The sequence below is a fragment of the Heterocephalus glaber genome, unplaced genomic scaffold (genome assembly GCF_053883595.1).
Source record: "Heterocephalus glaber isolate CG9 unplaced genomic scaffold, H.glaber_assembly_v1.0 deba00001755, whole genome shotgun sequence".
Classification (NCBI taxonomy): Eukaryota; Metazoa; Chordata; class Mammalia; order Rodentia; family Bathyergidae; genus Heterocephalus; species Heterocephalus glaber.
Window position 1 is genome coordinate 6,526,290 of NW_028258453.1, and position 72,089 is coordinate 6,598,378.

Here is a 72,089-nt window from a genome sequence, read left to right on the forward strand (position 1 = left end):
GACAACAGAGAGAACTCAGTTAAATAACTTAATGCAGAACCTCAAACTCCTAGAAAAAGAAGAAAACCCAAAGCTCATACAAGAAAGGAAATTATAAAGATCTGAGCAGAAATCAATGCAATGGAGACTAAGAAAATGATACAAAAAAATCAATGAATCAAAGAGTTGGTTTTTTGAAAGAATAAATAAAATCAATAAACCTTTAGCCAACCTTATCAAAAAAAGGAAAAAAAAGGCTCAGATCCATGCAATTAAGAACGAAAAAGGAGAAGCCACAACAGATCCAGCAGAAGTCCAGAGAATCATCAATACCTACCGTGAGAACCTGTACTCTAATAAAATGGAAAACACAGAAGAAATGGACAGATTCCTAGATACATATGAATTGCCAAAGTTAAATGAAGAAGATATAGAAATTGTAAACACCCCAATAACAATGAAGTGAAATTGAAAATGTAATAAAAAATTTACCAACAAAGAAAAGCCCAGGTCCTGATGGCTTCACTGCTGAATTCTACAAGACATTTAAAGAACTATTGCCATTACTCTTTAAACTCATCAAGGAAATTGAAAGGGAAACAAGGCATCCAAATTCATTCCCGGAAGCAAGTGTTACTTTGATTCCAAAACCAGGGAAAGACCCAACTCATAAAGAGAACTACAGATCAATCTCCCTAATGAACATAGATGAAAAATCCTCAACAAGATACTGGCAAACAGAGTAAAGAGTGTCATCAAGAAGATCATACACCTTGACCAAGTTGGATTTATCCCAGGGATGCAAGGATGGTTCAACATTCATAAATCAATAAATGTAATACAATATTAACAGAGTCAAGGACAAAAACCAAACAATCATCTCAATAGATGCAGAAAAAGCATTTGACAAAATCCAGCACCCATTCATGAGAAAAACGCTACAGAAAATTGGAATAGGAGGTCTTTATCTCAACCTGATGAAGGCTATCTATAAAAAACCAACAGCCAACATCATACTAAATGGTCAAAAACTGAAAACCTTCACGGTAAAATCAGGAACAAGACAAGGATGCCCACTATCACCACTCCTGTTCAATATTGTTCTGGAAACATTAGCCATAGCAATTAGAAAAGAGAAAGAAATAAAAGGAATAAAGATAGGAAAGGAAGAAGTGAAACTGTCATTATTTGCTGATGATATGATACTTTACATAGAAGACCCAAAAAATTCAGTCAAAAGTCTTCTAGATGTAATTGACAGATTCAGTAGAGTAGCTGGATACAAGGTCAACACTTAAAAAACAATAGCCATTTTATATGCAAATAGCAGACCCCTTGAGAGAGAAATTCGGGAAATAATTCCTCTTACAATAGCATCTAAAAAAAATGAAATATCTAGGAATCAACCTAACAAAGGAAGCAAAAGACCTCTACACTGAAAACTACAGCACTCTGAAGAAGGAGATTGAAGAGGACATAAGAAAATGGAAAGACATCCCTTGTTCCTGGGTAGGAAGAATGAATATAGTGAAAATGGCCATACTTCCAAAACTACTATATAGATTCAATGCAATGCCAATTGAAATTCCAACAATATACTTCACAGAACTAGAGAAAACAATCCAAAAATTCATGTGGAAATGGAAGAAACTTAGAATAGCAAAAGCAATTCTAGGCAACAGAGACATGGCTGGGGGCATTGCAATCCCCAACTTGAAACTATACTATAAAGCTACTGTGATAAAAACAGCATGGTACTGGCAAAGAAACAGATCCAAAGATCAGTGGAATAGATTAGAAGATGCAGAAACAACTCCAGACATACTCAGTCACCTCATCTTTGACAAAGGAGCCAACCACCCTCATTGGAGGAAAGATAGCCTATTTAATAAATGGTGTTGGAAAAACTGGATTTCAACCTGCCAAAGATTAACACTAGACCCATACCTATAACTGCACACTAAACTAAGATCGAAGTGGATTAAAGATCTAAATATTAAGTCAGAAACACTAAACTTGCTGGAAGATAAGTTAGGTAGAACTCTTGATGACATTGGCATAGGAAAAAACTTTATGAACAAATCTTCAGTAGCACGGGAGCTAGCACAAAGAATCAACAACTGGGATCTCATCATATGAAAAAGCTTCTGCACTGCAAGAGAAACTACCAACAGAGCTACAAGACAACCTACAATGTGGGAAGAAATATTTAGCAGCTGTAGCTCAGACAAAGGTCTACTATCAAGAATATATAAAGAACTGAAAAAAATCAGACCTCCCAAATTCAAAGACCCAATTCAAAAATGGGCATCCGAAATGAACAGACATTTCTTAGACAAAGAAGTAAAAACAGCAATAAATATATGAAAAAATGTTCAACATCACTGGTCATTTGAGAGATGCAGATGAAAACAACACTGAGATTCCACCTCACCCCACAAAGAATGGTTGCTATCAAGAAATCAACCAATAACAAATGCTGGCGGGGGTGTGGAGAGAAAGGAACCCTTCTCCATTGGTGGTGGGAGTGTAGACTGGTGCAACCACTGTGGAAATCAGTATGGAGATAGCTCAAAGAACTAGAACTACAGGTCCCATTTGACCCAGCTATTCCCCTACTGGGAATTTTCCCCAAAGAATTAAAAGAATCATACCATAGCGATATATATGCACCTATGTTTATAGCAGCACAGTTTGTAATAGCTAAAGCTTGGAAGCAGCCCAAGTGCCCATTGACTGGAAACTGGATAAAGGTGTGGTTGTTTTATAAAATGGAGTACTACTCAGGCATGAAAAATTAGAAATTAGAGACATTTGTAGCTAAATGGATGCACATTGAGGCCATACTCTTAAGTGAAATAAATAGGACACACATGTGTAAATACCGAATAGTTTCTCTAGTGTGAGAAATTGAAAGTGTAAATAAGGATGAAAATGATTAAAATGAATAATTGATAATTTGAAATAAGAAAAGGTCCAAGGGTTTGGGGATGGTGGAAGGGAAAGGGGAAAGGGAAGAAAGGAAAGAAAAAAATTATGAGGAAAAAAAAATGGAATCAAATTCTGTGTAGATAGGGAAGGGTGGAGGGGGTGAAGGGTGCACAGGTAATAGGAGAAAAAATAAAAACTAAGATGCATCATGTTCTGGTACAAACACCCAATGATGAATGTAAATGTATTTTATACCTAAAATGTACCAATAAATATATATATTTAAAAAATAAAAATAAAAATGAGTCAGTAAAGTGGTATATACCTATAATATTTATTTGGAAGACAGGCAGGACCATAGCAAGACCATGTCTTTAAAAAAATTTTTTGTGATATATTGGATTTCATTTCTTTTTTTAAAAGATTGTACAGGACCGTGCGCTCTCCCGGCGGTGCCGCCGGCGGCCTGGGCAGCGCGGCGCAAGGTGACCGCGGGCACCGGCCGGGCTTCCCAGGGGCTGAGGCCTGTGGGCCGGGGGCGGGGCCGCGAACCGCGGGGCTGAGGAAGTGGAGGCGGTGGAGCGCGTTGGCGGGGGAGACGCAGGTGAGCGCGACGCGGCCTGGCTTTCCGGGCGCGGGACTCCCCGCGGACCCCCTCCCGCCGGTGCCCTCCTCCCGGCGGGCATTGTGAGGTCAGGCGGGCCGGCCTCAGGCCCGGGGCGCTGCGGAGTCGCTGCCGCGCCGCTGCTGCCACGCCGCCGGCCCCTTCGCCGCCGCCCGGGTCAGCCCCAGCCGGGACGGGACCCTCGGGAGAGGCCGCGAGGGGCCGCGCTCCGGCGCCGCCGCCTGGGAAGGGCGCGCGCCAGACTCGGGCGCGCGGGGAGCGGGGAGCAGGCGAGCGCCGGCCCGGACGCCCGCAGGCCTGGCTCAGCGGACCGTCCACCTCGAGGGAACCGTCGGATGGAAACCCCGGACCGTGGAACATGTGCTGAGCCAGCCTTCCGGCTTAATGGGAGTGCTTGTGCAACTGAACACAACGAAAGTATGGATATGGGAAACCAACATCCTTCCATTACTAGACTTCAGGAAATCCAAAAGGAAGTAAAAAGTATAGAACAGCAAGTAATCAGCTTCAGTGGTCTGTCAAGTGACAAGGATTACAAGAAACTGGAGCGGATTCTAACAGAGCAACTGTTTGAAATAGACTCTGTAGATACCGAAGGAAAAGGGGACATTCAGCAAGCTAGGAAAAGGGTGGCGCAAGAGGCAGAACGCCTTCTCAAAGAGTTGGAGCAGAATGCAAACCACCCGCATCGGATCGAAATACAGAACGTCTTCAATGAAGCACAAGCCCTCCTGTGAGAGAAGATCGTTCCCTTTTACAGTGGAGGCAGCTGCATAACTGATGACATTAAGGAAGGCATCCAGGATATCATTCTGAGGCTGACCCATGTTAAAATCGGAGGCAAGATCTCTTTACGGAAAGCAAGGTATCACACTGTAACCAAAATCTGTGCCGTGCAAGAGATTGTCGAAGACTGCGTGAAAAAGCAGCCTTCCCTGCCACTTTCTGAAGATGCACACCCTCTGTCGCCAAGAGCAACTCTGTGATGTGTGAAGTGAAGGGGCAGAGGTGTGGTCGTGGCACTCCTGATGGGTGTGGACAATAGTGAGACTTGCAGGCACTTGTCCTGCGTGCTCTCAGGGCTGATTGCCAATCTTGGTGCTCTAGATGTGTGCAGGCACACAGAAAGCAGAAACTATCGGAGGGAGGTGGTGGAAGACATCAACAAATTACTTAAGTATTTGGATTTAGAAGAGGAAGCCGATACTACACATGCTTTTGACCTGAGACAGAACCATTCCATTTTGAAAATAGAAAAGGTCCTCAAGAGGATGAGAGAAATAAAAAATGAATTTCTTCAAGCTCAGAACCCTCCTGAATTGTACCTGAGCTCCAAGACAGAACTGCAGGTTTTGATTGGATAGCTGGATGAGGTAAGTCTTGAAAAAAACCCCTGCATCCAGGAAGCCAGGAGAAGGGCTGTGATTGAAGTGCAAACCCTGATCACTCACATCGACCTGAAGGAGGCGCTGGAGAAAAGGAAGCAGTTTGCCTGTGAGGAGCACCCCTCACACCAGGCAGTCTGGGATGTGCTTGGAAGCCTGTCGGAGATCCAGGGAGAGGTCCTCTCGTTCGATGGAAACCGAGCTGATAAGAACTACATCCGGCTGGAGGAGCTGCTGACCAAGCAGCTGCTGGCCCTGGATGCTGTGGACCCACAAGGTGAGGAGAAGTGTAAGTCTGCCAGGAAACAGGCCGTGAAGCTGGACCAGAACATCCTCAGCTATCTCGACCTGAAATCCGATGAGTGGGAGTACCAAAATGCCTGCGCTCTTGCAGCGATCTCACTCGTTTTGCACTTGATACACTTATGTATTTATGGAGAGCTTTCAGCTCATGGAGCCCAAGTGTGATTACGTGCATATTTCAATCTCAGTATTTATGACTTAAGTAAATTATATTCAGGATCTTTGCTGCTTTTGCTGTTGCAAAACTATTACAGCTCATTAACCTTTCCATTTGGATCATCCATATGATGTGTGGTTTGTTTGGTTTGTTTTCTGTGTTTTGCTTGTGAGTTTTTAATCAGAACATGAAATAGAAGCAGCATTCATAATTTTTAAATGGGTTGTGCAAGCATTGAAATGCAGAAACTTCAAAATCTAGAAATAGATATAACCTTACATAACAGAAATTATGAGGAGGAAATTTTTTGGTAAAGTCCAAGCAGTAGGTTTTATGCTAAATAAAACAGAAGGGTTTTATCACTTACAAGCCCTGAATGGTCCCTTATAAGTGGGTCATTTATATATTTATATAAATGAGGAGGGATGGTTTATATGTTATATAGAGAAGGTGGGATCATCTATATGTTATATAAATGAGATGGGATTGTTTGTTTCTATGTTTGTATTATACTTTCATAAACATTTTTGTTTAAAAAAATTGTACAAAGAGCACATGTGAATAAAATAAAAATAAAAAGCTATATCACTAACTACACAAGTGTTATTTTAATATATTATGAAGTCTTTTGATTCCAATACCAACCACACAAGGCTTTTGTACAGTTATTCCTTCAGGGTGAGGAAGTCTTACTGGCCAGAGGATTATAACATGACCTGAGGGCCACAGTCAAGTGCCTGAGGAGCATGCATATGGAACAGTGTATCACTGGAAATAAATCCTTTACTTAGCTGATCCACAAAGCCACCGTTCAACTTTCAAGGAGACTCATCTCCTTTTTTTCTGTAGGATGACTGTCAGTGAGGTCTCTTCCTCTTCAAAAGCAGTGAAGAGTTTTAAAAGTGCTCTCTCACTGCCCTGTTTTTCCTGAGCTTCTCCTTCAGAGCCTGCTTCAGATTCAGGGAGGGAATAAAACTGACCACCTGAAAGACATGGGTATGAGGGCAGTTCTCTGTCATGCATCTCTTGTTTCAGGATTTAAGAGACAGGAGAGACTACTGGTAAACAGGATTTTATTAGGTTTTAGGTGAACACCAGCTCAAAGGACTAATGTCCAAAGGAAGAGCATTGAACAAAGAAAAGTTTTAGTTTTTATACATTTGGTTGAAGGGTTGGTCTTTCTAGTGACATAGCAAGTGAGATAACAGAAACAGGACAAGGGCAGACTATTTTGTAATTTAGCCTTGAGAGAAGATAGGGCCTTGTGAATCTTGTGAATACAAGATGACATAAACTTTGTTTAAAAGACATACTTGCCAATGTTGTCTGTACCAGAGTAAGGAGTTACAGTGAAGGGAGGGTAATGGTGGTGGCATAGGGGGGACTGCCCAAGGCTGAGAAAAACTTGTTTTCCTTTAAGTCCTGCTTCACTCCCACTTTTCGAGGATCACTTTTGCTACTAGAAAGGCACTGTCACTGCTGTCCTCAGTGTTTTTATTTTATTTTATTTTATTGATACAATTTAGGTATACAATATAATGACATTCATCATTGGAAATTTGCACCTTTACATAATCTCTCTTGGTTCTTATTTTTCCCCCTTCCCCTGGTCTCCCTTCAACCCCTCCATCCATCCCTATTTACAAAGACTTTGTTTCTATTTTTTTTATTTTCTCATATTGATTCCATTCCCTTCTTTCCCCTACCCCTCCCACTTCCCCTTCTCCTTTGTCCTGTTTCTTCCTATTTCACATTATCTATTATACTATTTAGTCCTATTTACACTTTTAGTTTCTCACACTAGAGAAACTATTTGGTATTTACACATGTGTGTCCTATTTATTTCACTTAAGAGTATGGCCTCAATATGCATCCATTTAGCTATAAATGACTCTAGTTTCTCATTCTTTATGGCTGAGTAGTACTCCATTTTATAAAAAAACACATTTTCTTTATCCAGTCTCCAGTTGATGGGCATTTGGGCTGTTTCCAGTTTTTAGCTATTACAAAATGTGATGCTATAAACATGGGTACACATATATCATTATGGTATGATTCTTTTAATTCTTTGGGGAAGATAGCCAGCAGGGGAATAGCTGGGTCAAATGGGATCTCTAGTCCTAGTTCTTTGAGGTATCTCCGTACTGATTTCCACAGTGGTTGCACCAGTCTACACTCCCACCAGCAGTCGAGTAGGGTTCCTCTTTCCCCACAGCCCTGCCAGCATTTGTTATTGATTTCATGATAGCAGCCACTCTTTCTGGGGTGAGGTGGAATCTCAGGGTTGTTTTCATTTGCATCTCTCGAATGACCAGTGATGTTGAACACTTTTTCATATGTTTATTTTCTATTTCTGCTTCTTTGTGTGAGAAATGTCTGTTCATTTCAGATGCCCATTTTCAGATTGGGACTTTAAATTTGAGAGATCTGATCTTTTTAAGTTCTTTATAGATTCGAGATAGTAGACCTTTTTCTGGGGAAAAGCAGGTGAAGATTTTTTCCCACATTGTGGGTTGTCTCTTCACACTGTTGGTGGTTTCTCTTGCTAGGCAGAAGCTTTTTAATAAGAAGAGATCCCACTTGTTGATCGTTTGTGCTAGTTCACAGGCAACTGAGGTTTTGTTCATAAAATCTTTTCCTACACCAATGTCTTTAAGGGTTCTACCTAAACTCTGTTCCACCCAGTTCAGCGTTTCTATTTTAATATTTAGATCTTTAATCCATTTTGATTTTAGTTTAGTGCATGGTGAGAGATACAGGTCTAGTTTTAATCTTTGGCAAGTTGAAACCCAATTTTTCCAGCACCACTTATTAAAGAGGCTATTTTTCCTCCAGTGAGGGTGTTTGGCTCCTTTATCAAAGATGAGATGACTGAGTGTGTCTGGAGTTGTTTTGGCATCTTCTAATCTATTCCACTGGTCCTCAGGCCTGTTTCTTTGCCAGTACCATGCTGTTTTTATCACAGTAGCTTTGTAGTATGGTTTCAAGTTGGGGATTGTGATACCCCTTGCCATGTCTCTGTTACCTAGCTAGGAATCTGTCCATTTCTTCTGTGTTTTCCATCTTATTGATGCATAGGTTCTCAAAGTAGGCATTGACGATCCTCTGGGTTTCTGCTGGATCTGTTGTAATTTCACACTTTTCATTCCTAATTGCATGGATTTGGGCCTTTTCTTTCCTTTTTCTGATAGGGTTGGCCAAGGGTTTATCAATTTTATTTATTCTTTCGAAGAACCACCTTTTGGCTTCATTAATTTTTTGGTATTGTTCTCTTAGTCTCCATTGAATTAATTTCTGCTCTGACCTTTATAATTTCCTCCCTTGTGTGAGCTTTGGGTTTCTGCTGCTCTTCTTTTTCTAGAAGCTTGAGATTCAGCATCATGTTGTTTAATTGGGCTTGCTCTGTTTTCCTAATATGCATATTCACTGCTATGAATTTCCTTCATAAAACTGCTTTCATTGTGTCCCATAGATTCTGATATGTTGTCCTTTCATTGTCATTTAATTGTAGGAACTGTCTGATTTCTTCTTTAATTTCCTCTGTGATCCATTGGTTATTCAGAAGTGTGTTGTTCAATTTCCATGTGTTTATGAAATTTTTTGAGTTTCTTTTGCTATGGATCTCCAATTTCATTGCACTATGGTCTGATAATATACAGGGGATAACTTCAATTCCTTTGCACTTACTTAAAGATGTTCTATGTGTGAGTATGTGGTCTGTTTTGGAGAATGACCCATGTGCAGATGAAAAGAATCTGTATTCTGATTTGATGGGGTGGAACACTCTGTAAATATCTGTTAAGTTCTTTTGTTCAAGAGTTTGATTGAGTTCTAGTATTTCATTACCTTTTTTTTATCTAGTTGATTTATCTATTTGTGACAGTGGGGTATTGAGGTCCCCCACTACTATTGTATTAGTGCATATATGACTTTTCATGTCCATTAGTATTTGTTTTATATAGTTAGGTGCAGTGGTGTTTGGTGCATAGATATTTATGATTGTCATCTCTTCCTGTTGGATTGTTCCCTTTACAAGGATGTAGTGTTCTTCTTTGTCTCTCTTAATCAGTGTTGGTTTGAAATCTACTTGATCTAAAAAGAGGATAGCTACTCCTGTATTTTTTTCGGGTTCCCATCCCATGAAGTATTGTTTTCCACCCTTTAACTTTCAATCTATGAATTTTTTTTAAATTAAGTGTGTTTCTTCTATGCAGCATATTGTTGGATTTTGCTTCTTGACCCATTCTGCCAGTCTATTTATTTTGATTGGTGAATTGAGACCATTAACATTGACTGTTATAACTTATACACGTTGACTTCTCATTGTCATGACTTTTTCTTTTTGTTGGATTCTCCCCCTTTACATTTAATTTCTTGTCGTGCCCAAAGGATTCATTCTGCTGTGCTTTGTGAGGTTATGATCCTCATTGCTGTTCCTAGGATATTATCTAAAATTTTTTGGAGGGCTGGTTTGGTATTCATGAAGTCCCTAAGGTGCTCTTTGTCATGAAAGTATCTTATTTCTCCATCAGTTTTGAAAGATAGTTTTGCAGGGTACATCAATCTGGGTTGGAGGCTGTTTTCCTTTAGGGGTTAGAATACATCATTCAAAGCTCTTCTTGCCTTGATGGTTTGTGTTGAGAAGTCTGCTGTGATTCTGATGGGCTTTCCTTTGTATATGATTTGTTTCTTTTCTCTAATTGGTTGTAGAACTTTGTTCTTCTGTTGAGTTTCTGGAATCTTAACAATTATATGCCTATGTGTAGATTTTTTTGATCAAGGCTATTTGGAGCCCTATATACCTCATTTATCCATATGTAAAATTCTTTTCCTCTGCTTGGGAAGTTTTCTGCCATTACTTCTGTAAACAGTTTTTTAATGTCATCTGCACTCGCTCCTGTTTCTTCTTTGACTCCAATCAGTCTTATGCTATTCTTCTTTGCATCATCTAGCAGGTGCTCGATTGATTTCTCATGGTTCCTTACAGTTTTGAAACAATTTTTCTTATCCTGGTCACTAATTGCTATCTTATCTTCTACATCTGAAATTCTGTCCTCACATTGGCTCATTCTGGTGTGTAGCCTTTCAGTGGAATTTTTAATCTCCTGGATATCTGTTTGTATCTGTTTTACAGATTCCATTTGTTTCCTATGCTGGGATTCCATCCTGTTCCTCAGCTCCTCTATTTTTTTATCTGTCCCCACACTAGATTTATTAATCATGTTTTGCACTATGGGCACAATCTCTGCTGTCATCTGAGAAATTATTTCTGATTTCATTTTTTCCAGATCCTCTTTTGTTGCCAGTTCAGGGAGTCTAGGTGGTTGAATATCAGAGTGCTCCTGTTCCTTTCCCTTTGGGGTTGCTGTAGGTGATCTGGAAGTCTCATTTTGAGACTTGTTTATGTGTCTTCTCATTTCAGTGCGGGGGTGGGGGTGCTGTTGGTGCCTGCACAGCTCACCTCCTCTGCACTGGAATCAGTGTAATGGCAGCCTGGAAGCCCCTTGCTCTGGGCTGGGAGTGGTGGAATGGTGGCCCAGAAGCCCCTTCCTCTAGGCTGGGAGTGGTGGAAAGGCAGCCCAGAAGCCCCTACCTCTGAGCTGGGATCAGTGGAATGGTGGCCCAGAAGCCTCTACTTCTGTGCTGGGAGTGGTGGAAAAGTGACCCAGAAGCCCCTTCCTCTGGGCTGGGAGCGGTGGAACGTTGGCCTGGAAGCCTGTCCTCAATGTTATTACCCCCCAGTGGCTCTGTCTTCACACAACATTTGTAAGGATCAGCACTTTAAACTGGAAATCTGCCAAGAGGAACATATCAAAATAAGAGCAGTAGTCAGAGTGCACCAGCTCCTTCTCCAATGTGTTCTCCATGCTTCCATTTACATTTAACTCCCTATCCATGGTAATGTTACAAGAGGACAAAGGTGACAAACAGAAAGTCCTCCTTACATCAGATGTGATTTTCTTTCCCCTTCCTTCAGAGACCTCAGTCCTGGCCATTAGTTTTGTGGAGTTGATGGAAAGGATATTGCAGAGAGGTGCAGGAGCTCTGGCTCTTTGTGTGACAGCTCTCCACATCTGGAAAGGGTTCATCCCTGTAGAGGATTAAAGGAGCCTCTTCCAACTCCACCATCCCCAAAGAGAGGACCTCACTGGGGGACTCTGGGCCAATCATCTTAATAAAATTAAAAATAAATATTCCCTTTGAGTTTCAATTGGTTTGTGCTGCTTCTTGTATTTGGCTCGCTCCACAACTCGATGTGCTCATTGTTCTTTGTGTATCACACTGATTTTGCATCCATAGAGAGAAGACCTGGATCAAAGCCATGAGATTTTCCTAAACTTGAGGCTATGGTCTGCTTCATTCATGTGGAAAAACCTGAAAACCTTCTCTGAAAAGTTGTCACGGTCATGGACAATCACCAACTTGTGGATCCAGATTCAAGATTATGCCTTTTCCTGAATGACCCTGGTTGACAGGAGTTAGTTGAGGAGGTGTGAGGATTATATATACACAGTGCTATTGGGTTCCAGCAAATAGATGAAATGGATTTTCAGTTGTTTGGACCTGCAATTAACATAGACATATCTCAGTTTTTTTGGAGACAGGTGTCCTTTCATATGGATCCCATTCAGCAATAACAGACTGCAACCATTCATCCCAGTGTTGCAGAAAGAGATGTGGGTCTAACTGGCCCAGGTCCAGCCACTGTTGATTATCAGGTGGAGGTTGAGTAGAGTCTTTGGAAGCCAGTATCTCTGGGCCAGTGTGCTCACTGGGGTCCTGGCATTGTCCTTGATTTGGGGAACACAAAGGAATCTTCCCTCCCAGAGTCATTCCAGTTGACAACTGAGTAGTACATATTGAAACAATATGACAATTTCCTCTTTCCTCCACAGCCTGGGAGGGCTGGACTATCTTGGCCCTTGGTAACTGGCTCACACTGCTCCTAGAAGAATCCTGAGGTCCAAAGGGTATGAGGGGTGGAAAAAGAGCTGCTGCAAGTGACTCTGTGCTGATAACAGCATTGGACGGAGAAAGGTGTCTGGAGCTGTTTGGGTTAATGCCATGGTTGTTTGGTGGCAGCTGATCACTGGCATGAGGTGTCTGATGTGGGCCTTCTGCCATGGCTCCCAAAGGTCCTCCTATTCTCTGGTGTTGGTTCCAAGCTCTTTGGTTAAGAAACCATGTCTAAGACAAAATAGAGCCAGATATTAGAGGACATAGGGATTCTGCCTCTGTTTCTCATAGTTTATAAGCAAGGGAACTATATATGTGGTCTATGATCTCATATATATATATATATATTATATATTATATATATATATCATTTGGTCTTTAAAATAGGCCCAAATTAAAAGGAATTGTTTATTCTTTCTTTGAGAAGTATCATACATTGGTTTTCTGGGACCCCAAACTTTTAGAACTCTATCCAGTACTCCTTTTCCTTTTATTAATTTTTAAATGGTATATTTTTATATTATTTTCATTTAGTACTGAAGAATATATAGTTTAAATTTTTCCATCATCACGGCAAAAAATGCATGAAACTAATACAAGTATTTAGTCCTTAAAGTTAATTTTTGCCTCATGCCAATATCTGAGCTACCAAGTCCATGTCTTCTGGATAAAATGCTCTTTCCCAATTTTGAAGTTGAAATAATAACTCCAGGCCACAGGTGCCTTGGTACATATACAAGCACATCCGTTGAGGATTCAGGTCTTGACAAGTGACTATAGAGCAATGGTAGCAAATCTATGGCATTCATACTTAAGTGGGCATCCAGATCCTTCTCTGTTGGCATTCCTGCCAAGTCACCCCACCATTGCCCCAGTAGCTATGCCTTGGATAACCGTGCACGTAGGGGCCATCCATGTGCTCCGAAAGGAGTAGTGGCACTAGGTGATGATGTCAAGAGCCACAATTCATAAGCCATGACTCATGTCAGTGCTCTGCCAAGGAGAATATATATATATATATATATATATATATATATATATATATATATATATGTATATGTATGTGTCTATATATATTACTTGGACTGGCTGTAATTTTAGCAGAAGCCCTCACAAGGTAAGAAATGCACTCAGATGCCTTTATCAGAGCAAGGCAAAAGCTGGTAGTCAGCAGAACATTGCTCCCTTGTACTAATGGTCAGAAAATTGCAGTGTTGCTACTTTGTGATAAATAAGTGGTTTTGGGGTTGCAGTTTGGGCACTTGGTCTCTAAAAGGTTTGCCATCACTGCTACACTTGATGTTAGCCAAAAGGCTGAGAAGTGATAGCTGTCACTGCTATAGAGGAAATAATACTTTGGTTGAAAAGACAGGTGATCTAGAACCTGCCCTTTCATCCTCACACTGGGTCAGGAAATGAGTGAGCTTTCTAGAGACGATTAAATCTCTCTCCTCCTTACCAAGGAGCATAGAGGAACACGAGGTTTCTGAACAGACATCTAAGTACAACCACTGGTTGGATGAGAAAAATGGGAGTGTTTGAAAGTTCTGTATAGGGTACTTTATGGACGTGCTTCAGAAGTCACGAATATTTAATGGACACTGAATCACAATCTCCAGAGTTTGCTAAAACACAGATTATCAACAGGGCATGATATTTTCTCTACCCTAGTGCAGGTCATCATTAGATTTCATAGGCTATTACAGTAAGGGGTGGAATAAAGACATGGTCTCCATAGTCTCCAGTGCATGGAGACCTGGATGCTGAAGGACATCCTCACCACACACAGGAAAGCACCTTCATAACTCTTGAATTGGTCATACCGGCAAGGATGAGAAACATTGACATAGATTGTGTTCTCAAAATATGTACCAACTTTCACATTTCTCCACTTCTGTCCTGCTACTGCTTCTCAGAGCATGTACTGCTGACAACTAAGGTGAATACTGGCCCCCTTTCATACTCTGACTTGCAAGGCCAGGTGTGTGTATATATATATATATATATATATCAATGCCTTTTCTCTTGAGCAGTACAGTGATCCCAAGAAGCCCACATTCATCCAGCAACATCTCAGGAGGCAATACCATGTGTAGGTGGGACAAAAATGCCACACATAGAGAACTCACCACAATTTTTTCATCTGGAATGCCTGTTTGTTTAGCCAGTTCTTTCCTGGTAGCAATTCCAGGGAAATGATTCTTATCATAGGCTTGAATTAGGGCTTTGATTTGAGATCTTGTGAAGTTTGTCCTGATTTGTCTGGTTTCTTTACCAAAGGAAATCATGGGCATAAGATAGGGTTTTTATGTTAGTGTAAACATTCAAACTTGAAATGCAAAATTTTTAATATTGTCCTAATCACTTTTTCTATGAATACCCCTTGGGAACTCATTTTCTTGTCTTATCCTTGAGACAAAACCCCAGAGGCAACAGGACACTGCACTGATCAGCAGTAGTAAAAAGTACAATGTTTTGGTGCTAAGAATCTGCCTTTCCCCCTCCCTAAATACTGAGATAATTTTGCTGTCTGTGGCACTAGGATGCCCAGGACATGCTACTCTTGGTTCCTATTCTAAGCATTCTTTAGACAAAAATTGGGCAAAACACATAGAGTTGTTTATACTCTCAAATAGATCCATGTAGGAATTGTATTTGGATAGGGGTGGGGCCCTTACCTTCCTGCTTGAAGTGAGGCTTGTCTTGTACCTGGGTTTGAGATTTCCCAAAGTTACATTTATACTCTCGTTGTTTGCGCCTTGTTCTCTGGTTCTGAAACCAAGTCTAAGTGAAAAAGAGCATATGGGGAAAGAAGAGGATGGGATTTAGTATAGATCATTCCAAACATCAATCTAATCAAACAAAACTGATTTGACTTGTGTTCTTGGGGTACCATCTATAAGAGAAAGGAAGCATGTTATTCCAGAGATGTTATTACTTTAAAACCCCAGCATGAAATTGAGGACAATGCTTGGTGCTCAGTTAAATTAGCATGTTTTCTATAGTCATTGCCCTGACATCCAAAGGAAAGCTTCCTGACTTAATTTTCCTTCCTCTTCTGTCTCTCTCTCACACACTTGATAGTTAAGTAGTTATTGCTTTTCTTAGCCTTCATGTCTTCACCAGAATTATGATCTCATAAGATACAATATATGTGAATTTAATCTTTGAAAGTTATTCATTTAAATAAGAAAGCAGAATTGCACACAGAAAGCCTCACTGCTAATTTTCCCTGTGTTCATATTTTGCTCATTTCATTCTGTGGTAGCCACAAATGAGGTGACTCATAGGGACTCAATATCTAGCTTTAAAACTATATTCACTAACTAAATCACTTCTTGGCCTTTTGGCTAAGATCAAGTCTAAAACTATATTCACTAACATAAGAAGTTGGAATTGTGCTTGCTTTCTTTTCTTTTTTTTTTTTTTTTGGTACCGGGGATTGAACTTGGGTCCTTGTACTTGCAGGGCAGGCCGGGGAACCACTGAGCTAAATAGCTGGCCCCTGTGCTGGCTTTCTTGATAGGAGTAGAAATAAATTTGTGATGGAAGTGGCTTCTGGGCCGCCAACTGTCCTGCCAGTCGCGGCCCAGAGTAAGGGGCTTCTGAGGCACTGTCCCATGTCTCCAAGCTCAGAGGAGGTGAGCTGCACAGGTGCCAGCAGCACCCCCCCCCCCGCCCCGGTTCAAACAGAGAAGCCACATAAATAAGTCTCAAAACCAGACTTCCAGATCAGCTACAGCAACCCCAAAGGGAAATGAGATGGAACACTCTGATACTCAACCACCTGGACCCACTGAACTGGCAACAAAAGAGGATATGGAAAAAATGAAATCAGAAATAATTTCTCAGATAACAGCAGAGATTGTGCTCATAGTGCAAGACATGATTAATAAATCTAGAGAGGAGTGGAGGAACATGATGGAATCCCAACACAGGAAAAAAATGGAATCCATAAAACAGATGCAACTAGATTTCCAGGAGATGAAAAACTCCATTGAAAGTCTACACAGCAGAATGAGCCAATGTGAGGACAGAATGTCAGATATAGAAGATAAGATTGAAATTAATAACCAGGAAAAGAAAAATTGTTTCAAACTTGTAAGGGATCATGAGAAATCAATCCAGCAGCCACTAGAGGATGCAAAGAAGAATAACATAAGACTGGAGTCAAAGAAGACACAGGAGAGAGTGCAGATGAAATTTTAAAAAATCTCTTCACAGAAGTAACGGCAGAAAACTTCCCAAGCAGGGGAAAAGAGCTTGACACACAGACAAGTGAGGCATATAGGACTCCAAATAGCCTTGATCAAAAAAAATCTACACATAGGCATATAATTGTTAAGATTCCAGAAACTCAACAGAAGAACAAAGTTCTACAACCAGTTAGAGAAAAGAAACAAATCACATACAATGGAAAGCCAATCAGAATCACAGCAGACTTCTCAACACAAACCATCAAGGCAAGAAGAGCTTGGAGTGATGTATTCCAAGCCCTAAAAGAGAACAGCCTCCAACCCAGATTGATGTACCCTGCAAAACTATCTTTCAAAACTGATGGAGAAATAAGATACTTTCATGACAAAGAGCACCTTAGGAACTTCATGAATACCAAACCAGCACTCCAAAAAATTTTAGATAATATCTTAGGAACAGACAATGAGGATCACAAGCCCAGGAAGCCCAGCAGAATGAATCCATAGGGGGCGAAAAGAAATTAAATGTAAAGGGGGAGAATCCAACAAAAAGAAAAAGTCATGACAATGATGTCAATACATTTCAGTTATAACCATAAATTTTAATGGTCTCAATTCACCAATCAAAATAAATAGACTGGCAGAATGGGTCAAGAAGCAAAATCCAACAATATGCTGCATATGAGAAACACACTTGATTCAAAAGGAAACTCATAGACTGAAAGTTAAAGGGTGGAAAACAATACTCCATGTGACGAGAGCCAGAAAAAAAGCATGAGTAGCTATCCTCTTTGCAAATCGAATAGATTTCAAACCAACACTGATTAAGAGAGATGAAGAAGGACACTACATCCTTGTAAAGGGAAGAATCCAACAGGAAGAGATGAAAATCATAAATATCTATGCACCAAACACTAGTGCACCCAACTATACAAAACAAATACTAACGGACATGAAAAGTCATATATGCACTAATACAATTAGTAGCGGGGGAACTCAGTACCCCACTGTCACAAATAGATAGATCAACTAGACAAAAAACAAGTAATGAAATACTAGAACTCAATCGAACTCTTGAAGAAATGAACTTAACAGATGTTTACAGAGTCTTCCACCCCACAAAATCAGAATACACATTCTTCTCAGCTGCACATGGGTCATTCTCCAAAATAGACCACATATTCATGCATAGAACATGTTTAAGTAAGTGCAAAGGAATTGAAGTTATCCCCTGTATATTATCAGACCATAGTGCAATGAAATTGGAGATCCATAGCAAAAGAAACTGGAAAAATTTCATAAACCCGTGGAAATTGAACAACACACTTCTGAATAACCAATGGGTCACAGAGGAAATTAAAGAAGAAATCAAACAGTTTCTTCAATTAAATGACAATGACAATACAACATACCGGAATCTGTGGGACACAATGAAAGCAGTCTTATAAGCAAAATTCATAGCAGTGAATACACATATTAGGAAAACAGAATGAGCCCAATTAAACAAACTGAAGCTGAACTTCAATCTTCTAGAAAAAGAAGAGCAGGACAAACACAAAGCTCATACAAGGGAGGAAATTATAAAGATCAGAGGAGAAATTAATGCAATGGAGACTAAGAGAGCAATACAAAAAATCAATGAAGCCAAGAGGTGGTTCTTTGAAAGAATCAACAAAATTGACAAACCCTTAGCCAACCTTATCAGAAAAAGGAAAGAAAAGGCCCAAATCCATGCAATTAGGAATGAAAATTGTGAAATTACAACAGACCCAGCAGAAATCCAGATGATTATCAATACCTACTTCCAGAACCTATACACCAATTAGATGGAAAACACAGAAGAAATGGACAGATTCTTATATACATATGAATTATCAAAGTTGAATGAAGAAGAGCTAAAAATTCTAAACAACCCAATATCCACCAATGAAATTGAAAATGTAATTAAAAACTTGTCACCTAAGAAAAGCCTGGGCCCTGATGTCTTCACTGCTGAATTCTACAAGACATTTGGAGAGGAACTACTGCCACTACTCTTTAAACTCTTCAATGAAATTGAATGGGAAGCAATACTCCCAAATTCATTCCTGGAAGCAAGCATCACCTTGATCCCCAAAGCAGAGAAAGACCCAACCAAGAACTATAGGCCATTTTCACTAATGAACATGGATGCAAAAATCCTTAATAAGATACTGGCAAATAGAATGCAAAAGATCATGAAGAAGATCATCCACCCTGACCAAGTAGGGTTCATCTCAGGGATGCAGGGATGGTTCAACATACACAAATCAGTCAATGTAATACACTATATCAATAGAGGCAAGGACAAAAACCATGTGATTATCTCCATAGACACAGAAGAAGCATTTGACAGAATCTAACATGCATTTATGATAAAACTCTACAAAAAATTGGTATAGATTGTCTCTACCTCAATCTCATAAAAGCCATCTATGAAAAACCAAAGCCAGTATCATACTAAATGGTCAAAAACTGAAAACCTTCACATTAAAATCAGGAACAAGACAAGGATGTCAGCTATTACCACTCTTGTTCAATATAGTTTTGGAAAATTAGCCATGGCAATTAGACAAGAGAAAGAAATAAAAGGAATAAAGATAGGAAATGAAGAAGTCAAATTGTCATTATTTTCAGATGACATGATACTCTATATAGAAGACCCCAAGAACTCCACCAAAAGTCTTCTAGACTTAATAACCAAATTCAGTAAAGTAGCTGGATACAAGGTCAACACACAAAAATCAATAGCTTTCCTCTACATGAATAACAGACTCACTGAGAGAGAAATAGGGCAAATAATTCCTTTCACAATAGCATCCAAAAACCTGAAATACCTACAAATCAACCTAATGAAGGAAATCAAAGACCTCTTCTCTGAGAAGTATAGCACTCTAAAAAGAGAGGTTGAAGATGATATCAGAAAATGGACAGACATCTCCTGCTCCAAGGTAGGAAGGATCAGTATTGTGAAAATGGCCATCCTTCCAAAACTGCTATATAGATTCAATGCAATTCCAATTGAGATCCCAGCAGCATACTTCACAGACCTTGAGAAAACAATCCAGAAATTGATTTGGAACAAGAAGCAGCCCAAAATAGCAAAAGCAATTCTAGGTAGCAGAGACATGGTAGAGGGTATCACAATCCCCAACTTGCAACTATACTACAAAGCTACTGTGATAAAAACAGCATGGTACTGGCAAAGAAACAGACCCGAAGACCAGTGGAACAGATTAGAAGATGCAGAAATAATACCAGACGCACTCAACCATCTCATCTTTGATAAAGGAGCCAAACACCCTCACTGGAGGAAAGATAGCCTCTTTAATAAATGGTGCTGGAAAAATTGGGTTTCAACTTGCCAAAGATTAAAACTAGACCTGTATCTCTCACCATGCACTAAACTAAAATCAAAATGGATTAAAGATCTAAATATTAAAATAGAAACGCTGAACTGGGTGGAACAGAGGTTAGGTAGAACTCTTGAAGACACTGGTGTAGGAAAAGATTTTATGAACAAAACCTCAGTTGCCCATGAACTAACACAAACAATCAACAAGTGGGATATCTTCTTATTAAGAAGCTTCTGCACAGCAAGGGAAACCACCAGCAGTGTGAAGAGACAACGCATAATATGGGAAAAAATCACCTGCTGTTCCTCAAAGGTCTACTATCTAGAATCTATAAAGAACTTAAAACGATTAGATCTCCCAAATTTAAAGACCCAATCTGAAAATGGGCATCTGAAATGAACAGACATTTCTCACACAAAGAAGTAGAAATAGCAAATAAATACATGAAAATATGTTCAACATCACTTGTCATTTGAGAGATGCAAATGAAAACAAGGCTAAGATACCACCTCACTCCAGAAAAAATGGCTGCTATCATGAAATCACCCAATAACAAATACTGGTGGGGCTGTGGGGAAAGAGGAACCCTGCTCCACTGCTGGTGGGAGTGTAGACTGGTGCAAGCACTGTGGAAATCAGTATGGAGATACCTCAAAGAACTAGGACTGGAATACCCATTTGACCCAGCTATTCTCCTGCTGGGTATCTTTGCCAAAGAATTAAAAGAATCATACCACTGATATATGTGCACCCATGTTCACAGCAGCACAATTTGTAATAGCTGAAACTTGGAAACAGCCCAGATGCCCATCACCTGGAGACTGGATAAAGAAAATGTGGGTTTTTTTCTAAAATTGAGTACTACTCAGCCATAAAAAATGAGAAATTAGAGACATTTATAGCTAAATGGATGCACATTGAGGTGATACTCTTAAGTGAAATAAATAGGACACACATGCATAAATACCAAATAGTTTCTCTAGTGTGAGAAACTGAAAGTGTAAATGACTAAAACGTTTAACAGATAATGTGAAATAGGAAGAAAAAGGGAAGAGGAAGTGGGAGAGGTAGGGGAAAGGAAAGAAGGGAATGGAATTAATATGAGAAAATGGAAAAATGGAAACAAAACCTTTGTAAATACGAATGGATGGAGGGGTTGAAGGGAAGGCTGGGCAAGGGTGAAAAATAAGAACCATGAGACATTATGTAAAGATGCAAATTTCCAATGATGAATGTCATTATATTGTATACCTAAAATGTACCAATGATTAGAATGAAAAATTTATAATGCAAAATAGGAAGAAAAGGTCCAAAGGCATAGGCATAGTGGGAGGGGCAGGGGAAAGGAAAGAAGGGAAAGGAAAAATGATAAGAAATGGAAAAAACAGAAACAAAGTCTTTGTAAATAGGGAAGGGTGGAGGGGGTGAAGGGAGGGCTAGGAATGGGGAAAAAATAACCAAGATGAATCATGTAAAGGTACAAATTCCCAATGAGAAATGTAAATGTGTTGTATACCTAAAATGTACCAATAAAAGAATTTAAGTAATTAAAAAATGTGCTATTTAATTACAACTCAGAATTTTATGTGGATATCTTGATAATTCACTATAACATTTATTGCCTTAATGATAACCAACATCATTTGAGGTGTTCCTATATGGTGGGCATTGTTCCCAAAGTCTTGACCTGTTCTCCAGGTTAACTAATCAAAATACTTTCTGAGTTTAAGAGTTTTACAGCTGAAACCTGTAAACTAATGGAGAGTAAATACCATACAAGAAGCAACATCATGCTATGTTCTTTCTATGGTTTTCCTTTCACCATCAGTCCCAATGGGCCCTAAGACCTAGTGGTCCCACAGGAAACAATTTTATTACTGGTATGTGTGTTTATTCTGTCTCCCATAGCCAGAACACTAGCTAGACATTAAAAATGTTCCTCTCCAGTATGTCCCAAGACTGAAATCATTACAGCTGATGCTTAATCGGAGACTATATATTGAATGCAAATATATGATCTTTTTTTTTACCTTGAAATATTTAAATTTTTATCTTTATTAATTAAAACACTCACTTTGTTCAATTATACTCTTCATACCTCTTTCTTTAATATATGAAACTCATCTTTGCTTAATTATCACATGAATTATTTTACTGACAGTATATCAATATAAATTTTTCTTTTATTCTTGTGTATGAATCACAGGTAAGACATAAAATTTTAAGTCAATTCTAAAAAGTAGCCAAAGAACCAGGAATTTCCATAAATTCTAACACCACTGCTTTCTCAAAATTATCTTAATTCTTATTCTTTTGTATATACTCTAATAATGAAAAACTATATCATTATACTGATTCAATTTTGTACATTCTGTAATTCTAAAAATGTGATTTAATTGCATACTGTGGGGGAAACTGTGAACTAGTTTTCCTTCCCCATTGGTGTAAACACACGAGCAGTATTTGTATGTTTAACAACAGGTATACATAGAGTTCCTGGTTTTGTTTCTATCTTTTCATTACATGTGGAATAAACTTCTGAGAAAAATGTCTGACCCAAAAGAAGTGATCAGAAGAGCTTAGCCTACTTTTCTCTTTACTTTGACCCTAAGAAAAAAATGTATAGTTACAAAATGCCTACCAGAATTTGAAACTCTGAGACGCCAATTACTTTGGCCAGATAGTCTCTGGTATCTATACCAGGATAGGGGTTCTTTTCAAACCATTCATTAAGGATATCCTTTTGACGCTCATTTAAAATCATCCTCTGTCGTCGGCTTTTTCTTTCTAGTGAACCTAGCAAATAAAAAAGGGATAAGGGGGTATTAAGTATGTTTGTGGATTAAAATCTGTGGCCTGAGCATATACTTTAAGTTTATTCTAGGATAAAGGCGAATACATCAAACATTGACTATATATGTTTACTTTAGGGATATCTCTTACGTTATCCTAATTTGGATATATACTGCATAAATATATATCTTAGGAGGGTGACGGAGCCCGCCGTCACTTGTCGAACAGTACCTGAATGGGGGAGTGAGGATGAGGAAAAATAAAGACAAAGAGATAGAGTCGGGAGGGCTCCCAGAGACCGAGCGCCCAAGTTTATTTTTCACCTTTCTTTTCTACACTAGGTGAGTTTGGTCATTAATCATGACCCTTATCCAGAGACACCTACTTCCCTGTTCTCCAGTTCTTTGGAAATTCCCCGCCCTCATGGGCTTCTTTGTTTCTCGGGGTTACAGAACATTTATCATGTCCCAGGACAATCTCTAAAGGTAAACATCTGAGTTGGCAAGGACGCGGTTTCTCATAACATAGTCTCCTTGCTCTTTACAATGGAGGGTAAGATTCAAAATGGAGTCTCTTTAACTAACACCGCTCTCCACCGGAGGGTTAATAGTCAGGGATGTAAGAATAGAAAGCAACAACCAACAAAAATTCACAATATTATATGCTAAGAAGAGTGGAAGTAATAGGAACAAAAAATGTCCATGAAAATTAATGAAGTGAGCAAATGTGAATTGAGTAGTTAAAGAAAATTACAAATATTCAACTTTGGAACAAATGATACATTTTAAGAAAATTAAATTTAAATATTGGCATATGCCTAAACTTCCAACTGCTTGGAGGCAGATGCTGGAAGGTCAAAAGTTTGAGGCCAGCCTACTAGGCAATACAGTAAAATTTTGTCTTAAAATTTAAAAAGGGCTGAAGGTGTAGCTGAGCTGTAGATCATTCCTGAATTCAATCTTAAGTACTGTACACCACACACACAAAACTTAAATATAAACATCAGGAATGTAATTTTTCCCCATCTAGAGTGTCTTCTACCTAAAATGTTAAAGTTAATTCCTGTAAGGAACCCATGCGGTCATCTTAGATTTAGAACTAGTCTTCTGACCCAAATGGGTCATGGACCCAAATTATCAGTGAAAAACAGTTTCTCCCCCAAAAAAGTTTCCCTATAATCATAGGTGTAATGTAAAGTATCACAAACTGTAAAAAAAAACAAAGCTTTTGGAATGAACATATATAACAGCAAAGAGGCTGACTGGAACTTACCATTTGAATATCTGCTTAGATCCATACTGTGGGGCCTGGAAGAGTTGTCACCTGGATCCCACAAAGACTAGAAGCCAACAGAGTCACTCCCAGAGACCAGGACTTATCAAAATGAGAAAAGGAAAAAGTGGAAATAAAGTCTTTGTAAATAGGGAGGGGTGTGGGCGTTGAAGGGAGGGCAGGGGGATGGGGAAAAATATAAGAACCAAGATATATCATGTAAAGGTACAAATTGCCAATGATGAATGCCATCACGTTGTATACCTAAAATGTACCAATAAAATTAATGAATTTTTTAAAAATCCAATGGGACTCATAGGCTTCTTAAATACCTGTTGATTTAGTCCCTTCATTAAATACAGCTCACTGTTTAAAAGGATTTGGAAGTAATCAAATTAAGGGGAAGTTGAATTTTGGGCAAAAGTGCAGATTGTGTCAGGGAATTTTACATCTATTATAACACCTTTTCAGAAATAACTTTGCTTCTGAGCTCTCTGTATATAATTTTCTTCTGGGCCGGGGATTTAGCTCAGTGGTTCTATCGCTTGCCTTGCAAGCGCAAGGACCAGAGTTCAATCCCTGGTACCAAAACAAACAAACAAAAAATACTAGTCTCAAAACAAACAAAACCAAAAAATAATTTTCTTCTCTTATTTTCAAGTTGTTTTGTTTCCTAATTACTTTGGCTTGGCCATTTTACTTAATTTATGGAGGGTCTTACCTTGCCTTGAACTTCTCATGTTTTCTTCAGCTTATCCTGAAATATACCTTATTCCATTGTTGTGCTGGTGTGGATAGATGTCAATTGGCTAGTCTAAGTTCCCTAATTTAGCTGTTGGTGTGAATGCATTTTGCATGTGATTACAGAATAAAACCATTTGCCTTTAATTTAAGCAGATTATCAAATATACATTGTGTCAGGTAAAAGTGCCGAAGACCAAGACCAGACCAGGCCACAACAAGCCTTTATTAGGGGAATAGATCTGCCGGGCTGTCTCTGAACAAAGGAGAGACAAAAGCAATATGGCTGGGGCAGGGAGAGTCTTTTATAGAGACTGGGGTGGGGCTTGTAGGGGCTGAGGTGGGGTTGAGTGAGGTAGTGATCAGGGAGTGGGGGAGCCGGTGACGTCACTAGGTGGTAGGGGGTGAGCAAGTATTAGGTTACTCTCTAGGTGGGACCAGGGGCATGCTGGGAGGAAGGATTTATTCTTTGGTGGGAGCAACCATCTTGGCATGACATCACCCGGGGGAGGGGCAAGGCACCATAGGAAGAGGGCAGCTACTATACATAATAGCTGCTGAGGTAGTGGAAGACCTATCACATTGGGTGTGACTGATTTGATCAGTGAAAGAAGAAATTACTAAAGTTAAGACTTATCTAAAAATCCCAACAGTAGAGAGTAGTTTCAGCTGCTGAGGCTGGCCTTGAACTTGCAGTGATCCTCCTGCCACAGTCTCCTGAGTACTGGGATTACAGGCATGTGCCACCACGCCCAGCTTGGAGGCCGTACTTCTAATGGGAATAGTATTTCCACCAGGAGACATCACAATGATAACTGTGTTAGTTACTTTTCTCTCATTGCTTAGACAAAATATCTGACACCCAAAGTTAAATGGGAAGGGCTTTATCTAACTTACAGTTTGTAGGCTTTTCAGTCCATAATTGGCTGGCTCCAAGGCAGGGATGGCAAATAGTCATCACAGAGCAGAAACAACATGTTGTGCACAAGGTAACAAAGGCAACATCAAGCCTTACCAGGATCTTCCTGTCCCTTTTATCTTATTCAAACTACTGGGATTAGGGTGGTGCCAAACCTGTTGGGCCTAAACCCCTGACAGCAATAATCACCTGAGTCACAACACGATGTAAAGTCTGAAGAGAACTTAATTTCCAGCCGGGACCAAATCCCCTGCAAGGAGACTGGCCCCGGACTGAACTTTTGGTCAGTTTTTATAAAGAAAACCCTTTCCTCCTCCCCCTTCCTTCGCCCTGCAGTAAGCATATCTACAGAAGCAGAAAGAATGCATGGTTAGCACCTCTGGTTTACCAGATACATAATGTAAAACCATCCCTTATCCCATTACTTACAAGGGTGGGTTCCATATGCACCCTTGTGGTTGTTTGTCTAAACCCTTAAGCACCAATTAAAAGCAGGAGTATAGGCATGAGATAAGAACATCTGGTGTGTTCAGACATCACACAGGAGTACAAACATGAGATAAGATTCCCCCTTTTCAGAGTTCACACAGAGGACAGTTTTCCCATCAGGACTGGCACAGTTCAGGCAAAATGGAGTCTCCTAAGCTAATTTAGGTCTCTCAAAACCAATCACCCACGTGTAGCAGTTTAGTAACCACAGGCCCTTAACTCCAGCATCACGCATTCCAGATTCAACTACCTCTCAAAAAGGAAGTCTTGCCTCATCCACATGAAGCTGGGGGGGAGGGGGGGAGCATCTAAACACAAACCATAACATTCCACTCCTGGTCCCCCCAAGACTCATGCATATCCCTTTATGCAAAAAAAGCATTTAGTCCACCTCTAAGAGTTAGCAAAGTTCTAATAGTTTCAGCATTGCTGAAAAGTCCAAGTCCCAAATCTCCTCTGAGATTTAAGGCAAAAATCTTAGCTGGAAGCCCCTGAACAAATGAAACAAAAGTTAAACACTTCCAACATTCAATGGATCAAGATAAACATTACCATTCCAAAAAGTTCAAATGGGGGGATATAAAGGAATGGGACAAAGGCAAGTCCAAATCCAGTGGGGCAAACATTAAGTTCCACAATTCCACTTCCAGCATCCCAGACAATCTGTGGCAAGTTGTGAAATCCAAAGAACTTGGGTGGCTCCACCCCTAGGGCGCTTCTGGTGGTTGCAGCTCCCATGGCTTTTCTCTGGGACCAGTCCTTCTCCCTCTTTGTAGTTTTCCTCAGATGATCCATGCTTCTGGCATCTCCAAACTTATCGGGTCTCTAAAGCACCTGTGGCTTCACACTCACATTTTCACACACTGCCCTCTCAGGGGCGCATTGCCTGGCCTCCCAGGCCTTCTGAAATCTAGGTGGAAGCCTTCCTGACTCCACAACTCCTGCATTTGGCATGCATCTTAAACCAGTCCCATGTGGATGATGTCAAGGTCTGCTGCCAGCTGGAGCAGTAGTCAGAATTCCCTCTCTTGGCTGTAGGAGTCGAGTGCCTGGATCACTGAGCACTCTGAACCCAATTTTGAGGAACACTTTCTCTAGGGTGCCTCCATTCTGGAACATTGTGGGGCCACCGCCATTTTGGAACTTGGTGCTCTGGGGCTGTCTTCTCAAAGCAAATTCTTTCATCTTTACAACTCTGAGGCTGCAAAGGTGGAGTCTTACTGTTTCCTGAGATGCCCTCAGGCCATCTTTTCTGTTCTCCTATCCCTTCTCAGCAATCAAGATCTCCTCTGCTTTATCTTTGCAGTCCACAGCTTTACTGGAGCTTCCTTTCTGGCCAAACTCAAAACATTTTAAATCATTCTTCTGGGCTCTTTGCTCTGGATTCTCAACATACATCTGGCTAAAAGCCCCCAACAGTAGCCATGCCACTGTCTCAATATTTGACTGCCTTGAAATTTCTTCTGCCAGATTAATTAGTCCACCACCCCCAATCTCAGTTTTAGGAAAAGTCTCTGGATATTCTATATAGGTAAGTTAATTAGATATCTTGTAGGCAGTTAGACAGGGCTGGGTTTTGAGGAACCAACATGGAGGACAATCAAAACACATTCAATGAAGCCCAGCATTGCAAAAGAAGAGAAACTACCACACCCATGTGATTCCCCTAAGGATGAATAGCAGTGATTGATATTCTAAATAGGTATCAATCACCTGGGTGGGGGACCAAGATCTTCCAAGAAAGATCCCTGACCAAACCCTTACCTATTCCTTGTAGGCTTGGTACATGACTTGCCTCCCCATTTGATCACCATTTAATCAATATTATCTAAATGACTATAATATCCTCATCTTATTGGTTAATCTTAGTTTTGTGCCACCTCATATTCACCTTGTGATTTCTCACTGGATCAGTATTTCCTAAGCAACTGTAACTACTTGACTATAGTTTTGCCTCACCTTGAACTCTCCTCACCTCATGGCTTTGTCCCACAAAACTTTACCTTTCAGAAGCAGGTTGGGCAGATAACCCATTTTTCCAGTCTTCCTTCTGTCTCTCTTAGACAGAAGCTATCTTTCTCTGAATAAATTTTTCCTACTCTTAACCTCTGTTGTTCCTAGAACTCATTCTTTGATTTTAGAGAACATGAGCTTGCCCTTCGGATATCTAACAGGTTTGGCAGTTGCATCTATTCCCCCTATATCATGGGCATGAACAAAATGTGGACAAACTTTCTGCTAAACCACAGCACATATTGCCTGGAGTCCAACAGCCAATGCAGTCTTTCTTCCCAGCAGAAATCTCTTGAGCCTGGTCTTTCCCGGCCTTCTGGTCTTCTGAGCTCTGACCAGAATCTCCATACAGAACAACCTAAGGCATTCCAGCTCTACTTCTATAGCTGACATCTCTGAATCTTTCCTAACTCTTCCCTTTCCCACAAGCCAGTTCCAAAGGCTCTTGAGCTACATGGCCAGGTAATGTCATAGCAAAGACCTCACCTCTCTGGCACAAAATTTCTGTGTTAGTTACCTTTCTCTCATTGCTGAAACAAAATACCCAATACCCAAAGTTAAAGGGGAAGGGCTTTATTTAACTTACAGTTCATAGACTTTTCAGTCCATAATTGGCTGGCTCCAAGGCAGGGATGGCAAACAATCATCAAAGAGGAGAAACAACATGACACGTACAAGGTAGAAAAGGCAACAACAGGCCTTACCAGAAAAGTGTCTTCCTGCCCCTTTTATCTTATTCAGACCACGAGGATTAGGGTGGTGCCATACCAATCACTCACATGTAGTGGTTTTGTAATCCCATGCCCCTAACCCTAGTATCACACATTCCAAATTCAACTATCTCTGAAAAAGGAAGTCCTGCCTCATCCACATGAGGCTTTGGGGGAAACATCTAAACACAAATCATAACAATAACATTGAACTGTAAGTTGAGGCTGCCACCAAAATACCTTGGACTTCTTAGGGCTCAAAATTAAGAGACAGAGAAGATGAGTAAGGGATCTATATTCCCAAAGTGGAAATTGGATTTCTAGTAAACAGTGAATATGTAGAAGACTATACCTGGGTTATAGGAGATCCCCTGTGGCATCTGCTAAAATTTGATTGTATCCTCCAAACATTCATGTGTTGAAAACATAATACCTAAAGTCACACTGTTATGACTTGTATCTTGATGTCTCCTTAAAGTCTCATGTGGTCATATGTGGGGCTTTGGAGATGGCTGGATATAGAGTGTGTGATGGTGGGATCAACGATGTGATGCTGGCATTGATTCATGGTGCGATGCTAAGATTAAGGCTGCCCCATACTGAGTGTATGTGTTGACCATCCTAAGGGCATGTAGTCTTGATAGGATGTAAGGGACAGAGAGAGGGTTACTGCTTGTTGCTTGCTGCTTGCTGGCTTCTGCCTGCCATGAATTACTTCTCCTCTATGAAGCTCCTCTGCCATGCCTACCTACCTTGGAGCCAGCCAACTATGAACTGAAACCTTTATAAACCATGAGCTACAATAAACCTCTCCTCCTTTAACTTTTGGTTAGGTATTTTGCCTCAGGTATTTGGTCAGAAATTTTGCCTCAACAATGAGAAAAGTAACTAAGACACACATATTGATGGTATATGGGGGTGGGGCCTTTGGGAGATAATTAGGGCTTGGAGAAGTCATGACACTGGGGCACTATGATGTATTATAAGATTAATGTATTTATAAGAGAAACAGAGATTAGACTTGTACTTTCCTGCTTCCTCGGCATTCATTGCCATCTGCCACATACAGATGCAGGAAGAAGGCCTTCACCAGTGCAGGCCCCTCTACCTGAAACTTACCAGAATCCACAACTATAAGAAACTTACCTCTTTCTTTATGAATTACCCATTCTGTGCTATCCTATTATGGCAGCAGTATAGTCCAAGATAGTACCTCTGTACATGTCATGTGGCTAACATTAATGAATGAGAGAATAATCCAATACAAGTATGACAGTCAATAGTTCTGACCCCTCAGAACTGAAGTTTTGGGTCGCTCCCTGAGAAGAACTATCAATAGTCAGCAAAGGAGCTCACTGAAGAGGGAGAGAATATGTACTGTGCCACAGAAGAAAATAGTGATAAATGACTGCACAATTGAAGATTGTGAGTAATAAGAAAACTTTTTGAACATGGTTGCACATAGACTGACAAAATATTTTCATTTTCTTAACCATGCTACCCCATTATCATCTAGAAAAGATGCACTAATAACAGGTAGTTTTATGTAACCATAGTTTAGGTAGTGTAAGAAGAAAAGATCACCTGTGCACTTTGCATTATCTTCTGGGTAAGTATATTTTGGATTGAATGTAATCAAGATACGTACATTGTGTTAGGTGAAAGTGTAACTTGTATTGTCCTTATTTCTTTGTAATTGTGGTGTCAGAATATGTACATGGCTGTCAAGTTGACATAGCTGTCAACATTTGGTTTTAAACCAAAGCAATGATTGGATTAGAATTTCTACATGGGGGCCAGAGATTTAGCTCAGTGGTTCCTGCGTCTGCCTCACAAGGGCAAAGTCCTGAGTTCAATCTCTGGTACCAAAAAGAATTTCTACACAGAAATCATCTCAGTTGCCTGTACTGCTGCAGGGAAAAGATAATGTGGGCTTTTGGTACAACTGATAAACTCAAGGTATTTAAGATGACAAAGAAAAAATAGACATTTGGGGAAGTGACTAATTGCATCTGGGGCTAAATACAACTGTTGACATTAATTAGTCTTTGTAAAGTGGGTTTTTTTTACCTGAGTATAGTATATGTATGCTATAACCAGAAAGGCCACATGATTAAAATAAACAATGTTTGTGTGCAAAAAAATACTTTGTGGAACCATAAGATACTACTTATGTGGTAAAATATCCTGTAGCCTCTCATACCTCTATAAGTCCATGCAAGGTAAGGGAAAATTAAGGATCTACTTTCAATACTGCCTTCAGGAAGCAGAAATTTACTTTATTGTGGAAAAGGCAACCAAGGCTAAAGGATGCTAAAAAATATCTCTGCAACATCATCTTGGTATTACAATGGTGTTAAGTATCCCCTCCCCCGTCCTTCTGCACCATGTAAGAAAATGTTTATATTGTAGTGGCCCAGTCCCTATTCCCACTCTGTAAGGCCACTGTATTTTGCTGCTAATGTGGGCTTTCATTCTTTGCTATCTATTGGAGGAGATTTATTTGGGTCTGTGAGAAGCTTGACTGTGTCATAGAAGATTTGAGCTCTAAGCCCTAAGTATTTTGGAGTTTCATACTCTAATACACAGGGAAATTAAAGATTATTTTGTATACTTAAGAGATTTCTTTGGTTTGGACACTGAGTGTTCCCCAAAGGTCCATGTTTTAATTGCATGGTTTCTCTTATATGAAAAACCCAAAATATAAATAGCAAAATGAGATAGCTAATAGCTACTTGTATTGCATTGAACTAAAGTTTTTCCAAAAAAAGAAAAAAAGATGATAGGAAATAGAGAAAGAGATCTTTTTTACAAAAGGGAAGGGGAACAAGAGATGGAAGGATGGGGAAGGGGATGAAAGAAATAAGATGTTGCGTCCATGTGCCAACTCCACATGATGAATGGAATCATCACATACTGCAAACACGTACCAATAAGAAAGAAAAAATGTAAAGTTAGAAGGGAAAGTTATAAGGATCTAGAATGTTTATGGCCTTAATTGCTTTGCAAATATTTTCAAATTCCTCCTGTAAAGAAATTAAAATTAGAAATAATATTCACTTGAGTGTGGTAATTATGCAAGAAAAACATAGACCTGTCCACAGATACAGGCTTCAAGAAAAGGCTTTGGCTTCCCTGCAAAGATTTTGAGTGTGTGGTGATCACTCCGGACCAGATGAGGATTGTGTCCAAGGCCCCAAATCCACGGGTGCTCAAATCTTTTGAAATGAAGTAATATTCACATAAAACCTATGCATTGCCTCCCATATGCTTTAAGTCATCTCTAGATCACTTTTAATACCTCAATTCAATGTAAATAGTTGCCATATTATATTGGCTCAGGAATAATGACAAGAATAAAAGTCTGTGAATTTCAGTGCAAGTGAAATTTTAAAAAATATATCTGTTCCATCCAAGGTTGGTTGAATCTGTGGATGTGGAAGCTATGAATACAGAAGGCTGACTGTACATGTTTACAGAATATGTTTAATTCCCTCTTTTCCCCAGCGTTTTTCTCTTCTAATTAACTGAGAAACTGTCTATTCAGATCTCATTGGAGGTGACTGTTTTTGCTGAATGTTGTTAATTTACATACTCCAAAAATGTTCTTACTGACAACACATGCTTTTTTCTGGAACCATATTCTATTTCTCCATGCTGGTGCATATGGTGCTAGAGTCCTGGATTTTCCTTTCTAATGTGGTTTGTGAAGAATGAACTGACTTTGACTTCAAATCACCTCTTTAAATTAGACTGTCAGTGGCAAAAATATGCATCTTGAGAGTCCACAGCCAAACACAGAGCACAATGTAATTAAAAACTGTAACCCTATCACTGTATCAACCACAGAATCTGCTGTATGCAGCAAAGTTCTGAACTGTTTGACTACAGAAACACAATTTCATTTAGGTCAAAGAGATATCTTCACTCCCATGTTCATTCAGCAGTGTTCATAATAGATAAGGTATGGCATCAACCTAAGTGTTTATCAATGGATGGACAAAGAAAATATATGCCGTGTAGGCAATGAATGTTATTCAGTCTTAAAAGAGGAGGAAATCCTGTCATTTGCAATAACATGAACCTGGAATCTATTATGCTAAGCGAAATAAGCCAGACATAGAAAGACAAACACCCCACAATCTCACTTATATATGAACACTAAGGAAGTCAAACTCATAGAAGCAGAGAGTAGAATAGTGGTTACTGGGGGTGAGCAATGGAGGATTGGGAAGACTTCCATCAAAGGAGCAAAATTTCAGTTAGGTGGAAAGATCTATCTTACAATGTGGTCACTATAGTTCATAACAATATACTGTATACTCAAGAGTTGCTAACAGAGTAGCTTTTAAGTGTTCTCAGCACAAAATGTGAGACAATATTATTAATATATCTGTTGCATAATGTATACATATTCCAAAACATCACATTATACACCATAAATGTATACAACATTTGTCAATTTTTTAAAATCTAAAGACATTAAAAGAAAAAATGGAGTGTTATTTTCATTCATTTGTAATTGTAGGGGAAAAAAACCACCTTTGGCCCCCAGAGGGTGGAGGGCAGAAAGAAGTCAGAACTGAGTATCTGAGTGCCCCTCTACATCTCCAGCCTGCCAGGCCAGCCAAAGAACACAGGAAAAGTGGCTAGTGCACATCTCAGAGCATTCAGTATGGGACACTGTTATACCCACGAGTTCACATACCTGAAGCCTATCTCTGGTTTTTGGCAAGAGTAGTAAATATGCAAAAATTACAAAAACCTCTTTACTCTTTTACATTCTCTTCTACAGAAATGGAGTGTCTGCATCTTTCTCCCCGCCCCCGCCCCCCGTGTATATACCTAGCTCTCTCTCCTTAGTGCTCCAGTCTTTCCTTCCTATGAGAAACACAAGATTAGTATGAAAATACTTGAACTTGTCTATATTATGCAAATTCAAAGTTCTAAATGTTCTTCCACTGGCAGATTTTCCCATCAAGACAGGAAACAAAACCCAAGTGAACCCCTTTAGTATTTTCCCTGATATTTCAGTGGTATTCCTCTTATAACTCAGATGTTTAGAGTAGCTCTACTAACTAAAAAGAACTTTTCTTCTGCAGTATTTTATTGAAGTGCTTCAAGCAACATTAGCAGTACAATATTTACTGTAAGAATATCATACTTAATTGCTGCATGAATGTCATTAAGTTACCAAAATTAACATTATGAACACAAAATGGAAAAATGCTTCACAAAAGAGGAAGATGTGTGTTAACTACCAATAGGACAACACTATCTTCAAAAGATAGAGATAATTGGGCCGGGGATTTAGCTCAGTGGTTTCACTGCCTGCTGAGCAAGCGCAAGGACCCGAGTTCAATCCCAGGTACCAAAAAGAAAAAACAAAACAAGAAAGATAGAGATAATGGAAAATGTGTACATTGAGGTCAGAGCCCTTCTACATCTGTGACTCCAAAGATGCAAGATTTTGGAGGAGGAGTCTCAGGAAGGTCTCCAGCCACTTTCTGGACCTGTATGCAATCAGTCCTCCCTTGTTGGCCCAGCAATCAACCCCAGTGGCTCCTGTGTTTTCCGTGTGGTACAGCAGCTCCGGCAGACCCTGCTCCTGCACTTCTTTCTAAGCATTCTTTCATGTCCATGATCCCCTCATCCATGGCCCTCAGGATGGCGTGTGGGGCACAGGTGTCCCACTTGAAGGAGGTGTCTTCTGAAAAGATGTAAATGTCTACAAGCCCTTGGACCACACAAAGGCTCTTGTAACCAGCCCCAGCTGCCCAGAAGGTGCTGTCTCCACACACCTGTGACAGCGTGGCTTTGATGGTCTCCTTTTCACTTGTACTAATGACAGCAGAGAAAGGGTGGGGGGATTCTCCCTCAGAGCTGGAGCTTGCAGGCAGGGTTTCGCCGCTGTTTTTAGAGATGGCAAGCTGGAGTGAATGGATGTTGGTCCCCATGTAAGAAAGGCCCCAGTAGCACTCTCCTTTCTACCTGAGTGTGTTTAGGTCTTGTGACACAAAAGGTTGGTTGATGAGTCCCATCAGAGGCACCCCTATCTGTATGTCATAGCCACCAATTAAAATGGTGACACACTGAAGGCCACAGGGGAAAATCCCTGGGTTGGCTTTAACGTCCGCAGAACCTTTAATGTACTGATAGGTTGAATCTATGGGATCCACCCAAATTCCCAGAATGTCCTGTAGAATGCTGATGTCTACAGAGTCCAGAGCCGGGTCTCTGAAGGCAACATCCTAATGAACATCCTTGGCCAGCGCTTCAGATGCGGATCTGTTACCACTGAGGACTCTGCTAAGAAGCTCTGTGGTTTCTTCCTCTGTTGAGCACAGTTGTATGGTAATCTTTTCCCCCAAATCATTAGTAAACTCACTAGATTCTTCGCCAAAAATGCTTTTTTTCCAAGCCTGAAAACTTGTTCTCCGTGTTCTGTTTTATAACTTCCTGTAGCAGCAAATCAGCCAGGGTCTTGAAATCCACGGCGAACTCCTTGTTCTCTCCCTCCTCTTCTATGAGCAGCTGGGCCGGGGCGATGTTGGCTGCTTTGTCGGAGATGCAGAGTAGCTCCCTAGGAGGATCTCAGACATTGCTGCCCTCACTTTTCAGCAGTGCCCAGAGAAGCGGCAGCCACCCTGTGGGCCGTCAGCTGCCCTCGCTTCGGGACGGCAAGGGACCAGGCCGACTCAGCGAGCCGGGGACGGGGGAGGAGCGCGCCGGGTCCCCAGGGGTGCGGAGCCAAGCGCGAGGCTGCAGCCGGGTGAGAGTGGAAAGCAGCCTCCTGGGGGTCCAGGGGACCCAGCGACCACGACGGCGTCACAGGGGAGCCGTTCCTGGGCGGGCGCAGGGTCACCTCCGGCGAACGTGTGCTTAAAGGTCCATGTATTAAAGGGCCAGTCCCCAGTGTGATGGGTAAGCTTGGTTGTCAACTTGCCTGGTTTGAGAGATGCCTAGAAGATTAGAAAAGCACACATTTGGTATGCAAGGGTCAGTCAAGAGGGTATGACCTCTGAGACTATATCTAGTCTTTGGCCTTTTCTTCTCTTGCACTGTTCCCCTGCTCTGCTTCCTGGCCTCCATAAAGTGAGCAGCTTTGCTTCACCATGTTTTCCCACCATGATGTTTCTGCCCAGAGCCAGCTGACTATGGACAGAAAACCCTGAAACCACAAGCCAAAATAAACCTTTGCTCCATTATTTCACAAGTGTCAGATATTGTCTTAGTTACTTTTCTCATTGCTGAGAAAAAAATGTCCAACACCTAAAGTTAAAGGAGGAAAGGTTTATTTGGCAAACAGTTCACTGAAGTTTCAGTCCATAGTTGGCCAGCTCCAAAGCAGAGTGGCACATAGCAGAGGAACTTTGCAGAGGAGAAACATTCATGGTGCCCACACAGTAGTAAAACAACAAAGGACTTTAATAGTGTCTTCCTACCCACTTTATCTTACTCAGACTACTTAGGGTGAGTAGCACTCATATCCTTAATCCTAGTGCTCCCAGGCCTAGCATTGCACCATGAATCAATCACACACTCTAGATTCAGTTACCTCTGAAAAAAGTCCCACCTAAGACTGCATGAGGCTTTTGTGGACGTCTACACACAAGCCATAACAGATGTTATGTACCAGCCATGGAAAGCTGACCAATATATTTAGCATGGATCTATTGGGAGGTAGTGGAAACTAAGTAGTGATGTATAATGGAGATCTTTGGGATATTGAAGGTATGCCTTCTGAGTGGATGGTAGGAACCTAGCCTCTTGGGCTCTCTCTGTATTTATGACTTCCTTGCTATGAGATCAGTGGGTTTGCTCTGCCACATGCTCCCATCATGATTGCTTCAATGTTCCCCAAAGGCCATATGCTAAAGTTTGGTTGTGATTAGAGGGTGATGGGACTTTTAGGAGGTGGGGCCTATTTGGAGGTCACTGGAGGTGTGCTCTTGAAGGGGATGCTGGGACTTGGGCCTGTTCCTCTTTCTGTCTCTTTCACCCTATGCACTTCCATGATATGGCCAGCTTTGCTCCACTGCATGTTTCCTGCCAAAATGTGGGCCTAGCCATGGGCTAATGCAGGCCAGAGCAAGGGATATGGACTGAAACCATTAGCCAAAAAACCCCTTTTCTCCTGTTTAAGTGGTTTATCTTGGTATTTTGTCACAGGAATGGAAAGCTTACTAACATACTGAGCTTCAGTTATTTTCAGGAGACTTTCTAACCAATTAAGATGTAACCAGTTAAGTTTTCTCTTCCAGTTCCATGCTGCTTGAGTATGTTTTTGGCCATGGTTCTTAGAATCTGTTATGATTCTGAGGGCTGCACAATTTGTAAATCTTAGAAAAGCAAAGAAACTATTAATATTGTATAGAGTAGAATGATCCAGGGCACCTACTAAGAGAGGCCTATCAGCACCTGCTATTTAAGAGGCATCACTAAACCCCAGTCAGAGCCACTGTGCAGCACCCAGGTCTTCACTGCAAACATATCACTGAGAATAAGCTGTCACATTTTGATGGAAGCTTTGATGGAAGAAGATTGCACAAACAATGGCAGAAGTAGCCAACAATTCCATGGTTCTCAACCATAATCATGGAACCACTAGGGCATACCCCACAAAAGGCAGGCTATCAAGTATTACCAAGCAAACATGTTCCTTTAAAACTGAATCTATTTTCTATGTATATAAATTAAGCATCTCTAGAGGAACTAATCTAAAGATATCTAAAATAAAAATTATAAAAAGGGATTATTGTAAAAGGAATAAAATTGTAAAAGGAATTATTACACTGGTTTACAGGGTCAGAGACTAGATAGTTCCTCAATAGCCCTGTGCCTGGCAGAGAGCCAGAAAAACCAGTAGCTATAGCTGTTCAGTCCAAGGAGCTGGGAGACTCACAATAAGAAGAACCAATGACCTAGCTCCAGTTCCAGACTGAAGGCCTGCAAGCTCCCAGGAGGGTCACTAATGAGTCCCTACTCCAAGGCTGAAGAAGCTGGAGCCTGGTGTCTATGGGCAATGACAGCACTAAGAGATGGTCATTCAAGAACTATTCAGCTTGCACACATTGTCAGGATTCTTTATTTTCACTTTTTGTTCCATCTTGGCTCCTAGCCTCCTGGGTAGTGCCACCCACATTCAGAGCCAGTATTGCCCCCGTCAGTTTGCTGACTCACATTCCAATCATCTCTGGAAATACTTACAGACACACCCCAAACTATGCTTTACTAATCTGTTAGGTGTTTCCAAATTTGATCAAGTTGACTGTCAAGACTAATCACACCTCCACCCTTGACACTTTGACATCCAAACAAATTTCCTTTAACCATAGTCTAAAAATAAAGATAATAAAAAAGTCATAATTCCTCTTAGCATGATAGAACTGTCCTGTGTACAATAAAAATGCAATAAATCATTCCCCAGCAAAATAGATGAAGTTGTTTTGAATTTGCTTACTTTGATACTTTTTACCTTAAATACTATTATTAGATTTATCATATTTAAGCACTGATATTGAGTCATTGTTATGTTATATGATAAAGGAAAAAGAGAGGAAAGAATACAAAGATATCTACCTTATACGAGTGGAAGTATGCATAAACATATTCTTAATAAAATAGGAAAGAAATACTCATGAAAAGTACAATCTTTAGTTCTGTAACTGGTCATGTGATTATAGCTGGTATTTAAAACTACCCTCAATTACCTGTTCTGTTTCTCTCTGCCTTCAGCAAGCACATTAACTGGTCGTGTTTCTGCCCCTGGAGGAGTAAGTTAATCATATTTTCCTTCTGTGACCCAAATGCCTGAGAAATTAAATTTAGATAAAGAAAGATTGATTTTGGCTCACTGTTTCAGAAATTTCAAGCCATAATCATCTGGTTCCATTTATGCAGGCCTGCGAAGAGGTTGAACATTATAGAAGAGTGTGTTGGAGAATCTTGCAGCAGCTAGGATGCAGAGAGGCTAAGAGAGCCAGAGGAAGGGACTAGGTAAGCAATATAGTCCCCAGGTCACACCTCAATGATCCACTCCTTCCTACAAGGTCCCACCTCCTATTTCCATCAGCTCTCAATAATTATGATCTCATCAGTGGATTACTCTGTTGATGAGGTTAAAGCCCTGATGATCCAGTTGTCTTTGGAAACATCCACAGTCACACCCATAAGTGTGTATTAGTAAATTCAAGAGGCATTGCTCAATTCAATCAAGTTGACAAGATTAACCACCACATCTCTATGCCTAGTAAGCATGATTATCCAAATACTTCTCCTTAAACCATCCTTCATCCCCAAATTAATACATTAACAAGGTTATTATTTCATCAACATATTAATTCCCTCCCTACTGTCTCAAAAGTTCCAGCACTAATGCAAAGTCCAAGTAAAGAGTCTCCTCTGAGACTCAAGGTAAACTTCTGGCTGTGGTTCTCTGTAAAAAGCAAAAGTGACTTACATTTTCCATAGTGGCACAGGGTAAACATTCCATTCCAAATGTGAGGAATAGATAAAAATTTGACCAAAACAAGGCCACAACCTAGCAGGGCAAACACTAAATCCTACATATCCATGTCTGGCATCTGGGGCATACGGTGGCATAGTGTGATTCTCAGAGGAATGGAGTACCCCTACACTTATAATCTTGCTGACAGTAGCCTGCATGCCCTTTCTCCTGAGTTGGCTCTGCTCATTGCAGCTTTCATTGGCTGACACTCCACATCCCTGGTATTTCTGACTTCTTGAGCTCCATCAAGGCTAAGGCATCACTCTCACTGCTTCATGAATCTTCCTCTCAGAAGCTATCAACAAAGACTCTGACCTGGTCCCACCTTGCCTAGCCTCACAGCCTTTCCTTTACAGTCTAGATGTAGAACTCCATAACCCCATAGGTCTTGCATTCTCCATCCACCATCCTGGATGTCACCAAGTTCTGGCAAAAATTAAGCAGTAGTTGGACCCAATTTGACCATGGCTACCATGGTTTCTGAGGGGCCAGGTGGCTAAGTATAATGAAGCAAATCCCAGGAAACCAATGCTCTTGGCAGCTCCCTTCTCCCAGGAGGCCCTGGAGCTCTTGTCTTAAATGAAAATTTGTACTTTTATATCCTTGAGCCTTCAGTAGGTGGTGTCTTCTGTATTCCCGAGATGCCTTCAAAGCATCTTTCTTCTTGTCTTGTTGTACATATTTGGCTTCTTTTTAATGGTTCTAATCTTTTCAGCAACCATACGCTTATTAGCTTCAATGTTAGCATGCCCCTTAACATGCTTCTTTTCTGGCCAATCTAAAAGTTTTTCAAATGCTTCCACTCTGCTTTTTCCTCCTGATTCTTGCTACAAATCTGGCTAAAAGGGAGCCACCAACCAATCCCATGATCTGGTTACTGTGCTACTTTGAAATTTCCTCTGAAAGGTTAATTAATCTATCTTTTTAAAATTCAGCCTCCAGTAAATTCTCAGGATGTTGAAAAATGCAAACAATTTATGGGGAGAATGTGACTTGAGTGGCTTCTAGTCCAATTCCCAGTGTGGTTCTCAGTCCCATCTGAAACCTCATGAGCACAGTCTTTACTGTCTACGTTCTTATTAGCATTATTGTCTTCCGGGCCTCAACCAGAATTTCCCTTCAAGCTGTTTACAAGGTTTCCCTAGCCTATTCTCCAGACTTTTCTAAACCCCTCCCATAAGCCAGTTCCAAAAGCTTCTAAACTGATCAGGTTTAATCACACCAATAACCTCACATTTCTGTAGCAGTTGTTATATCAGTTAGATTTCTGTCACTGTGATTATGTACAGAGAAAGAAAGTTTATTTTGGGTCAGAACTTCAAATGTTTCAGTCTGTAATCAGATGGTTCCATTGCTGTGAGCGTACAGTAAGTCAGAACATCATGGCCAAAGTGTGCGATAGAGCAAAACTGCTTACCTTATGGACTTAGGAAGCAGAGAAGGCAAGAGAACTAGGGGATAGGGCCATTGACCAGCTATAGTCCCTGAGGTCAAGGCACATTCTCCACTGAATTCAAACTGGCACCACTTTCTATTTCCATTAATGCTCAATAATGCCGGCAAATTATGATTTCATCATTGAATTAATCTGCAGAGAATGTTAGAGCCCTCATGGTCCAACTGTCTCCAGAAACATAAACATAAATGTGTTTTACTAATTTCCTAAGTACTTCTCAATACAATCAATTAAAAATCAACTTTAGACATTATTAATGTCTTACTCTGCTGAAGTGAACTTTCTGTGACTCTTCACATGGGACACAAATATCTTCATTCATTTGGTTAAGTTCTATCATCACGCCTCTTCCCAAATGTCTTTGTCACTGTTTTCCAATCATGTTCCTTTCATGTCACTGAACATCCATCTAGACCATTGGCTACAGCCATTAGATGGTATATAATCACACATCTGGCTATCTTTTCTTCCAAGAAAAATATATGACCAGGTACACTGCCCAGCTTTGTGTCCACTTTGAAGATTTCCCTTCATTACTGCCTTCTCATAATGTTCAAGAAAGGAGCTATAAGTGCTGCTGGTGTCCACTTTTGAATGGTGCCTGGATAATGTGTGGAATCATCTATAAACAGATACCAGTCTCCTCCACTGTCATTTAACCATACAGTACATCCCAAAAGGCCGTAAGTGCACACTAAGGGACAGAAAGCATTGTAGCAGGAGTAGGAAGCATGGGCATTTGGACCACTTCTTCATATAACTTACTTGTGCCTTCAGGATCTGGACAGGCCCATTGATGTGTATACCACCTCCTGCAATAATGGATTAATGCTGTGCACATAGGCCTTTATGAGTTGGTGAGTCAGAGAACACTCAGTTCGTGATAGGCAACATAGTAACTTGGTGGCCGGTGGCCAGGTATTCAGTTTCTACTAAGGCCCAATAGGAGGTCAATATCTGTCCCTCAGAGTGTGAGTGGTTATCTACAGATGATTGGAGGTTCTTGGCTCTAAATCCTAAAGGCCTCTTCTGTGATTCACCTATGGGACCTGCTGGGGACTCCAAATGGTGTCTCTATCTCCCACTAACATCTCAAGTACATTAGGTCTGTTGGATCATGTGGCCCAGTGCCAAAGTAGCCTGTACAGCAGCCTGGACCTGTTTCAGAGTCATCTTCTGTTCTGGGCCTCACTCAAATCTAGTGTCTTTCTGAGTCACTCTGTGACTAATTAACACACCCAAGTGAGGAATGTGTGGCCTCCAAAATCCAAATAAACCTAGTAGGCACTCTGTTTCTTTATTAATTGTTGGAGAATTCAGATGTAACAACTTCTCTTTCACCCCAGAAGGGATATCTGCACACCACTGAACTCTAGAACTTTCACAGAGGCAGAAGGATCTTATGATGGTTTATATCCAGATGTCCTCTTAAAACCTCATGTGATCATAGGCAGGACTTTTGCAAGGTGATTGGATTATAGGAGGATTAAAACTGATTGCTCTTAGGTGGTAGGGCCTGGTTGGAAGAGGTGAGTCACTGTGGGTTTAACCTGGAAGGTTATACAGTATCTGCCTTCCCTGTTCCTCCATGGACTCTTTGCTTCCTGTCTACCTTTCTGTGAGTAGCTATCCTGAGCCATGTCCCTCTGCCATGCCATCTTGCCTTGGAGCCAGCTGCTTTCGCATTGCAATGTGAGCCAAAATATACCTCTCCTCCTTTAAATTGCAGGTGTTGGGCATTTTGTTCCAGCTACCTGGAAAGTTACTAAGACAGACTTTGAATATTAGTAGGATTTATTTCTCATCCTCTGACATGCAAATGCTTTCCTAACAAGTTTAGAATGATTTCTACCTCTTACATGCTCTATCCAATGAACATATTGCCATCATGTAATGAACCAGTGATACTATGTGGAAGAGAAGGCTATCAAATTCCCTGCACAGTAAGTTATGACACAAGGCTGGAGAGCTGACACAGACTTGAGGTAGAAAAATAAAAGTTTATTTCTGGCCTTACCAGTTTAAAGTCAATTGGTTCTTCTAGGCCTGATGCACAGGTACGGCTAAAACACATTTACCAAATCAAGAGCTTTGTACCAAGTACCAGGAGATGTGTTATTTTGATTAAACAAGGAAACTACTGGTAGAACAAGGAAACTGGTAGAGCACCTGGAATTAGAATCACCACTTGATTAAACTTACACGAAGCCCCTGTCATTCTCTGAGAATTAGTTGTCTTTGACACAGGCCGAGCGGGAGAATGAGAAGCTGATGTGGTGAGAACTACCATCTCTGAAACTTTCAAGGCCTTGACAGTCACACTAATCTCTGTAATCTCCCCAGGTATACAACATTGTTTTGAATTTCATTCTTTCCCTGGTCAACACAGCTCTAATGGCTTCCATTTAACTTTTTCCACCATAATACCTTTCACTGTACGGGGTAAAGGACAAATGTGGAAATTCTACCAAGTGCTAAGTATTTGTAACCCAATTATGCATTCTGGGACTGTAAAAATGACCACAAGATGTATTTGGGGACCCACAGACCCCACAGTGGGTTGGACTTTAGTGGGTTGGATCCATTGATCACCAAACCTCCATGACTGGAGGGCTGCAATGATGGTTTGGATCTCCTGGAATCAGTGTCAGCTCAGAACCAGTATTCAGTAGTTTCTAAAAGATCTGATTATTTCCTTTGCTCCAGTGTATGCTTACACTAGTAAAAGGCCCTATGTCCCTTCTGGGAAGTATGGGACACAGATTAACAGTATAATTCTTTGGCAGGGTACAAGGCCCTTCCTCAAGGGGATCTAGCCTGTCCTTCAGTCAAGGGGTCATGGATCTGTAAACTAGTTCAAGTCTGAGAATTTGCTGGGGCATATGATTCTCTGTCGTTATGATTCAGGGTACACTTATAATCATTTGCTCTGGAAATTTTTCTGCTCATAGAAGTCCAGTATCTTTTAGTAGGTTTCCTATCCATTTCACTTATGGGAACACTGGTGTTTAATTATCCAATGCTATAAATCAACACAAGTCAGACCTTTCTGACCATTGCTTTGCCCTGCTATCCATTATGCTAAGTATATGTCTTTGATTGTTGAGTGCTTCCAGTTGTCCCCTGACACTGCAGGATCCAATTATACTCATCACATTTAATTTTCCCATCTGAGTGGCTGTGGTCCCCACTGTAAGATCTGGCATAGAGAAAAGAGAAAGGACAGAGCTCTTCAAAGATTCTGGCACTCTTCTCACAAATGTCTTAAGGTTTTGGTGAAGGTTGAATCATCTCCATTTTCCCAGTGCAGAGTAGGTTTGATACAGCAAATCCACTCCAGCATTCCCATTTTTCTGAGCTTTTTAGTACCATCACCAATGGTAAACCAATGGAGTCTGGCCTGGTACCTGTAACCCTAGCTACTCAAGCTACTTCACAGGCTGAGGCAGGAGGATCACAAGTTCAAGGACAGCCTCCCTGGGCAATTTAGGGGGACCCTGGTTCAAAAAATTATATATATATATATATATATATATATATATATATATATATATATATGGGGATGTAGCTTAATGGAAGGCCTTGGGTTTAGTCCAAAGCACTAAATGGTAAGCAAAAAAAAGAAGAAAATTTTTAAAAATAGTAAAATAAGGGACTTTAGGCACTGCAGCCCATTCACAGTGCACTTTTGATACATATCTCAGCCAACAACCACATAAACTATTAGCAACTTTAACTCTAGGAGCTGCAGCATTAAATCCAGAATCTCTGCTTAATATGGCTGTATCAATAAATTCATACTGATCCAATTTTATGCTCCCTCATCATCATTTCACACCCCTAATATCAGTTCCCATGTGTTCCTTGAATCCCCTCTTGTGTGAATTAGAAAGTCAAGTAGTTCTTTTGAGCACAGTGCACTTGTGGAACTTGGAGATCAAATCCCTTGATCTCACTCTTTTCCTTCATTACTGGGTCCACTGATGCTAGGAGCAACCAGTCAATATTATATTTCTCAGTTTTCAAAAGATGTTCAAAATCATCAGACATAGAGTTAGTAAATTTCTTGTATCTCATAGGAGTTGAAGTAGAACTAACAGATGGATTTCCTTTGAACATCTCTTTACACTGTTCATACCGTGGACCATCAGAAAGAGATTGTTTAGCAACTGTAGGTTAATCGAATTAAAGAGCCAACTCCAGAAAACCAGACAAAGAAATTCATTCTTCCAATTTTGTTTCTCTAGAACCACTGTCAGTACCAAAATCTGTATTTGTTTGGGTTCTCTAGAAGAAAAGAACAAGACTGTATATATCTAAGGTGTGTTATTAGGTTGGCTTACTGGATCAGAAGCTGGATCTTCCTCAATAGTCAGCTGCACACTGGAGGCCAGGGAATCCATCAGCTGCTCACCCCAAGCAGCTGGGAGCCTCTGAAGAAGAGGAACCAATGATGCAGCCCCAGCCCCAGGCTCAAGGCCTGGAAGCTCCCTGGAGAGTCACTGGTGTGAGTCTGTGTTGAAAGACTGTAGAAGCTGGACTCCAATGTCCACAAATGATGACAGCAGCAAAAGAGGAACCCACTCAAGATGAATCAAGCTTACTCATATTTACAGGCTTCCTGCTTGGACTTTTGTTCCACCTGGGCAACCCAGATGGATTGGATGGTGCCACCCACAATGAAGACAGATCCCATCCCCCAGTTTGCTGACTCCGGCCAGTCTCTGGAAACACCCACAGACACACCCAGAGGTGCGCTTTTCTAATCTAGGTGTCTCTCAGTGTAGTCAAGCTGACAGTCAAGATCACACTATGAAAAGGACAATTTACCAAGGATGTCAGGGTATGGTCCCAAAGGGCACCGCTATCATTCAAGTGTTAATTGACAATGAATGAAGATGTGGCAGATATATTGGACTATTATTCAGCATTAAGAAAGAAGAAAATCACCCAGCCACAGTGGTAGAAAAATTTACTCCCAGCTACTCAGGATGAAACAGGATCCATGCTTGAGTCCATGCCAACCTAGGCAGTACAGTCAGACACACACACACACACACACACACACACACACACACATACACACACACACACCATTTGCAACAACACAAATGAACTTGAAGGACATTTGGCTAACTGATCTAATGTACAGCATAATAACTACAGTTAATAACACATTGTTCTATATTTGAAACTTGGTAAATGAAATTTTAAATGTTCTCATCTCACACAAGGATAACCATGTCAGATGATGGATGTGTGTATAAATGTATCAAAATGTCAATTTGAACACCACAAATAAGTAACATTGTATCTGCCAATTATACCTCGATAAAAAATTTACAATTTTGGTAAGTCTTTTACTGAGTAAGTTCTGCAATTAGATTTTGCATGTTAATTTTAAGATATAACATACACAGAAAGGAATAAACTTTTGCACCAACTATAATTGTTCATTTCTCTGATATTTCTTTCCACATATTTGTCATGGTTTTATAAAACTGGTTTTTTTGACCACTGTTTAATGGACAGGCAAATGGGCACATGCCCCATGGGCCTGCTTCCTGCAGGGACACCTTAGACATGTGGTATTGGCTCCTTCCATTCCTGAGGACATCAGCGGCATGTCTATGACAGGAAGGAGGATCTGAAATCCAGATGGGCTACTGGTAGATTGATAGAAATACCTGTGAGATTTCTAGTGGGAATTTGCTTTGAACATATTTTATTTGAACCAAGTAAAGATGCACTGTTCAAGAGACTTAAGTCTTTATTCACCTGAGAAATCTGCATAGATCCTGCTGGATCCTACCTGGACAGGAGAGATCACAGAGGGACAGGCTGGCTCCTGACCCCCTGAGTGCACAGATACTTTCAAGAAGGCTTGAGATGATCAAGGACCACGTGATCCCAGCTGCCATCCCCTACCTGGTCCCGCACTCCGCAGCCATCCCGCCAGTCCTCAGCACCTTTGTGACATTGGTTCTCCTCTGGAGAGAACTGAAGAGGAAGGATTACTGCACCCTAACCGCCTCATCCCATCCTGAGAGCCTGTAAAGGCTGCAAAGCCTGTTTGGGACTAGACAAGAATTGCTAACTACCTACTTGCATCAAACTCCCACTGGCCCAGCTAGGAAAGGAATCCAATCCCTCCTGCACGAAACAGCGCCCCCACCTTGCTCTCCAGCGCCTAAATTCCAACCTGGACCTTGAGGGTAAATCCCAGTTCCCCTTCCTGGCTGAAGCCGGATTTGGGCTCCAGAGACCGTCCCACGCCAGCGTCGTCGATTTCATAGGGGGCCACCAGGTGGCGCCGACACCCACATCAGAAGGGACAGAACCAGATACAGGCAAGACCTGCGACCTGCACCTGGATGTTTTAGCTCCGCAGTGCATGAGGTCACAGGAAGCCGCTCCAGCATCCTGGGTCCTTCTTGCTGGTGCTGAGGTCTTTGCAGAGCCTCTTCTTATGGCCAGGGCTTCCCGGGTGCAGCAGCGGCGCGCACCAGCCCCCCGCTGCCCGGCTGAGCTGTGTCCCTGGATGTTGATTCTGCCCCCGCGTCCCGACCGGGTGTCCCTGCGGTCACCGCCTCTGCCGCCTCCTCCGCGGGATGCTCGGTGGCCCGCTGCTGCCCGGCCCGTGATCCGGCGCTCCTCGGACGCCGCCTGCTGGCTGCTGCCGCTGCCGGTGGTACGCCTTCTCCTAACCCGGCGGGTGAAGCGCACTGCTTTCTCTCCCTCCTCAAGTGACTGCCAAACGCCCAGCTGCTGGAACTACTGTAGTTATGATGACAGAGAAAACGGTGTCTTCCTCTGAGTCACTAACACCTGTAAATTCGGCGGAGAATATTTAAGAATTGGAGACACTGTGACTTGCAACTGTCAGCTCCAGTACAACAGTGCCTGTGGCCCGCTCCAATGGGGACAGCTACCTGTTACAGGCTGCATGCAAATAGCAGGGTGAGGTGCTTGTGGTGTTGGAAGGCTCGTGTGCCAGATTCACAGTCAGGATCTGGGGATGGAGCCCATGAGGGCTTTGGGGAAACGAGTCAAAAGGAGACACTCATCTGTGATATTTGTCAGTTTGGTGCAGAACGCGATGAATATGCTGAGGATGACTAGTGTGTGTATGTGTGTGTGTGTGTGTGTGTGTGCAACAGTGACTGTTCTCAAACCAACTTCAGTGGCCTCCGTGCTTCTGATGGGAAACCTTATGATAATGCATGTCACATCAAAGGAGCATCATGTCAGAGACAGGAAAAAGTGAAGACAAGTGCTGGGATCAATGTCCAGGTGATGCAACTATAATTACTAATTCTGAAAATAGGCATTATGCAAGAACAGGTTATTCAAGGAATGCAACATCCAAGTTCCCCCTGCATTCCAGAGATTGCTAACAAAGTGCCACAGAACACCACATACCTTTTCCAGAACAGTACAATGGCTTCTGCATGCACACAAGTATGGACACTGTCAATTGCAGGCACTGTCCTGCAGGTGTGATAGTGATTACAGTCTACTGGACAACAGTGTGTAAAATGGAGATAGTGTTTTATACATTGTTCTCAGCCCTGTATGGTTTCAGTTTGTCTCATCACGTGACTAGAACAATTCAAATGGCTGTCTTCTGTGTGGTTGTCATCTGCATCACAAGGGAATGCTCCAGAAGCAACAGAATTCACAGACAGAAGCAAAATACAGGGTACTACAGTTCAGACAACACAAGAGCATTCACAAGTTTAATCTAAAGGGAGCATGTTTCATAGTGGCCAGACTTTGGAGACAATACAGCATTGTAGACAAAGAATAAAACAAGAGGCCTACACATGTTACCTTGCATTTGTGGTAATCTATACTGATAAAAACATGTACTACAGCTATATTTGATTATGTGTGGATGTATTTGAAATAGTATGCATTGTCTTGATTTTTTTCTGTAATGTAAATAAACTATATCACACACAAAAAAGAAGAGGAAGAGAGAAGAAGAGGAAGAGAGAAGAAGAGGAAGAGAGAAGAGGAAGAAGGAGAGGAAGAAGGGAGAAGAAGAAGAGAGAAGGAGAAGAAGAAGAAGAAGAAGAAGAAGAAGAAGAAGAAGAAGAAGAAGAAGAAGAAGAAGAAGAAGAAGAAGAAGAAGAAGAAGAAGAAGAAGAAGAAGAAGAAGAAGAAGAAGAAGAGAAGAAAGAAGAGCCCTGAAATCCCTGGACTTTATCCACAGACACCCACTGGCTGCCCAACCTCCACCAGCTTCCTTGTGAGTATTTCTTGCTGGAAGTTGAGTCCTGCAGCAGTGATCTGGGAGCCAGAAGATGCCCATGACAGAACTCCATCGGAAGCAGCTGCTGGGGACTGGGTTGAGCCTTTGGGCAGCCTCTGAGACCTCAGACAGCAGAACCTGGTACCAGCACTGCCATTGGCTTTCAGAAGGAACCTCAGTATCAAGTCATAGAAGATACAAATGTAAAGCAAAACACAGCTATATGTGCTCCAGGTGTGAGAGTTATGGACATATCTAACTTTATGGCAGTAAACATGAAATCTTTGCTGAAATGAATATATTATTGGAGAAATATAACATCTAAAAATGACTCATGGGGAAATAGTTGTCTTTTAATCATTGAAAAAAGAAATACATATTCATAAATTTTCCCAAAAAGAAATTGTCAGGCCCTCACACTGAAAATGTTTTTAAAAATTAATGAAGAAATATCACTTTGCACAAGATTAAAGCAAGGGAAACATATCTCATTTATAGTAAGGATGCTTCACAGACCCAAATCCCTAAAGATAATACCAGAAACAAGCTGAGTGCTACTTGTCATTCCTGAACACAGATGCAACAATCTTAATCAAAATATTAAAAAACATAATCCAGCAATACATAAATAGTGTATATACAGCTTGACTTAGTTGACTTTTGGCAGAACATAGTGTTTATTAGCCCAGCATGGAGGGGCATAGATGCCGTTCTGGCTACGTGGGAGGCTGAGTGAGGCGGGAAGATGGCAAGTTCAAGGCTTAGGCTGCCTTGAACTTAGGCTGCCTTGACCTAAGCAAAGTAGAGACCCTGTTCCAAAATAAGGGCTGTGGGTGGATCTCAGTGGTAGGGTGCCCTTGGTTTTAATCCCCAGTACTGAATCTTAAAAATAGCTTTTTAATGTAAGAAGACTCTTCTTAAAGCATTATATAATTTTAAAGGAAAAAATCATGATGGTTTCTATCAATGAGAAAAGAATATTAAAACTCCAATCACAATCCTGTCTTCTATATATGATATTCTGTCCTCACATTCTGCTGCATAAATCTTTTTTCTTTTTTTCCCCTGGTACTGGGGATCAAACTCAATATGTCATGCTTGCAGGGCAGGCGCAGCATCCCTGAGCTAAATCCCCACTCCTTCTGTTGCATAAACTTTCAATGGAGTTTTTAATCTCCTGGAAATATGTTTGCATCTGTTTTATGGATTCCATTTGTTTCCTGTGCTGGGATTCCATCATGTTCCTCAGCTCCTCAATTTTTTTTTAATCTGTGTCTGGTCTACAGTTATTAATCATGTCTTTTACTATGCACACAGTCTCTGTTCTTATCTGAGAAATTATTTCTGATTTTATTTTTTCCAGATCCTTTTTCATTGCCAGTCCAAGGAGTCCAGGTGGTTGAGTTTCAGATTGTTCCATTCCATTACCCCTTGGGGTTGCCCTTGGTGATCTGGAAGTCTTGAGATTTTGAGTCTTGTTTAGGTGTCTTCTCATTTCAACCCATGCAGTCTGTTGCACCTGTATTGATGGACTCTTTGCTCTCCCAGTGGGCTTCAGTTCTGGGCTTCAGTTCTCAGGAAGCCTTAGAGAGGCCTTCTCTCTACTGCTCATCACTGCGCCAATTCCTGGGTTTAGAATGATGGCCTTCCGGATCCCTGTGCTGGGCTGTTGTCAGGGCAGGATTCTACCTGGAGCCTGGCCACATTTACCAATGGTATCTGGATGGGCCACTGGCTGGGGCCTACACATAGGGAGTACACAACAAAACTAAATTAGAAGCCAAAGGGACTCCTTTGGCAGAAACCGATAATACATGTGCTAAGATGAACTTGAAAGAAGGAAATACAATTATGTGGCCTTTTACTGTTCTGATTCCATATATTACTACAGTTATAGCCTATGGAATAAAGAAAAATAAAGCATGCTATTATGTATAAACAAAAGTGCCATTTTGCAACTGTAGACATTGTACATATGCAGTTCAGTGAGTCAATACATTCTACAGAACTTGTATGTCTTTCCCAGGAGGCACTGGCAGCTAGCTGACCATTATTTGCAGAGGTGCAGGCTGCAGCTGAGAGCACAGGGCCTCTTCATTACTCTGCTGCTGTGACAGAAGCAGGGAAAATGTACTAAATGGGACTCTGGCATAGCAGAATCTGGTCTTGGGATGGCAATGGGTAGTTCTCTTGCTAATACTGAAGTCATTGTAGGAGCTACATACAGATGATGTCCCCAGCCTTTTGGCTGTTGTCCTTGAAATAGTGAATAATGATAAGGGGCCTTATGCTCCTCCTGCAGCTTTCTTTTCCCTATCCACTGGGAAGACAGTGAGAAAGGAAGGGTGTCACATGCTGGTGGCACTCTGAAAATGTTGCATAGATGTAGTAGGATGAATAAAGTTGGTTGGTATGGGATTGGAAGAGGGAATGACTTGGTTCTTTGTTTTTTTTTCCCATTAACTTTATTGGTAAATTTTAGGTATAAAATACAGTTACATTCATCATTGGGATCTTGTACCATTACATGAGTCTCTTGGTTCTTATTTTTTTCCCCTTCCCCAGCCCTCCCTTCACCCCCTCCACCCTTCCCTATTTACAAACACCTTGTTTCCATTTTTTTCCACTTCTAATATTTTTTCATTTCCCTTTTTTCCCTTCCCCTACACCTCCCAATTCCCCTGCTCTTTTAGACCTTTTCTTTATGTTACACAATATCAGTTATACATTTTTTACATTACAATATTAAGGTCTAGGAGACATTATCACAGATTTTACAGAATTGAAAAGGATATAGAAAGCATATTACAAAAATATTTTTTGAAATAAATGTGACAACTTCTAAGAAGTACCTTGGAAGACAAATTAATGAAACTAACTCTGGAGGAAATATAAAATTTGAATAGCACCTATTAAAGAAAGTATATTCCTAGCATGAAAGCCTACCTATATGACAACAGCAGGCTCATAAACATTTTAACTGATAAATTATATCAAACCATTAAAGCAGAAAAAAGAAGGAACACTTCTCCCCTCATTTTAGGAAACCAACATTGTGCTAATCCTAAAACTGGATAAAGATAATAGAAGAAAAGAGTATGAACATAGATAGAAATTTGTTTAACGAAACAAACTATTAGAAGTCAGATCTGGCAGTATGTAGAAAGTGGTTTTGTTATAGGGATGGCAGTGTTGGTTCAGCATTGGAAGATCCACCCCCAAAGTCATCATTTTAACAGAGGAAAGGAAAAAGCCATATGATCCTGTCACTAGTTGGAGAAAAAGTATTGGACTAAATTCTACAGCTGTTCATGGTAAAAGCTATCAGGAGATTAGAAGTAGAACAGAAACTTCTCAACAGATTAAAGACATGTACTCCATACTTCCAGCGAGAACACCTTATATGAATGGAGAAGACACAATGCCTTCTCCTTAAGGTGGGGAACAAGGGCAGATGTGCTTACTCTTTATCTGTCCATTAAACTTTGAAACCTAGTCCCCACCAAAATAGTCTGGCAATAAAATGACACAATTAGGATAGGATTGGCATGGCAGAAGCAAAATCTTTATATGTAGATGAAATGATCATCTACAGAGAAAATACTAAAAAATCTTTAGGAGCCCCTAGAACTTGTACTTGAATTTAGCAAGATTAGAAAACACAAGGTATATATAAAAATTCAGGTCTGTGTATACTTGCTATAAATGAAGAATTGGATATTGAAATTTAAAAGTTATGTAGGAGTACAAAGGACCTAGAAAAAGTTAAAAACAAAAACAAAGACAGTGTTGGAAGACGTTTAGTACCTAATTTTAAGACTTTTTCTAAAGCTACAGTAATCAAGGCAGTGTTGGTGTAAGGAAGACATATAGATCATTTGAATAAAACAAACAATCTAGAAATAGAACCACACATATATGGTCCACTGAGCTTTGAAAGATTATTTAACATTAACATTTTATAGACTATAAACTCAATTCAAGAGCCGAGGAAGAGATAGTGTCTTCAGCAAATGGCACTACAACACCTGGTATCCATATATAAAAAATTAACCTCAACCCTTTTTTTCCATACATGAAAATAACTTGAAGGGATCTATGAACCTAAATAAGAAAGCCTAAAAGTATAAAACTTTAAGAAGAAATTATAAAGGAAAATATTTATGAGTTCAGGGTAGGCAAGAACTACCTAGGATACAAAAAAACATGATGTATAAAAGAAAAAAATTGATAAATGAGATTCCATCAAAATTTAGAACTTTAAATGACATCATAAAAATGAAAAGTAGTCCTTAAACAGACCATATTTACAATGCATATAACCTATGAGCAGAATATATAAAGAATTCTTAGAGCTCATTAATAGACAACCCAATTAAAATCTAGATATAAGAAGATGATGAATAGCCAGTACAGCATAAGAAAAGGCGTGCAACTCTAGAATCAGAAAAATACTAATCAGTACAATAATAAGACTGAATTATACACTCATTAGGGAGATGAAGTCAAAAGTTTTGAAAGCCTTGTCATGACTTTTTCTTTTTGTTAGATTCTCCCCCTTTGCGTTTAATTTGTCACGCCCAGTGGATTCATTCTGCTGGGTTTCCTGGGGTTGTGATCCTCATTGTCTTTTCCTAGGGTATTGTCTAAAATTTTTTGGAGTGCCGGTTTGGTATTCATGGAGTTCCTGAGGTGCTCTTTATCATGAAAGCATCTTATTTCTCCATCAATTTTGAAAGATAGTTTTGCAGGGTACATCAATCTGGGTTGGAGGCTGTTTTCCTTTAGGGCTTGAAATACATCACTCCAAGCTCTTCTTGCCTTGAGGGTTTGCATGGAGAAGTCTGCTATGATTCTGATGGGCTTTCCTTTGTATGTGATTTGTTTCTTTTCTCTTAACTGCTTGTAGAATTTTGTTCTTCTGTTGGATTTCTGGAATCCTAACTATTATATGCCTATGTGAAGATGTTTTTTTGCTTAAGGCTAGCTGGAGTCCTATATGCCTCACTTATCTGTATGTCAAGTTCTTTCCCCCTGCTTGGGAAGTTTTCTGCCATCACTTCTGTGAAGAGTTTTTTTTATGTCATCTGCACTCTCTCCTCTTTCTTCATTGACTCCAGTCAGTCTTATGTTATTCTTCTTTGCATCGTCTAGCAGCTGCTGGATTGATTTCTCGTGTTCCCTTACAATTTTAAAGCAATTTTTCTTTTCCTCCTCACTAATTGCAATCTTATCTTCTATATGTGAAATTCTATCCTCACATTGGTTCATTCTGCTGCGCAGACTTTCAATGGAGCTTTTAATCTCTTGGAAATCTGTTTGTATCTGTTTTATGGATTCCATTTGTTTCCTATGTTGGAATTCCATCATGTTCCTCAGATCCTCTATTTTTTTAATCTGTGTCCTCTCTAGATTTCTTAATCATCTCTTGCACCATAAGCAAGATCTTTGCTGTTATATGAGTAATTATTTCTGATTTCATTTTTCCCAGATCCTCTTTTGTTGCCAGTTCAGAGAGTCCAGGTGGTTGAGTATCAGATTGTTCCATCTCATTTCCCTTTGGGGTTGCTGTAGGTGATTCAGAAGTCTGTTTTTGAGACTTGTTTACATGTCTTCTCATTTCCACTGGAGGGGGTGCTTCTGGTGCCCATGCGGTTCACCTTCTCTGCCCTAGGAGCTTGGGATGGCAGTGTGGGGAGCTTCCTTCCAGGTTCTGGGACCGGCTCAGCTTCTCTGCCCTAGGAGCCTGGGTTGGAGGCAGGGAGCTTCTTTCTGGTTGCTGGGACCAGGTCACCTTCTCTGACCTAGGAGCCTGGGATGGAGGCAGGGAGCTTCCTTCTGGGTGCTGGGACTGGCTCAGCTTCTCTGCTCTAGGAGCCTTCTCTGCCCTAGGAGCCTGGGATGGAGGTGGGGAGCTTCCTTCAGGGTGCTGGGACCGGCTCAGCTTCTCTGCCAACTTGGTTCTTTGTTAATGCTTGGGGCTATAGTGTCACGTGAGCCAATATGTCCACAAGCACTCTATATTTCCAGTAAAGAGTAGCCAGGTCTATCTAGTAAAGCCTCCTGGCTAAGGAAGCAGGTCTGCTCAGTGGAATATTTGGCAGGTTGTGCCTGGGTATTCTGGTAGACCAAGAGTCAAGGACCTTGGACAGGGAACTCACACCATTTCCAGGAGGCAAATATCCTGTCTTTCTCTAGGTGGTAGTTAGGATCTATTTTGGAACCAATGTAAAGAGAAAGAGAAAACCTTTTTAATAAAATCTATTTTTGTAGTTATACTCAATGTATTTCTACAATGTAGGAGAATTTCATACACAACTATATCCTAAGCATTATACTAATGTGCCTCTAGATCTTGAGAAGACATGACAGATGAAGGCCTCTCTTGCTATGGCTGCACATGTCATTATGGAAGTGGTAAATTCTCCACATTTCCAAACACATAACAGCCTCTGCTCTGCAGAAGCCCTTCTGAATGTGCAAATCCAGGCTTTAATAATCTGTCACTGCCCATCTGCAACCTGTTTATGATCCTCTGCATTTAGACAGAATAGACTCCATAAAACATTCCCATACCTTAATTTTCTTCTTCCTCTCCTTTTTCTTCCCCTTCCCCCTCTTTCTTCTCCTCCCTCTCCTTTCAATATTCCCCTCCCCCTTGCCCTCTCCTTCTTCTTCCTCCTCCTCCTTTTCTTCTCCCCCCTCCACCCCTCCTCTCCGTTCCCCTCCCCATCCCACTTCTTCTGCTTCCTAGTCCCTTCTGCCGCCTCCTCCTTCTCCTCCTCCTTCTCCTCCTCCCCCTCCCCCTCCTCCTCCTCCTCCTCTCCTCTCACTCTTCTTCCCCTTTCTCCCCCTCCCTCTTCTTCTTCTGCTTCCTAGTCTGCTCCTCCTCCACAGGGATACATTTTCTCCTATCCCTTAGTATGGCTACTATCAAAAAAGAAGGAAAAAAAAGCAGAAAAGAAGTACAGTGAGGCTATAGAGAAATTAGAACCCTTATGCACTATTGGTGAGAATGCAAAATGGTGCAGCAACTGTGGAAAATCACATAGCAGTTTCATAAAAAATTAAACTACTATATTATCCAGCAATTCTACTTATATGAGATACCTAGAGTAGGTAGGTTCATAGAGACAAAAGAGTAAAATGCTAATTTTCAGAGACTGAGGAGAGGTAGGAATGGGAAGTCACTGTTTAATGGGTACAAAGCACCAGGTTTAGGAATGGAAAGAGTCCATGGGTGGATAGTGAGATGGCAAACAGTGTAAGTGTACACAATGCCCCCAAACTGTATACTTCGAATGGGTATGATGGTCAAATTAATGTTATGATTTTTCATGATAAAAATTAAAGATAATCCAAAGAAATAGTTGAGACCTACAGGACCTAAACATATAAGTATTTTACACACAGTATGAGTTCATTTGTATGGCAGAACCACTCCCCAGATAACTAATGCACCTGGGAGATATGAGCATTAATGAATTCCGAAGGTTGGGGCTTCCGTGATGAAATATGTATTTCTAAAGATGACACCTCATAATACTGTTGGACTGGAGATGAATTTTCTTTTCTTTTTTTTTCTTAGAATTCAAACTATTTATTTAAAACAATCAAATCTCCTTTGAAATTGAAAATGTTAAATCATTAAAGTAGTAGGTTTTTCTGAAGTTCTAAGAGCCTTTGAAAGGTTTACAGATTTGTGTAAGACATTTCTTAAATGCATTGACAAATGATTTTAGATAAAAAAAGACCAATGGATGAGAGAAAAAATATGATACTAGGAAAGAGATTGTGGTGACTGGAGCTGGGTTCTGTGGATCAGGCATCAGAGAGAGATAACTGCAGGAGGCACTGGAGCTTGTCTGTGTGAAAGGAAGCCAAGACATAGGAGGAGAATGAAGATATTTGGTTGAATTTGAATAGTCTTATGCTTATCGAGATGTGTGAGGACATTTTTTCCATATCTAGGAAATAGGAATGCCAGGATAACAAAACTAATTTGTCATTCAATTACTGGCATGATATTTTTTATTAATGCCTATACTGCCCATTAAATGTGAATCTTTCCTCCCCAAGGTGACATTTAATCCATCTTTCCTCTCTCCTCATGAAGGAGAAACATACTCTTGCTTTCTGCATTTTCCTACCTCTTTCTATGCTTTACCATTGGTACATGGTGGACATCCCAGTTGTTCCTAAAGATTGTTTTCCAAAGTTGTCTAATCAAATAACTTTCTATCCTAAATTTTCTTGCTTTCTCAAGGGATCTAACAGTGATAAAACCCCACTCATTTTAAAACATTCATCCCTAGCTGCTGTTCCTTCTCCTCCTCTTCCTTCTCCTCTTCCCCCTCCTCCCTTCCTTCCTCTCTTCTTGCCTGCCTCTTTCCCTCTCCATCTTCTCCCTCCTTCCTCCCCCCTTCCTCTATCTCTCTCCTCTTCCCTCTCTTTTCAGTATTTTTATACTTGGCCTCTAACAGTGGCTGGTTATGGCTTTATTCTCTATCTCCTGGTATTGCAATTTTTGCAAGTTCCTTGGCATACCTCTTTATCCCCTCTTGATTTCAACTATTGTGTGTATATTAATACTTGATCTTTAGACCTTTATTTTTAGCCTGACAATGCATATGTTAGGGCAGCTAACATTAACTGTCCCACAGAAAACTCTGAAATCTCAAGAGCTTAGCACAATAACAGTGTCTGGCCTACATCATGGTCAGATGTGATTATATGGCCTTTCTCCAGTGTACAGTTTTATCCTGGAATGTATGGTCTCCACAGGTGCCAGAAAGAGGGAAAAAGAGAAGATACTATATGCCTACTGGCTCTTTACTGCTAGATTTACTAATCTCTCAAATGTCTCACCAACACCTAGTTGGCTTCTCAGGTATTTCATTACCTATAAGAACAATTTTTTGAATTACTTTCCCTGTTTCAAGTAAAATGTGGTTTCCATGTTCCTGATTGGACACTTATTGATACAGACACATCTCCAAGAAAGCTTTTCCAATGTTTAAAGCACCAAATCTACACACACACCGTTATTACTCTTATCACACTGCATGGTGTTGTTGACATACTGTTTTTATATCCTTTTATTGGTATATTTTAGGTGTACAATATAATGATATTCATCATTGGAAATTTGCACCTTTATATAATCTCTCTTGGTTCTTATTTTCCCCCTTCCCCTGCTCTCCCTTCAACTCCTCCATCCCTCCCTATTTACAAAGACTTTGTTTCTTTTTTTTCATTTCCTCATATTAATTCCATTCCCTTCTTTCCTTTCCCCTACCCTCCCACTTCCCTTCCCCTTTGCCCCTTTTCTTCCTATTTCACATTATCTATTATACATTTCAGTCCTTATTTACACTTTCAGTTTCTCACACTAGAGAAACTATTCGGTATTTACACATGTATGTCCTATTTATTTCACTTAAGAGTATCACCTCAATGTGCATCCATTTAGCAATAAATGTGGAGATGAATTTTCTAACACAAGGTCTTGGGGGATGCAATCAAACCATAGCACTGAGCTTCACTAAACAGAAAGATACCTGAGAAAATTTACAAGGTGACTGACAATGAGCCTTTCATATATCTCACTGTACAGCTAGGAATGAAAGCATGCTTTGGTCATGGGTTTAAAAACAATATGTAACCAAGTTTGATCCCCAGCACAAAAAACAAAGAAAAAACAAAACAAAACAAACAAACAAACAAAAGTATGTAACCTAGGTGTGGTGGTTCACATCTGTAATCCCAGCACTTGGGAAGCTGAGGTAGGAGGATTGCCAGGAGTTTCAGGCCAGCACAGGCTACACAGCAAGTTCAAGGACAGCCTGGACTAAATCATGAGACCATGTCTCTAAAAATTAAACTGAAAAATTAAAATAATATGTAAACATGAGTCAAAGCTTTGATTTTATTAATAAGTTAAACAAATGATTTGCTATTTTTTTGTTTGTTTGATTTTTAACTTTGCTTGTTTTAAAAATTAATTTTATTGTTACTCTTCAGATACACATAATGATAACATTCTTCATAGGGAATTTGTACCCGTACTTAATATATGTTGATTCTTCTTTTTTCCCCAATTCCCCTCTCTCACTTCAATACCTCTTCCCCTCCATATTTACAAAGTTTTATTTCCATTTATCCCTTCTAGTCTCTTTATTTTCTTTTCCATTCCTTCCTTTCTGCAATCCCCTCCCTTGTTTTCCTTCTCCTTTGAACTTTTTTATCCTATTTCCCAATATCTACTATACATTTTGGTCCTTATTTATCATTTCAGTTTCTAACACCACAGAAACAATGTGACATATAAACATGTGTGCCCAATTTATTTCACTGAAGAGTATGGTCTCAAGTTGCATCCATTTACCTAGAAATGCCTCAAGTTTATTCTTCTTTATGGAATAGTGGAGTAGTACTCCATTGTATTAAATAATTCTACTCCATTAAATAATGGAGTAGTACTCCATTGTATTAAAAAAAACCCCACATCTTTATCCATTCATTCATCCACGGGCATTTGGGCTGTTTCCAAGATTTAGCTATTGCAACCTGGGCCACCATAAACATGGTGTACATATGTCATGGTGATATGATACTTTTAATTCTTTTGGGAAGATACCAAGAAGGAGAATAGCTGGGTCAAATGGAACCTCTAGTATTAGTTTTTTAAAATTAAATTTATTGATACATTTTAGGAATACAATATATTGACATTCATCACTGGAAATTTGTACCTTTAAGTAATCTATCTTGGTTTTTATTTTTTTCCCCATTCCCCTGCCCTCCCTTCAACCCCTCCATCCCTCCCTATTTACAAAGACTTTGTTTCCATTTTTCATTTTCTCACATTAATTCCATTCCCTTCTTTCCTTTCCCCTACCCCTCCCACTTCTGCTTCCCCTTTGCCCCTTTTCTTCCAATTTTGCATTATCTATTATACCTTTTAGTCCTTATTTACACTTTCAGTTTCTCACACTAGAGAAACTGTTCAGTATTTACATATGTGTGTCCTATTTATTTCACTTAAGAGTATTGCCTCAATGTGCATCCATTTAGCTATGAATGTCTCTAATTTCTCATTTTTTATGGATGAGTAGTACTCCATTTTATTTTAAAAACCCCACATTTTCTTTATCCAGTCTCCAGTTGATGGGCATTTGGGCTGCTTCCAAGTTTTAGCTATTACAAATTGTGCTGCTATGAACATGGGTGCACATATATCACTGTGGTATGATTCTTTTAACTTAAATCTTTGGGGATGATACCCAGCAGGGGAATAGCTAGGTCAAATGGGACTTCCAGTCCTAGTTCTTTGAGGTATCTCCATACTGATTTCCACAGTGGTTGCACCAGTCGACACTTCTACCAGCAGTGGAGCAGGGTTCTTTTTTCCCCACAGACTCACCAGCATTTGTTATTGGTTAATTTCATGATAGCAGCCATTCTTTCTGGAGTGAGGTAGAATCTCAGCATTGTTTTCATTTGCATCTCTTGAATGACCAGTGATATTGAACATTTTTTCATATGTTTATTTGCTATTTCTACTTTGTCTGAAAAATGTCTGTTTCATTTCAGATGCCCATTTTTGGATTGGGTCTTTAAATTTGGGAGGTCTGTTTTTTTTTAAGTTTTTTATGTATTCTAGATATTAATCCTTTGAGGAACAGCTGGCAAAAAAATTTTCCCACATTGTGGGTTGTCTCTTCACTCTTTTGGTGATTTCATTTGCTGTGTAAAAGCTTTTTAGCAAGATGAGATCCCAGTTGTTGCATCATTGTGATATTTTCTGTGGGATCAGTGTTTTATTCATAAAATCTTTGCCTACACCAATGTCTTCAGGAGTTGTATGTATTCTATTTTCCAGCAGATTTAGTGTTTTTGTTTTAATATTTAGATCCTTGATCCATTTTTATTTTAGTTTACTGCATGGTCAGAGAATATAGGTAGAAGTTTAATCTTTGGCATGTGGAAAGCCAGTTTTTCCAGCACCATTTATTTTATTAACTTTCAGTAAGTTAGTTATTTGTGTACAAGAATACTATTGATTTTTGAGAGCTGGCTTTGTATCCAGCTACACGACTGCATATGGTTATTAAATCTAGAAGTCTTTTGGCAGAATTTTTGGCAGTCTTCTATGTAGAATATCATGTCACCCACAAATAATGATAATTAAACTTCTTCCTTTAGTATCATATTTCTTTCTCTTGTCTAATTGCTCTGGTAATATTTCTAGAATTGTATTGAATAAGAGTAGTGACAGTGGAGACCTTTGTCTTGTTCTTGATTTTAGAGTGAGAGCTTTCAGTTTTTGACCAGTTGGTATGATGTTGGCTACTGGTTTGTCATAGATGACTTTTATCACATTGAGATAAAGACCATTTCTTCCAATTTTCTGTAGGGTTTTTATCATGAATTGGTGTTGGACTATGTCAAATACTATTTCTGCATATGTTGAGATCACCATACGGTTTTTGTCCTTGGCTCTGTTAATATAGTGTATTACATTTATTGATTTGTATATGTTGAACCATCCCTGCATCCTTCAATGAATCTTACTTGGTCATGGTGTATAATCTTCTTGATAATTTCCTGCATTCTGTTTGCCAATACATTACTGAGGATTTTTGTATCTATATTTATTAGAGAGAATGGCCTGTAGTTCTATTTTTTGGTTGGATCCTTCTCTGGTTTTGGTATCAGGGTAATGCTTACTTCTAGGAATGAATTTGAGAGTATTGCTTCCCTTTCGCTTTTATTAAAGAGAAGTAGCTGCATTAGGTCTTCCCTAAATTTCTTGTAGAATTCAGCAGTGAAGCCATCAGGACCTGGGCTTTCTTTGTTGGCAGGTTTTTAATTACATCTTCAATGTCATTGACTGATATTGGGGTATTTAAAATTTTTATATCTCCTTGATTCAGCTTTTGTAATTCATATTATCTGGGAATCTGTCCAATTCTTTTGTGTTTTCCATCTTATTTGAGTAAAGTTTCTTGAAGTAGGTGTGGATTATCTTCAGGATTTCTGCAGAATCTGTTGTGATTTTTACCCTTTTCTTTCTTAATTGTATTGAGTCTTTTTTTTTTCTTTTGTGATAAGGATGGTTAGGAGTTTGTCAATTTTATTTAATCTTTCAAAGAACCAACTAGTCTATTCATTGATTCTATGATTTCTTTTCTTAGTCTCAATTGCATTAATTTCTGCTCTGATCTTTATCATTTCCTCCTTTACAGGAGCTTTGGGCTTGACTTCTTTTTTCTAGAAGTTTGAGGTTCAACAATAGGTTGTTTAATTGAGGCTCACTCTGTTTTCCCCATGTGGGAATTCACTGTTATAAATTTCCCTCATAGCACTAGTTTCATTGCATGCCATAAGTTCCAATATGTTGTGGGATTATAATTTAATTATAGAAACTGTCTCATTTCTTCTTTAATTTCATCTGTGACCTATTGGTTGTTCAGGAGGGTATTATGTAATTTCCATGTGTTTATGAAGTTCTTCTGGTTTCTTTTGCCACTGATTCCCAATTTCATGGCACTATGATCTGATAATATGCATGGAATAATTTCAAATTTTTTTGTATTTACTTAACCATGATTCTATGAGGTAGCATTTGGTCTGTTTTGGAGAACATCCCATGTGCACCTCAGAAGAATGTTGTGGGTTGGAACATTGTTACACATCTACTAAGTCCATTTGTTCAAAAGTTTGGTTCATTTCTGACATTTTTTGTTGATTTTTTTCTAGTTGATCTGTTTGTAACATTAGAGTATTGAGGTTCCCCATTACAATTGTGTTAGTGTTTATATGATTTTTCATGTTTGTTAATATTTGTGTTGTGTAGTTCGGTGCACCAGTGTTTGGTGCATATATATTTATGATCGTTATCTTTTCCTCTTGGAATTTTCCACTTAAAAGTATGTAGTGACCTTCTTTGTCTCTCTTGATTAGTCTTGGCTTGAAGTTCAAGCCAAGTTCTTTGCAAATAGAATAGTTACCTCTGCTTTTTTCTGGGTTCCTGTCACATGAAGTATTGTTTTCCATCCTTTGACTTTCAGTCTATGAATTTCTTTTTGAGTTGTGTTTTTGTGTGGAACATATTGTTGGATCTTGTTTCCTGATCCATTCTGCCAGTCTGTTTCTTTTGATTGGTGAATTGAGACCATTAACATTGATGGTTATAACAGATAAGTATTGGCTTATCCTTGTTATATTATTTTCCTGTTGTTGTTTCCCTGTCTTTCCCTTCTGCTTATTTTCTTGCCTAGACTGGTGGATTCTTTCTATTTGTGTTCTTGGTATTGTAGTCTTCCTTATCTCTTTCTGTATTATCCTTCAAAACATTCTGTAGTGCTGTTTTGGTAGTCAAGAATTTCTTCATTGTCGTGGAAGTATCTTATTTTTCCATTGATATTTGAAGGAGAGCTTTATGAAGTACATCAATCTGAGTCGGAGGTTGGTTTCTTTTAGGACTTGAAATACTTCACTCCAAGCTCTCCTTGACTTAAGGATTTGTCTTGAGAAGTGTGCTGTGATTCTGATGGGCTTTCCTGCTTTCCTTTATAGGGAATTTGTTTCTTTCCTCTGTCAGCTTTTTTTTAAGGCAGAGTCTCTCTTTATAGTGTAGGCTAGCCAGGAACTATGTAGCCCAGGCTGGTCTTGAACTCTAAATGATCCTACTGCCTCAGCCTCCTGAGTTCTGGGATTATGGGTGTGTGCCACCACACCTGTCTTGTCAGCTTTTAATATTATGTTCTTGCACTGAATTTCTAGAATTTGGACTATTATATGCCTTGGTGTAGATTTATTTTGGTCATGTGTAATTGGAGTTCTATATGCTTCACTTGTCTGTATGTCAAATTCTTTTTCCATGCTTCAAATGTTTTCTACCATTACTTCTGTAAAAAATTTTTTAATGTCATTTGTGCTGTCTTCTGCTTTTTCATTGACTCTCATAAATCCAATGTGGTTCTTCTTTGCATCATCTTGCAGCTGTTGGATTGATTTTTCATAGTTCCTTGCTATTTTTAAGAAATCTTTCTTTTCATGATTGCTAGCTACAATCCTGTCTTCTAGATCTGATATTCTGTCTTCATATTAATTCATTTGGCTGCATATACTTTCAATAGAATTTTTAATAACTTGGCTATCTGTTTAAATCTGTTTCATGGATTCCATTTCTTTCCTATATTGGACATTCATGGTTTCATCATTTTCCTAATTCATCTATTTTTTAAATCTATGTCTAGTCTAAATTCATTGAGGAAGTCCTTCATTATTATCATCATCTTTTTTATTTTAACCCGAGAGGTTATTTCTGATCTGATTTTCTGTATAGCCTCATTCATCTGGGTTTTTTTTTTAACTTCTGCTGTCACCATTTCAGAAAATTTAGGTGAGTGGCTTCTTATTTCCTCTATCTCATTGTCCCCTGGGCAGGTAGGCTGGAAGCCTGGGATTGCATTTTGCTTCTGCATCTTGTCATTTTTTATTTTTTATTTTAATTTGTTTTCTGTTTTGGTGCTTGTAAATTGCTTATGGTAGGTAGCTTTATCACTTGTATCTAGCCTTCTGTAGGAAATGTCTATTCCTTAGAGATATCTTCTAAGTGTAGCTGGCTCTTCTCCTTTATGTCTATCCCAAGATCCTACCTTTCTAATTTATTGGGGTTGAGAAATTGCTATCTATTTCACCCAGAACTCAGTCTTTTGGTGCTGGGCTATGATGATGATTATGACCCCAGACAATCACAATATAGTAATACAAGGGGAAGAAATCATTACACCAGGTATGACACACTGGCTAACGTAGTACAATTAGCAATAACAATAGCAAGAAACTGACAAATTGCAGTAACCATTAATTCAGTACCTTTAATCAAAGGAGCAAGATCTACAGTTTTATAATGAAATCAAAGATAAACAAGGCACTGGTATACAGTGAATTTACCCTTAGTAGAGTGATTTTACTCTATGGGGGGAATTTAAGTGGGATAAGGGAAATAAAAAAGAAATAAATGGAGAGAAATATAGTAGAAGCAAGGCACACCTTGTGGCCCATGGGAAGAAAGCAGCTTCCCAGTCACTTGCTTCTGTGTGTGCCACTGAATTTGCTACCAGGCTCCAACATTCTCTCTTTGGAGGAAGGGATAAGAGGCAAGGATCCTTATATCTCAGATCTATCCTGTGTAGTTTGAGTTTGCCATCCTATTGCAGTCCATAAGCTTCTTGGGAACTTCCTGGAATAGCAGTACCTGTGCCACATGCAGCCAGAGGTCCTGCAGGGATCCCTCTGGACTGCTTTACTGTTTATAAAGTCCTATGCCTATGTTTTGTTTGATCTGTCTCTTATTGATTTTACCATCAGGATGTATGTCCTCTCTTTCAATAACCTGTGTTTTTAGTTTTTTTTCTCTGAGTAACTCCAACGTGGCTCTTCCTCTATTCAACCATGTTGAATCTCTCCAAGATGACATGAATTTACTAGGTTTGTTATGCCATAGCCTTCTGCCATGAGATTTGCTGCAGAAACCTCATTCTAAATGTGTTGGATTTCAGACCAGGGCTGCTCTGCAGGAAACTGCTTCACCCCTTGCCCCAGGAGCACTGTTGGAGACCTGTCTACTCTGCACAGTGGCCTGCTGCAGCTAATATCACAGGGCATCACACTACTTTGCTGCTGTGAAAGAAGATAAAGGCCCTGCTGCCCTACATCCCTAGGTCTCTGATAAACTATACCTTGGTCCCAAGGAGGCAATTAGTAATTCTGACACTGTGGGAGCTCCTGAAGATGATGTTCTTCCAACATTTGCCTACTTTTCCTAAAATAATGTATATTAACAAGTGGCCTTCTCATTGTCCTACAGCTGACCCATTCCATGCCAATTGAACCCACAGTGAGAAAGAAAGGGGACAGCACGATGGTCTTGCCCTGACTCACAACCTGCACTCACAGTTCTCCCTACCTAGGTCAGCCCAGATCCTGTCCAGTCTGCCTGAGCCTCTCATTCACAGAGAGTGAAACACAGCAAGACTGAGCTGCCAAGCTGGTGCCAATTGTACCACCCCAACTTAGCATCTGCCTGCAATAGTTACTTGGATGAGGCCACAGGCCTGGTGAAAAATTTCATGGTAGTTTTCTTGGATGCATGTCCTCCAATGTTTCACTCACTGTTAGATGGGGCTTCATATTACACTGAAAAGAAACACTCTATGTCAGTTGTAGTCTTAGACAAATGTACTGATAAATGAACATTTCATCATGTAATAATAAAATAATAATTTAAGAAGGAAAAAGAAAATCAGTAAAGCACAGTGTCCCCAAAATCTAGATGCAGCTACTCAGGAGGCAGAGCCATAATATTGATAGATTCGCTGCCAGCCAAAACAACCTAGTGAGACCTCTGTCTCAAAGAAAAAAGTCAGAAAGGAAAAGAGAGAGAAAGGAGAGGAGGAAGGAAGGGAGGAGCTAGGTGGAAAGGTAGAGAAAAAAGACAAGAAAAGTAAATCCTGACTGTTGAAAAAACATGGATGAAGTTGAGGGATATTATGTCAAATGATATAATGTATACCAGAGTGAGATGTCATTATTCGATATTTGAAATTTATAAAATTAATTTAAATGTTTACATCTTGCCCAAAAGATATCTGTATGAAGTGGTAGATATGTAAGTTAGTAGATTGTGCTAATCACTGGGTAAAAACATACCAAAATATAAAGTTAAACTCCATGAAAATTTAATAGCTTATGTTCCAATTGTAACTAAATAAAATTTTTCAGTTGTAAAAAATATTTTAGTGATACAAATATTTGAATTTCATAATCAATATTTGAATTTTATATTAAATTCCAATCTACACTGATCTGAAAATACTTTGCAGTGAACCATAATTGTTTTTCCTCTGTTCATTCAATAATTGTGCATTAGTTCTACAAAACTCAGTTTGTCATTTTGCAGTTGATGTCAACAGATAAATGGGTCCTTCCCTGGGGGAATGCTACTTGTAGGTACACCTCAAACTCATGGTTTTGACTTCTCCCATTTGCAAAGCCAGCAGTAGTGTGCTTATGCCTACATTTGAACCCTAGTAGGGAAGGACTGTTGGGAAACAAGATATGCAATCCAGATGGGGCACTTTTAGAATCATAGAAAGACCTGGGACAATCCCAATTGGAACTCACTTTGAACAAATGCAATTTGATGCGAATAATGACTCATTTTTCATGAGATTGAAAACTGTGTTCACCTGGAAAACCTACCCCAAGTTTTATGATCCCAACCTGGACAGAACGGGACATACCAGTACAGGCTGTCTCCAATGCCCTGAAGTTCACAGAGCCTTTTAACCAGTGGCAAAAAGGTTACATGGCCCATCCTGCGCTCCTCTCGGCACAACCAACCAACCAGCACAAGCGGGGGAGCCAAGCAGCGCGAAGCGACCACCCCCCCACACACACACCCCCACCCCCCACCCCACCTCCCGGCTTCTTCCTGGGCCCCGCCCATGTCACAGTGAGGTCGCAGCTTGGGCTCCGCTTATCTGCCAGTCCCACTCCCTCCCGCCCCCGGCCTCTGGCCTCCCGGCTCTTCTGCTACCTGGTTCCACACTACAGAGGCACAGGAGATTATAAAGGCCCTTGTCCTGAGCGCCACAAGATAGAGCAGAAGTTGGTAACAGAAAGAGGGCTGCTCAGGCTCCTCGATGAAAACTGAAGCTCAGTGGAAAAGTAAAGAGAATCTCTACAATAAAGGCACACCAGACCATCGTACTTGGTAAGTTGGAGGGATCATCACCTGGGATCATCACCTCCCATCAAAACCTGCACTATCTTCAGGGGAAGGGCAACTGGAACCTGAAGTAGAACATTGCAGAGTTCAACCCTGCAGGAGGACAGGGAGCTCAACTTGGGACTAGCAGCCAGAAATCTGCCTGAATCTCACAGGTCTGCTCCTGGCTTGCTGAGACTCATTGACTTGTATATGCACACGGATGCCTACCTTGCCTACTGTGACAGCAGAGACATACCCTGAAGGAGGCCCATCATTTTTATTTTTTGCTATTTGCAAAAAAGAAAAAAAATTTTTTTCTCTTATTTTTAATTCTTAATTTTTACTTTTTTTCTAGTCTTTTCAAATTTTTCCTTTTCTTTCTTTTATCTTTTCTCTCTCTCATTCTCTCGCTGTCCCACATTGCTTTTCATCTCCCTATTTGTTCCTTTCTGCACTGAATTCGGATTTCTCTTTTATTTTTCTTTTCTTCTCTTTTTCCTTCTCTTGACTATCATTAGTTTTAAAGGAAAGTAAATACAGTATCTAGCCTCCCTGTTGCTGTTAGGTGATTCTGTTCACATCTTTGTTCTTCCATTCTGCCTTTTCCTCTTGCCTTTAACAATTTCTTAGAGTTTGTGTGATCTTCCTGTGCCTTTTCTACCTGTCCCTCCCTCCCCAACTCCTTCTAACTCCCCAGCCCAAAGGGGAAAGATGCTATATTGAAGAGTTTATTCACTATAAACATATGTTCGGTTGGTCCTTGGTTTTTATTTAATTCACATAGTTAAATGTGATAGATTAATAACTACCACAAATTGTCATTTTCTAAGCTGTGCCTGATGCTATGATTATATCATTGCCGATTGTATCATTAGGGTTAACATGTTGTGATTGATCTAATCAGTTTTCCTTCCTGGTATAATGAAAATAAAATAACCTCAGTGTCTTTAGAGCCTCAAAACATAAACACAAGGTATATTTGGAGGACACCTCTAAAAAGCAATCATTCCACAAGGGTTTTAAACACAAGCAACAAAGATACCTACATTAAGCAAATTTGAAACATCAACCCAGGAATTAAACCAAGGAGAGTACCAAAAACAAAAATGAGAAGACATTTAAGCAAGGCACAAACGCAGGCTTCCATGGAAAAAAGGGAAATTCTGGGGGAAATGAGGTGGAAAACTCTGACAAGCAACCACTTGGACATCCTGAAGTAATAGTTCAGGAAGTAACAAAGCAGGTGCATGAGGCTCTAGAAAAATTCAAAGCAGAAATAATTGCCCAGATAAATACAGACATGGTGACCAGAGTGAAAGACATAATTAGAGGCTCTAGAGCAGAAACAGATAAGAAAACAGATGAGATCAGAAACATGCCGGAAACTGTGAATGCCCAGCATAAGAAATGTAAACCATGATTGCCCAAAATAAGAAAGAAATGGAATCCATAAAACAGATTCAAACAGATATTCAGGAGACTAAAGACTCCATTGAAAGCATGCAGAGCAGACTAAGAGGATCTGAAGACAGAATATCAGATATAGAAGACAGGATTGCAGTGAAAGACGATGAAAGCAGAGATTTCTTAAAGATAGTAAGGGACCACGAGAAATCAATCCAACAGCTGCTAGGTGATGCAAAGAAGAATAACATAAGACTGGTAGGAGTCCATGAAAAACCCAGAGAAAGTGCAAATGACATAAAAAAATTGTTCACAGAAGTAATAATAGAAAACTTCCCAGACAGAGGTAGAGAATTGGACACACAGATAAGTGAGGCATATAGAATTCCAACTAGCCATGACTAAAAAAAATCTACACCTAGACATATAATAGTCAAGATTCCAGAAACCCAACAGAAGAACAAAATTCTACAGGCAGTTAGAGAAAAGAAACAAATCACCTACAAAGGAAAGACCATCAGAATCACGGCAGATTTCTCAACACAAACCCTCAAATCAAGGAGAGCCTGGAGTGCAGTATTTTAAGCCCTAAAAGAAAATAACTTCCTAAGTACACTGTTGTATCCTGAAAAATTATCTTTCAAAATTGATGGGGAAATTAGATACTTTCACGACAAAGAACACCTGAGAAATTTCAGGAACATCAAACCAGCAATCCAAACAATTTTATGCAATATCCTAGAAAAAGACAATGACGGTCACAACTCCATGAGGCTCAACAGAGACAAGACACCAAACAAGGTAAGACACTAAAGGGAAAGGGGGGAAAATAAGAAATAAAAGTGCCAACAACAATAAAACATCACGACAAGGATGAGTCAATATCTCTCAATTATAGCTATCAATGTTAATGGCCTCAATTCACCAATCAAAAGAAATGGACCGAAAAAATGGATTAAGAAGTAAAACCCAGCAATATGCGGTATACAAGAAACACACCTAACTAAAAAGGAAATTCATAGACTGAAAGTAAAAGGATGGAAAACAGTTCTCCATACAACAGGGACCCAGAAAAAAGCAGGCATAGAAATCTTATTTGCAGACAAAGTAGATTTCAAACCAAACTTAAGTAAGAGAGACAAAGATGGTCACTCTATACTTGTGAAGGGAACAATTCCAAGAGGAAGAGATGATAATCATAAATATATATGCAGTAAATCTGAATGCTCCACCTATACAAAACAAATATTACTGGGCATGAAAAACCAAATCAGCAGTAACACAATTGTAGTGGGGGACCTCAATACCCCACTATCACAAATAGACAATTCAACTAGAAAAAAAAGCAACAACAAAATTCTAGAATGGAACCAAGCTATTGAACAAATGGACTTAATAGAAGTTTACAGAGTGTTCCACCCCACAAAATCAGAATACACATTCTTTTCAGCTGCACCCGGGTCATTCTCCAAAATAGATCACATGCTACCTCATAGGACATGTCTAAGTAAATACAAAAGAATTGAAGTTATCCCCTGTATATTATCAGACCATAGTGCAATACAACTGGAGGTCAATAACATAAAAAATTGCAAAACTCCCACAAACACATGGAAATTGAATAACACCCTCCTGAACAACCAATGGGTCACAGAGGAAATTAAAGAAGAAATTAGACAATTTCTACAAGTAAATGATAATGTAAGTACAAGACACAGGAATCTGTGGGACACAATGAAAGCAGTTCTACTCGGCAAATTTATAGCAGTGAATGCCCATATTAGGACAACAGAGAAAACTCAATTAAATAACCTAATGCAGAACCTAAAGCTCCTAGAAAAAGAAGAGCATAACAAACCCAATTCTCGTACAAGAAAGGAAATTATAAAGATCCAAGTGGAAATCAATGCAGTAGAGACTAAGAGAATGATACAAAAAATTAATGAATCAAAGAGTTGGTTTTTTGAAAGAATAAATAAAATTGATAAACCTTTAGCGAACCTTATCAAAAACAGGAAAGAAAAGGCTCAAATCCATGCAATTAAGAATGAAAAAGATGAAGCCACAACAGATCCAGAAGAAGACCAGGGGATCATCAATACCTACTTTGAGAACCTGTACTCTATTAAAATGGAAAACACAGAAGAAATGGACAGATTCCTAGATACATATGAATTGCCAATGTTAAATGAAGAAGATACAGAAATTCTAAACACTGCAATAACAAGGAGTGAAATTGAAAATGTAATAAAAAATTTACCAACAAAGAAAAGCCCAGGTCCTGATGGCTTCACTGCTGAATTCTACAAGACATTTAAAGAAGAACTATTGCCATTTCTCTTTAAAATCATCAAGGAAATTGAAAGGGAAGCAAGGCTCCCAAATTCATTCCTGGAAGCAAGTGTTACTTTGATTCCAAAACCAGGGAAAGGGGCCGGGGGTTTGGCTCAGTGGTTCTGCCACCTGCCTTGCAAGCACAGGGTCCTGAGTTCAATCCCTGGTACAAAACAAACAAAAAACAAACACAAAAAAACAGGGAAAGACCCAACCCAAAAAGAGAACTACAGACCAATCTCCCTAATGAACATAGATGCAAAAATTCTCAACAAGATACTGGCAAACAGAATACAGAGGGTCATCAAGAAGATCATACACCCTGACCAAGTTGTATTTATCCCAGGGATGCAAGGATGGCTCAACATCCATAAATCAATAAATGTAATACACTATATTAAAAGAGTCAAGGACAAAAAACATATGATCATCTCAATAGATGCAGAAAAGGCATGCGATGAAATCCAAAACCCATTCATGATAGAAAACCTACAGAA

The 72,089-nt window shown here is 40.0% G+C and overlaps 1 protein-coding gene and 3 pseudogenes across 3 annotated transcripts; 2 read left to right on the forward strand and 2 right to left on the reverse strand.

Moving 5' to 3' along the window:
* Nucleotides 1-3,477: 3,477 nt before the first annotated feature.
* Nucleotides 3,478-6,204, forward strand: LOC147821261 (BAG family molecular chaperone regulator 5-like; annotated as a pseudogene).
* Nucleotides 6,205-6,444: 240 nt separating this feature from the next.
* On the reverse strand, nucleotides 6,445-45,473 carry LOC110346298 (homeobox protein EgHBX4-like). 3 transcript variants are annotated; one of them, XM_087201097.1, is made up of 6 exons: nucleotides 45,154-45,470; nucleotides 23,973-24,074; nucleotides 22,549-22,703; nucleotides 15,016-15,121; nucleotides 14,467-14,606; nucleotides 6,445-12,568 (listed from the first exon to the last, which is right to left on the reverse strand). In XM_087201097.1, exons 2-6 carry the CDS (start codon nucleotides 23,995-23,997, stop codon nucleotides 11,951-11,953), a joined length of 1,044 nt encoding a protein of 347 aa, XP_087057223.1. In that variant the 5' UTR covers nucleotides 23,998-24,074; nucleotides 45,154-45,470; the 3' UTR covers nucleotides 6,445-11,950. The 3 variants fall into 3 exon arrangements, with proteins under 3 accessions (XP_087057223.1, XP_021102431.1, XP_087057224.1); XM_021246772.2 differs by lacking the exon at nucleotides 14,467-14,606 and having other exon boundaries at nucleotides 45,154-45,468; XM_087201098.1 differs by lacking the exons at nucleotides 22,549-22,703; nucleotides 23,973-24,074 and having other exon boundaries at nucleotides 45,154-45,473.
* LOC101722659 (inositol polyphosphate 1-phosphatase pseudogene) lies at nucleotides 33,689-35,438 on the reverse strand (annotated as a pseudogene).
* A 1,226-nt stretch (nucleotides 45,474-46,699) lies between the features above and the next one.
* On the forward strand, nucleotides 46,700-48,843 carry LOC101722996 (tomoregulin-2 pseudogene; annotated as a pseudogene).
* Nucleotides 48,844-72,089: the final 23,246 nt, after the last annotated feature.

What these genes read in the sequence shown, in the direction of transcription:
- LOC110346298 (XM_087201097.1), bottom strand. Translation starts at nt 23,997, where the DNA reads ATGGATCTAAGCAGATATTCAAATG. An exon ending in TCTAAGCAGATATTCAAATG is followed by an intron (nt 22,704 to 23,972) that starts GTAAGTTCCAGT and finishes TTTATTTGCTAG; the next exon opens with GTTCACTAGAAAGAAAAAGC. An exon ending in TCTCAGAGTTTCAAATTCTG is followed by an intron (nt 15,122 to 22,548) that starts GTAGGCATTTTG and finishes TTTTTCACTTAG; the next exon opens with ACTTGGTTTCAGAACCAGAG.